The 72,089-nt window shown below is 38.9% G+C and overlaps 1 protein-coding gene across 1 annotated transcript; it reads right to left on the reverse strand.

Moving 5' to 3' along the window:
• Positions 1-14,939: 14,939 nt before the first annotated feature.
• Positions 14,940-50,021, reverse strand: LOC118653335 (cytochrome b-245 heavy chain). Its single transcript, XM_036304064.1, has 13 exons — positions 49,892-50,021; positions 47,381-47,476; positions 45,678-45,788; positions 38,941-39,025; positions 36,849-36,994; positions 34,345-34,535; positions 30,586-30,715; positions 27,710-27,802; positions 24,514-24,767; positions 23,498-23,660; positions 21,990-22,136; positions 19,029-19,153; positions 14,940-17,576 (listed from the first exon to the last, which is right to left on the reverse strand). The coding sequence occupies exons 1-13, from the start codon at positions 49,934-49,936 to the stop codon at positions 17,450-17,452; spliced, it is 1,713 nt and encodes a 570-aa protein (XP_036159957.1). The 5' UTR covers positions 49,937-50,021; the 3' UTR covers positions 14,940-17,449.
• Between the last annotated feature and the right edge of the window lie 22,068 nt (positions 50,022-72,089).

The following is a 72,089-nucleotide window of genomic DNA, read 5'->3' on the forward strand; positions in this document are numbered from 1 at the left end:
AGCCCCCATTCAAGGAGCAGAAGCTGCACACATCCTGCACCCATCTGATGAGAAGCAGCCATGCAAGTGGCTGCCCCCATCAGAGGAGCAGAAGCCACACGTGCAGCTCGCTCCCATCTGAGGAGCAGCAGCTTTGTGAGCAGCCTACCCCCCAACATCCGAGAAGCAGCAGCTGCGCAAGCAGCCTGGCCCCACCCAAAGAGCAGCAGTTGCACGAGCATTCCACCAGTATGAGGAGCAACAGCCCTGCAAGCAATCTGCTCCTATCCAAGGAGCAGCACACTCACGAGCAGCCTGCCCCATCTAAGGAGCAGCAGCCACATGCAGCCATCCCCTATTCAAGGAGCAGGAGCCCCATGAGCAGTCTGCTCCAATCTGAGGAGCAGCAGCCATGTGAGCAGCCCACCTCCATTCAAGGAGCAGCAGCCACATGCAGCCTGCAGGCATCCAAGGAGCAACAGCCTCATGAGCAGCTCACCCCCATCTGAGGAGCAGCAGTTGTGTAAGTAGCCTCCACCCACCATCCAGAGGAGCCTCCACTGCTGCGAACAGCACCCACCAGAGGAGCCACTGCCAACTGGGAAGCAGCCGCTGCCACAACCACCCGAGGATCAACTGCTGCCCGAGGAGCCATTGCCACCCAAGTAGCAGCTCCTACACAACTTGACATCTCGATTTTTCAGTAAGAACAAAATTGGGTAGACAAATAAACCCCCAAAGGAAAGAAAAGGAAAAATCGCCAGAAAAGCAGCTAAGTGAAAAGGAAGCATGAATGATGTCAGAAAAAGAATTCAGAATAAGGGTCCTATAGTTGATAACCCAGATGGATGAAAAAATCAAAAGCTTGTGTAAGGATTGAGATGAAACAAAGAGTGATATAGCTGCAATAAAAAACACCATGGAAAGTTTCAACAGTAGACTAAGAGAAGCAAAGAACTGAATTAGCTAATTAGAAGACACGGAAGAAAAACACACAAAAATTGAACTGCAATTGGAGAAAAAAAATTAAAAGACAGGAAGAGAGCCAAAGGGAGCTGTAAGACGACATGAAATGAAGCAACATACGAATAATAGGGGTGTCAGAACAACAGGAAGAGGAACAAGGTTTAGAAAACCTATTTGAAGAAATGTCAGAAAACTTCCCTGATGTGGGGAATAAAAAAAGTCACACAAGCACAGAAAGTATCAAACAAGATGATCCCCAAAAGACCAACACCAAGACACATCATAATTATGATGGCAAATGTTCAGGACAAAGAGAGAATGTTAAAGGCTGCAAGAGAGAGACAGAAAGTTACATACAAAGGATCTCCCATTAGATTATCAAATGATTTCTCAACAGAAACACATCAGGCCAGAGAAGAATGGAAGGAAATTTAAAAGTGATGCAAAGCAAGGGATTGAATCCAATAATACTCTATCCAGCAAGGCTATCATTAAAAATTGAAGGGGAAATAAGGTACTTCACAGACAAAAAAACAAAAACAACAAAAAACAAACAAAGAAAAAAAACTAATAGAGTTTATCACTACCAAGCCAGCAATGCAAGAAATGCTACAGGGACTGGTGTAAAAAGAAGAAATAAAAAGTAAGAAGGAACACAGGCACAAAAAATGAAAATGGCTACCAAAAAGCACCTATCAATAATAACTTTAAATGTAAATGGACTAAATGCTCCAATCAAAAGACACTGAGTGGCTGAATGGATAAAAAAACATGACCCGTATATATGCTGTCTACAAGAGACTCACCTCAGAACAAGGGACTCTCACAGACTGAAAGTGAAGGGATGAAAAAGTGTCTTTCAGGCAAATGGAAATGAAAAAAAAAAATGATGGGGTAGCAATACTTATATCTGACAAAATAGACCTCAAAGCGAAGGCCATAACAAGAGATAAAAAAGGGCACTTCATAATACTAAAGGGATCAATACAACAGGAGGATATAACCCTGATAAGCATATATGCATCCAATGAAGGAGCACCCAAATACATAAAAAAAGGCCTGGAAAATATCAAGGGAGAGATCAACAACAATACAATCACAATATGGGACTTTAATACAGCACTGACATCACTGTATAAATCCTTTAAACAAAAAATCAGCAAAGAAACAGCAATCCTAAATGACTCACTAGATCAGATGGACTTAATTGACATCTTCAGAACATTTCACCCCAAAGCCGCGGAATATACATTCTTCTCAAGTACACATGGGACATTTTCAAAGATAGACCACATATTGGGTCACAGGCAAGGTCTCTCCAAATTCAAGAATATTGAAATCATATAAAGCATCCTCTCAGAACACAATGGCATAATATTAGTAATAAACTACATTTAAAACAATCAATAAAATTCAAACACTTGGAAGGTGAATAGCATGCTATTAAACAATGATTGGGTTACCAAAGAGATCAAAGAAGAAATTAAAAATATCCCTGGAAACTAATGACAATGAAAACACAACAATACAAAATCTATGGGACACAATGAAAGAAGCCCTTAGAGGGAAGTTTATAGGTCTACAGGCCTACCACAAGAAACAAGAAAAAAAAAAGGTAGTAAGTCAACTAACTCTACAACTTAAAGAATTAGAAAGAGAGCAACAAGAAAAGCCCAGAGTGAGCAGAAGGAAGAAGATAATAAAGATCAGAGCAGAATAAATGACATAGAGACCAAAAAAACAAAAACAAAAAACATTACAAAAGATCAACAAAACCATGAGCTGGTTCCTTGAAAGGATAAACAAAATTGATGAACCTCTAGCCAGGCTCACCAAAAAGCAAAGAAAGAGGACCCAAATAAACAAAATCAGAAATGAAAAAGGCAAAAGAACTACAGACCCTACAGAAATATAAAGGATTGTTAAAAAATACTATGAACAACTCTATTTCAACAAACTCGACAACCTAGAGGAAATGGACATATTCCTAGAAAAATACAACCTTTGGGAAAAAGATGGAGACTGGCAAGAATATAGGAGGGAGAGTGTGTGAGAGTGAGGGAGCGGTAGAGGAGTGTGTAGACGTGGGTGGTGTGTGTGAGTTAGAGCTAGGGACAGCTAGATCCTACAAATCTTCCAACAGGCTGCCAAAATGGGAAGTCTTAGATGGCAAAACCCCGCTGTCACTGAAAACACTCCTGGGAGGACACCGCCAGCACAGAGACCATGCCATCTTGAAGAACAGAACTGCTTGAGACTAGGATCCTAGCCTCGCCACTACCCAATCTGGTCTCAGTCACAAACCAGGTCCCTACAGCCACTCAGGTAAAAGACTTGCAACCACAGCTGCAAACCCATGGACACCAAGACCCCAGGCACCATGGCCGCAGATTTCTGTGAGTCACAGAGCCAATCTTCTTCCCCACCGGCCCAGCAGCAGTGGCATAGGAACTGCCAGACCTTCTCCGCTCAAACACACAATAGTGGCGGCTCTATCTGAATTTGAGCCTGGGTGCGTGGACACCAGAAGATTGTTTCCTACGGCCAGAATATACACCCACACAGGGAGACAGCGCTGAATTTGAGCCTAGGTGCACGATCTGCAGGAGTTTGTTTTCCATGACCAGACCCCAAGCCCAAGCAGGGAGGCAGAGCTGAATTTGAACCTGGGCACTTGAACTTGGGGAGTTTGTTTCCAGTGACCTGACGCCATGCCCACACAGGGAGGCAACACTGAATTTGAGCCTGGGTGCATGGACATATAGAGTTTGTTTCCCGCAGTGCACACCAGCGTGACCAGACCCCATGCCAACACTGAGCGACAATACCACCTGACTTTGATTCAGGGCAAGCGCACATGTAAGGCTGTTTTCCGCAGGGCAGAAGTGGACCTCCTGCCGACACAGTGAGACTGTGCAACCCAATCTCCCAAGCAGGGGACCCTGATTCTCCTCACAAGAGGCAGCACTGCACACCAGTGACTTGACTCTGTTTCTCATCATGCACACCTGGGGTCCCTGATTCCCAGTGCATTCACGCTAAGAGACAGTGACTCTAATTCTTGGTGCATGTGTACACAGGGACACTGATGCTTGGTGTGAGACTGCACCAAGCAACAGAGATTCTGATACATGATCTTGACAAGAACAAAGTGGGGGGGGGGAGTATCTGAATTTGACATGCACTAGGGGACTCTGATTTTTGGCAAACGCCATTGGGGTATCTGTTTCAGTGTGGCACAGGCAGGGTCCCTGATCATAGGTGCACACATGAAGTCACACTAAGCACCTGTGACTCTGATCCTGGGTGAGTGTGGCTCCCACCAACCCACAGCAGCCACACATCTTGGTGTCAGAGCTCTAAGTGACACTTGGGGCGTGTGAAGCTCCCACTGCACATGGCCCAGGCCCATGCAACTTGACGTTTGAACCTTCTGGTGATAGAATGGGGAGACAACGAAAGAATCCCCAGAGGAAAGAAAAATAGGAATAGCCAAGAAAGGAATAAGTGAAACAGAAGCATGAAACATGACAGAAAAAGAATTCAGAGTAATGGTTGCAAAGTTCATACACTGGATGGATGAGAAAATCAACAACCTATGCAAAAATCAGGAAGAAATGAAAAGTGATATAGCTACAATCAAAAACACCATGGAAGGTTTCAACAGTAGACTAGAAGAAGCAGAGGACTGAATTAGTGAGTTAGAAGATAAAGTACAGAAACAAGACCAATCTGAACAGTAACTAGAGAAAAAATTAAAAAGCAGGAGGAGAGCCTAAGGGAGTTTCGGGACAATACAAAACGAAGTAACTTATGCATAATAGGGCTGCCAGAAGACAAGAAGAGTAGCAAGGATTAGAAAATCTATTTGAAGAAATAATGACAGAAAAAAAACTTCCCTGATATAAGGAAGAAAAAGTTACCCAAGAACAGAGAGTCCCAAGCAAGATGAATCCCAAAAGACCCACACCAAAACATGTCATAATTACAATGGCAGATGTTCATGGCAAAGAGAGAATCTTAAAGGCTTCAAGAGAGAGAGACAGAGAGTTACCTACAAAGGATCCCCCATCAGATTATCAAATGATTTCTTAACAAAAACACATCAAGCTAGAACAGAATGGAAGGAGGTATACAAAGTGATGCAAAGCAAAGGACTGAATACAATAATAATCTATCCAGCAAGACTATCAATAAAAATTGAAGGGGAAATAAGGAGCTTTGCAGACAAAAAAAGACTAAGAGAGTTTAACACTACCAAGCCAGCAATGCAAGAAATGCTAAAGGGAATGCTCTAAAAAGAAGAAATGAAAAGGTAAGCAGGAACACAGGCACAAAAAAACAGAAATGGCTACAAACAAGTAACTTTCAATAATAACTTTAAATGTAAATGGACTAAATGCTCCCATCAAAAGACATCGAGTGGCTGAATGGATAAAAAGACATGACCCATATATATGCTGTCTAAAAGAGACCCACCTCAGAACAAGGGACTCACACAGACTGAAAGTGAAGGGATGGAAAAAAATCTTTCAGACAAATGGAAATGAAAAAAAATCTGGGGTAACAATACTTATATTGGGCAAAATAGACCTCAAAGTGAAGGCCATAACAAGAGATAAGGAAGACCACTTCATAATACTAAAGGGATTGATACAATAAGAAGCTATAACTCTGATAAACATATATGCACCCAATACAGGAGCACCCAAATACATAAAAAAAAAACTCCTGGAAGATATAAAGGGAGAGATCAACAACAATACAATCATAGAAGGGGACTTTAATACACCACTGACATCACTGGATAAATCCTCAAGACAAAAAATCAGCAAAGAAATAGCAGTCCTAAATGACTCACTAGATCAGAAGGACTTAATTGGCATCTTCAGGAAATTTCACCCCAGAGCCACAGAATATATGTTCTTCTCAAGTGCACATGGGATTTTTTCAAAAATAGACCACGTAATGGGTCACAAGCAAAGATTCCCCAAATTCAAGAAGATTGGAATCATACCAAGCATCTTCTCAGACCACGATGGTATATTAGAAATAAACTACAATAAAAAAATCCAAAAAATTCAAACATTTGGAAGCTGAATAGCATTCTATTAAACAATGAGTGGGTTACAAATAGGATCAAAGAAGAAATTAGAAATATCCTGGAAACTAATGACAATAAAAACACCACAATCCAAAATCTATGGGACACAATGAAAGCAGTCCTGAGAGGGAAGTTTATAGCTCTACAGGCCAACCACAAAAAACAAGAAAAAAATGGTAGTAAATCACCTAACTCTACAACTTAAAGAACTAGAAAGAGAGCAACAAGAAAAGCTCAGAGTGAACTGTAGGAAGGAGATAATAAAGATCAGAGCAGAAATAAATGACATAGAAACAAACAAACAAACAAAAAACAATACAAAAGATCAATGAAACCAAGAGCTGGTTCTTTGAAAGGATAAACAAAATTGATGAACATCTAGTCAGGCACACCAAGAAGCAAATAGAGAGGACCCAAATAAACAAAATCAGAAATGAAAGAGACAAAATAACTACAGAACCCACAGAAATACAAATGATTGTTGAAAAATACTATGAACAATTCCATTCCAATAAAGTAGACAACCTGGAGGAAATAGACATATTCCTAGAAAAATACAACCTTCCAAAACTCAATCAGGAAGATTCTAAAAATCTCAATAGAGCAATAACTATGGACAAAATTGAAGCAGTCATCAAAAAGTTTCCAGCAAACAAAAGCCCAGGGCCAAAAGGCTTCACAGGGAAGTTATACCAAACATTCAAAGAAGAACTAAAACCTATCCTCCTCAGACTATTCCAAAAAATTCAAGATGCAGGAACACTTCCAAGCTCATTCTATGAAGCCAGCATCACCCTAATACCAAAACCAGATAAAGACAACACAATGAAAGAGAATTATAGGCCAATATCCCTCATGAACATAGATGCTAAAATCCTCAACTAAATTCTAGCAAATCGGATCCAGCAGTACATCAGAAACATCATACACCATGACCAAGTAGGATTTGTCCCGGGGATGCAAGGATGGTATAATATCTGCAAATCAATAAATGTGATACATCACATAAACAAATTGAAATATGAAAATCACATAATCATATCAATTGACGCAGGAAAAGCATTTGACAAAATCTGACACCCTTTCTTGATAAAAACTCTCAGCAAAGTGGGAATAGAAGGATCATACCTCAACATAATAAAAGCCATATGTGACAAACCCACAGCCTACATCATACTCAATGGACAAAAACTAAAACCATTTCCCCTAAGAACAGGAACAAGACAGGGATGCCCACTTTCACCACTCCTGTTCGATGTAGTACTGGAAGTACTAGCCATTGTGATTAGACAAGAAGAAGAAATAAAAGGCATCCAAATTGGAAAAGAAGAAGTAAAATTGTCCTTATTCACAGATGACATGATACTTTACTTAGAAAGCCCTAAATACTCCATCAAAAAATTATTAGACTAAATAAATGAATTCAGCAATGTAGCAGGATACAAAATTAACACCAAGAAATCTATGGCATTTCTATACACCAATAGTGAACTAACAGAAAGAGAGACTAAAAAAGCAATCCCATTTACCATCACACCAAAAAAATTCAGATACCTAGGAATAAACTTAACTAAGGAGGCAAAAGACCTATATGCGAAAAACTACAGGACACTGAAAGAAGAGATAGAGGAAGACATAAACAGATGGAATAACATACTGTGTTCATGGATTGGTAGAATCAACATAATCAAAATGTCCATACTACCCAAAGCAATCTATAGATTCAATGCAATCCCCATTAAAATACCAATGACATATTTCACAGACCTATAACGAACTCCTCAAAAATTTATCTGGAATAAAAAAAAACCTGGAATAGCTACAGCAATCCTGAGAAAGGATTAAGTAGGTAAGATCTCAATACCAGATATCAAGCTGTATTACAAAGCCACTGTTGTCAAAACAGCCTGGTACTAGCACAGGAACAGACATATAGATCAATGGATTAGAATAGAGAACCCAAAAATTGACCCAAACCAATATGCCCAATTAATATTCGACAAAGGAGGCATGAACATACAATGGAGTCAAGACCGTCTCTTCAATAAATGGTGTTGGGAAAATTGGACATGCAAAAAAAAAAATGAAACTAGACCACCAACTTACACCATACACAAAAATAAACTCAAAATGGACAAAGGACTGAGACATAAGATGGGAAACCATAAAAATACTAGAGGAATCGACAGGCAGCAAAATCTCAGACATATGCCGAAAAAATTTCTTTACTGATACTGCTCCTAGGGCAATGGGAACTAGTGAAAAAATAAACAAAAATAAAAAATAAATAAATAAACAAATAAATAAATGTTGGTGTATTTTGACTACAGCAAAATAAAAAAGCTTTTGCACAGCAAAGGAAACCCTCAACAAAACAACAAGAAAGCCCACTGCATAGGAGAACATATTTGCCAATGTTATCACTGTTAAGGGTTTAATCTCCAACATTTACAGGGAACTCATACAATTTAACAAAAGGAAGGTAAACAACCCAATCAAAAAATGGGCAATGTACCTAAATAGATACTTTTCGAAAGAAGACAGAAGGAAGGCCAAGAGACATATGAAAACATGCTGAACATCACTAATTATCTGAGATATGCAAAACAAAAAGACAATGAGGTACCATCTCACACTTGTCAGAATGGCTATCATCAACAAATCAACAAACTACAAGTGTTGGCGAGGATGTGGAGAAAAAGAAACCCTTGTGTGCTGCTTGTGGGAATGCAGACTGGTGCAGCTACTGTGGAGAACAGTATGGAGGTTCCTCAAAAAACTAAACATGGAACTCCCATTTGACCCAATGATCCCACATCAAGGGATATATCCCAAGAAACTAGAAACACCAATCAGAAAGTATATATGCAACCCTATGTTCATAGCAGCACAATTCACTATAGCTAAGATTTGGAAACAGCCTAAGTGCCCATCAGCAGATATGTGGATTAAAAAGCTGTGGTACAGCTAGACAATGGAATACTATGTGGCGGTAAAAAAGAAGGAATTCTTACTATTTGCAACAGCATGGATGGAGCTGAAGAGCATTATGCTAAGTGAAATAAGCCAGTCAGAGAAAGGTAAATACCACATGATCTCACTCATTTATGGAATATAATGAACAACATAAACTGATGAACAAAAACAGATCCAGAGACAGAGAAACATCGATCAGACTGTCAAAGCTCAGAGGGAAATTAGGGTAGGGGGGGGGGGAAAGAGGGAGAGATCAATCAAAGGATTTGTATGCATGCATATAAGCCCAAGCAATGGACACAGACAACAGGGGGGTGAGAGCACGTGTGTGTGTGGGGTGGTGGGCAATGGGATTGTAAAGACACATATGTAATACCTTATTCAATAAATAAAAAAGTTTAAAAAATAGTCATATCCTCTGTAGCTGCTAGTGAGTCTATAGTTGTTCCCAGGCCTTGCTATCTGCCCTGGCCCCCATGACTATGAGGATGTCTGAAACTGGCCCCATTATATAGGTACTAGCAACTGACACCCTATAGCCAAGTGTGTGCACACCACCAGCTCTGACCCCCACCATTGATTACCATGATTCCCAGCTAACAGAGCTGGAGGTCCATTTAGGACCCCAATAGCCCTTACAGTCACTGCATATTTTCTGTTTTGCTCACCAAAGACCACACAGTTTTGATACTGTGGACCCCAGTGTCCTGAGATGAAGAGATGTCAAACTTCTTCAGACCTGGTGCTGCCTTATTCTGGCAAACTTGGTACCCTACACCATGGGCCAAAGGTCACAACGTCATTCAATGTGCCTCCATCCTCAGGTGAAAAGCTTCCTTTAGTAAACTCAGTCCATAAAGTCTGGAAGAATGATTTCTTCTTCAAATGTGTAGACTCGTATGAATGGCTATAGGAATTATAAAGAATAAGGGAAACATGTTTCCATCAAAGGCATATAGTAAAACTTCAGTAACTTGCTCTAAAAAAAATGGAGATCCAGGAATTATCCAACAAAGAATTCAAAATAATTATTCAACAAATGTTTAGAGAGCTACAAGAGAACATGGATAAATAATTTAATGATATCAGGAAAACAACACAAGAACTAAATGAGAAGTTCTACAATGACATAGAAAAAACACACAAAAACAATCAAACAAATTTGGAGCTGAAGAATACTGAATGAACTAATGAATTCAATAGAAAGCTTCTACAGTAGACTTGAGCAAGCAGGAGACAGAATCAGTGAGCTAAAAACTATATGTATATGATGTTTTATGTAAGCCTCATGGGCACCACAAAACAAAAATGTACAATATATACATAAAAGATAAAGAAAAGGGAATCAAAGCATATCACTATGGAGAATCATCCATTTACAAAGGAAGGATGCAAGAAAGGAAGTAAAGAAAAATGGAACTACAAAATGGCCAAAAAGCATTTTAAAAGATGGCAATAGTAAGTCCTTACCTATCAATAATATCTCTGTTAATGGATTGACTTCTCCAATCAAAAGAAATAGAATAGCTGGATGGGTAAATTAAGAAAAAAGACTTAATTAAATGCTGCCTATAAGGGACTCACTTCAGTTTTAAGGAAAAATATAGATTCAAAGTGAAGGGATGAAAAAAGATATTCCATGCAAGTGAAAACCAAAAGAGAACAGGGGTCATTATAAATATGTCAGACAAAATAGACATTAAGCCAAAAATGGTAACAAGAGACAAAAAAAAAACATTATAAAATGATAAAGGGTAAACAAATATAACAAATTAAATATAAATGCACCCAACATTGGTACTCCTAACTATATTAAGCATATGCTAACAGATCTGAAGGGAGAAATAGACAGAAATAAGATAAAAGTATTTGAAACTTCAATGTCCCACTCTCAACAATGGAAAGATCATCCAAATAGAAAATCAGCAAGGAAACATTGAAATTGAACCGTACTTTAGACCAAATAAAAATAACACACATATACAGAATATTCCATCCAACAGCAGCTGAATGCACATTCTTCTCAAGTACACACAGAATATTCTCCAGGATAGGTCACAAAACAAGTCTTAACAAGTTTAAGAAGATTGAAATCATAAGTATCTTTTCTGAATATAGTGGTATGAAACAAAACAAACAAACAAACAAAAAAAAAAAAAAAACACAGGAGGAAACTGGAAAATTCACAACTGTGTGGAGATTAAACAACATTCTCCTGAACAACAAATGGGTTAGAAAAAGAAATCCAACAGAAAATAAAAAAAATATCTCAAACCAAACAAAAATGAAAACACAACATGTTGAAATCTATGAGATGCTACAAAAGCAGTTCTAAAAGGGAAGTTTATTGCAATAAATGCTGACATTAAGAAACAACTCAAATAACCTCACTTTACACCTCAAGGGAATAGAAAAAGAAGAACTAAGCCCAAAGTTAGCAGAAGAAAGGAAATAACAAAAATCAGAGCAGAAATAAATAAAATGAAGGCCAGAAAAAAATATTAAAAAATCAGTGAAACTAACAGGTTTGTTTTGTTTTGTTTTGTTTTTTGGTAAAGATAACTGAGATTGACCTTTAGCTCAAATTCAAATAAAAAGAGACAGGACTCAAATAAATAAAATCAGAAATTAAAGAGGAGACATTATAACTGATACCACAGAAATACAAAAAAAAAAAAAAAGGTTCATGAGAGAATACTATGAACCATTATATGTCAACAAACTGGATAACTTAGAAGATATGGATAAATTCCTAGAAACATATAACCTACCCAGACCGAAGAAATAGAAAATCTGAAGAGACCAAAAAAGAATAAGGTGGTTGAATCAGTAATCAAAAAACCTCTCAACAGAGAAAACTCAGGACCAGATGGTTTCACTGGTGAATCCCACCAAACATTTAAAGAATAATTAATGCCAATCCTTCTCAAACTCTTGCAAAAATTGAAGAGGAAGAAACACCCCCAAACTCATTTTCCAAGGCTAGCCTTTTTCTGATACCAAATCTAGATAATGAAACTACAAGAAAATATAAGCTAATATCCCTAATGAATATAGATGCAAAATTCCCAACAAAATACTAGCAAATCAAATTCAATAGCACAGTAAAAAGATTATACACTATAACACTATTGTCCAGTAAGACTTATTGGTGAGATGCAGGATAGTTCATCATATACAAATCCACAAATGTGATACACCACATTAACAGAAAGATAAAAATCATATGATTTTCTCAATAGATGCAGAAAAAGCATTTGACAAAAAATAGCATCCTTTCGTGATAAGAATGTTCAACAAAATGGATGTAGAAGAAACATACCTCAGCATAATAATGGCCATGTATGACAAGCCAACAGCTAACATCATACTCAATGGTAAAAAATTTAAAGCTTTTCTTTTAAAATCAGAAATAAGACAAAAGTACTCACTGTCATCACTCCTATTTAACATGGTAATGGAAGTCCTAGCCAAAGCAATCAGACAAGAAAAATAAATAAGCAGCATGAAATCAAAAAGGAAGAAGTAAAATTATCTTTGTTTGCAGATGATATAATTTTATGTGCTAAAATGACTGGGTAAAAAGTTATTGGAGAAAATGATATTTTTATCGTCACAAAATATTCCCCAAACATTACTTACTAGTTACAAAAGTAAAATAATACCTTTACATTTATAACAGAGAAATCTGGTGATTAAACTTCATACCACCAATAACAAGACAGACTGTCAATACCTACCTTCTAATACACTAAGGATACAGTGTCACCTATATATGACTGTAAACTAAATGATAGTTTGTATCAGTGTTAGATTTCTTAGACTGGCTTTTTATCAACAAGATTGGGATAAAATGACTACCTTGCAGTGTCCTGAGTGATTAGCTGAAGTGTATATAAAATGTTTGACATAGTAGAAGATATTTGCTAAATGTTAGCTAGCTATTTCTATTATTAACACTTGTTTCAGGTAATGTCCTTAGCCACCATGGCAGAATTTGCTGACTCCCACAGGAATATATGCCTATGCCTTTATCCATTTCCTGGACAGTGGAGATTGTAACTGGTTGACTCATTTAGAACAATGGCCAACACAGAACCATATGTATATACTAGAGGCCCGGTGAACAAAAATTTGTGCACTCGGGGGGGGGGGGGGGCGGAGGAGGGGTCCCTCAGCCCGGCCTGTGCCCTCTTGCAGTCTGGAACCCCTTGGGAGATAACGACCTGCTGGCTTAGGCCTGCTCCCGGGTGGCAGAGGGCAGGCGCAATCTCTAGGTGCAGCCCCTGGTTGGGCTCAGAGCAGGGCCGATTGGGGAGTTGGGGCGCCACCCCCTGTCATGCACAGAGCAGGGAGGATCAGGAGGTTGCAATGCCACCCTCAGTCACGCTCAGGGTAGGGCTGATTGGGGGGTTGAGGCACCGCCCCCTGTCACACTCAAGGCAGGGTCGATGGGGAGGTTGCGGCGCCACCCCCTGTCATGCACAGAGCAGGGCCAATCAGGGGGTTGGGGAGCTCCCCCCTGTCACACACAGAGCAGGGCCGATCAGGGGGTTGGGGAGCTCCCCCTTGTTACGCACAGAGCAGGGCCAATCAGGGGGTTGAGGAGCTCCCCCCTGTCACTCACAGAGTAGGGCCGATAGGGGAGTTGGGGCAGCGCCCCCTGTCATACACAGAGCAGGGTGGATCAGGGGGTTGGGGCGCCGCCACTGTCACACTCAGGGCAGGGCCGATGGGGAGGTTATGGCTCTACCCCGTCACACACAGAGCAGGGCCCGTGGGGGGGGGGGGGGGCGGGCGTCGCCCTCTATAACCCACAGAGCAGGGCCGATCAGGGGGTTGGGGCACCACACCCTGTCACACACAGAGCCGCAGGGCGATCAGGGGGTTTGGGCGCTGCCCCCTGTCACGCTGATCCTGGTGCCAGGAGGCCTCGTGGCTCCACTGATCCCGGTGCTGGGAGGCCTCGCAGCTCTGCTGATCCTGGTGCTGGGAGGCATATTACCCTTTTACTATATAGGATAGAGGCCTGGTGCACGGGTGGGGGCCGGCTGGTTTTCCCTGAAGGGTGTCCTGGATCAGGGTGTGGGTCCCCACTGGGGTGCCTGGCCAGCCTGGGTGAGAGGATGATGGCTGTTTTCAGGCTGGTGGGTGACTGAAGCTCCCAACTGCTCCTTTTTTTCTTTTTACTTTTTATTCTGGGCCAGCTTTAACTCTGGCTCCAGCTCTGAGGCCTCTGCTGCTGAAAGCAGGTATCTGGTTTGTTTGCATTCTATAATCCAAACTCTGTATCAACTCCAGCTCTGAGATCCCGGCTCGCTGAAAGCCCGGCTGGGGTTTTGTTTAGCGTCTATATTTGTAACTATGTTTCAAACTGCAAGCTCATAGGCCGGCAAGGCAGGCGGGGAACGTTGGAGTCCTCCGTCACTGAAGCAAGCAAGCCTCATGTTCGCTTTAAGCTGCCTGGCTGCAGGCCGCCATCTTGGCTGGCAGTTAATTTGCATATTGCCCTTATTAGCCAATGGGAAGGGTAGCGGTTGTACGCTAATTACCATGTTTCTCTTTTATTAGATAGGATATTAACAATCTGATTTGATGACACTTAATTGCATAGTTAGAACCCAAGAGGAAATGAAAAAAAAAAAAAAAAAGAGGTCTTATGCTAGGGCTTCTTTGCCTTTTAAATTCTGATGTGAGGTGATGCTTCCTTGTTCCTTATACCAGTGATGTGATGGTCACCAGGACAGTAGCACAGAACTCTATACTCAGTTTTCCCTTCCCAATCCATAAATTGTGCAGTTTTGGGCATGATATATACAAAAACACAGGGACTCTCAACTCTACTGTGGAAGAAAAGAAATCTTTACTATCTGAATCCACCCTTTAACACAAAGATCAACTACACAGACACCAAAAGTGTTCATTAATTTTAATATCAAGTACAGTTTTAATAGTTCTTCCTAAGAATTATCTCCCAGGGACCCCCCCAGGATAATCACATACCATACCTACAAGCATCCAAATTTCATAAAAGCAATATTGCAAAAATGAAAGAACTAAGAAAAGCCTTTAGAATGTTGAGATTAAAACACTGCTTAGTCATTCTCTCAGTAATTGTTACTAAATGCTAAATACTAAATATTTAAAAAAAAAGATGCACTGGTGGCTTGGAAGAAGCATGAAGAAGAAAGCTCTCAAAATGACAAACACTTTTATACTCATCTTTAAAAATCTCATAACCAGCATAACACAGGACAGATTTCTCGAGTTTGGTAACCATGTTGGTGCCAAAGGGAGAAAACCCTTTATAGTGCCAAAGGGAGAAACATTTTCAGAGCAACAAATGGAGTTGGTTTTATTTATGTCAAAATAGGTTAGTGGTAGCCAAGAGTCCCAGACTCCGTATAAGTGTGGTTCCCCCTTTCCTCACACCTGGTATCAAGAATTGAAAACAGGAAGATAGAGCCAGAGTCATTGTAATAGCACAATAAAAATTTGTTAAATGAATGAACTGATACTTGGCATGCAGTGTGAGCAGGCTGGACCTACATTTCTCTACGTGGAAACTTTCCTGGGACATTTTGGGAAGATGACATACCAGCAGCAGACCTGACTTGTTAGTGTCCTGGTCATCCTGAGAACCCAAAAGAAAATCTGAGTTCTTACTAGTTCATCCCAGTACCCTGAATATGCTCACTCACATCAAAATTTGTAATAAGAATCTCATATTCAATATCATATGTAATCAAAATAAAATGAATATGTGCATGCTTCCTTCACTTACATTCAGTACATATAAGACTTTAAGTCTGGGGTAGAAACTGAGCAATGTGAGGTCCCTTTCCCCTACCCTAAACTTTTACCTTTTTAGCTTTCTCTCATTCTTCTATTCTCTTTCCTCCTTCCTGCCCATTTATTCCAAACCTTGTCTTCTGCCCTTCCCCCTGCTTACTTCTCTTTCTTCCTCCTTACTGAAGTTGAATAATTCTAAATATCTGTGGCTCCAGAGGGTTGGGCCAAGAAAACTTTTTAGTTAACAGCTATAAGAGCAGTTGTAAGAAAAAGAAAAATGTTTCTGGACATATTAACAATGATTTAGAGACTCTCTTTTGAACACATAGATATGGAGAACATTCTATTGAGTGTGAATTCAATACCTACACAATAAACTGGGTATTTTAGTTTCTAGGATATAAATTTCATGGTGATGATGATAAAACAATAAATCATAAATCACCCAATAAGAACCATTTTTGTATGTGAGTATTTAAGTAAAGCAAGGGGTGATGCTATTTAAGGCAGATGGACATTCAGATACATATTTATCACAATTCTTAATTTTAAATTCACAAGTGATGATTGGGGGAGATCCTTTCAAGTATGCATTTCTTTCATAACACAGACAGCAAGACTAGAGAAGCCAGCCTGAGTTACAGTAGAAGGTCCATTCTCTGCCTCCATCTACCTTCTCTCCATGCTTCAAATATGAATGTGAGGGAACCTCCAGGACACCCTATTGGTTATTATCCTTAGCCTGTTCCCTACCTTCAGGAGCATCATGTTCCTTTGGCCTATAAGAGTAACAGAAGTTATTTCCTTAGAGAATTCTGTTTAAGGCTTTAAATTAATTCTACCCTGGCATTATATGGTTCTAAATGTCTTTTCATTCATTCATTCAACAGATTTTCATTGAATATCTGCTCTGCGCCAAGCATGATTGTATATGTTGGGTAATACATCAATTTCAGTTACTCTAATATTCTTTTGTAAGAAGAATATCTGACACAATTAATATGATCTATTGGTAAACTGAAGTATGAACAAATGTCAATCCTGTTAATGTTGTCAGTCCTGTCAATCCTGTTAATGTTAAATGTTTAATGTTAATGTTAAAAATCTAACACTGACACATTCATGTTAAATGTGTCAGCACATAATATTTCCTTCCATATGACAATAATGAGAACAAAGATGATACAAAATGGAAAATGAATAGCTACTTTCTGGTTTGCTTCTCCTTTTGGGGAATATACAAACCCATTTCCAGGTAGGCTGGTATTGTGGGAAGAATACCAAATCTGGAGTCAGATGCATCTCAGCTTCATAACCTTCAGGAAGTTACTTCATCATTTGAGTCCCCATTTGTTTTTTATCTTAAAAACTAACTCCAGGAATCATTGCCCTACCTTTCTCTGGCATGAGTGACAGAAAAAAAAAATGTTTGTAAAAGTGGTCTGAAAACTATAAAGCCCCATTCAAATGCAAATTATTACAATCAAACAATTTGACATTCCTTTCAGGGAAAACTTTCACATTAGAATTTCTTTTTCTCCATTTTTTAAGGGGGGAACTTACATAACCAGCTAGCACTATTTGGACATTCAACAGTATAACCCACATTTATTTTCTCATGAAAGAAACCAATTAGAAGTTTTCCTTATTGAAAATGAAATGCACTCCCCGAGGGCCAGACTCAGAGTTGGAGATGCTTTGTTTACTGAGGGTTTCAGCCAAGGCTTCAGGTCCACAGAGGAAAACTCCTATTCTGGTACTTTGGGGAAAGAAAGAAAAGACAGTTTCAGGTTTTGGGATGCCATAGATTACACAGAACCTAGGGGGATTTCCAAATGATTTTAGGCCTCAGGGAAGAGCCCCTCTGCTCCTTTGTCTTTTCCACAAATGGTTGGGTTTAGATTGCCCCATGGGAGAGCTGCTCAGCCCTGTTTGTGAAGGCAGCAGGATACTAAAATGAGGGAGCCTAGGATCAGATGCATGCAGATGCGTGACGAGATAATGGACCCTCCCTGGAATTTCTAATAGATCAGCATGCCAGACACAGATACTGGCTCCTCCCTGGTATCCACGAGGACCCCACCCAGATACTGACTCCTTCCTGAATACCCTACGGACTCCTGCTGCGGGAACTTCCTCAGCTCATGCCCCCGCCCCTCATTAAACACCTGCATAAAAAGAAACCCCCCTTCCCTGTCGGTGCGAATCCACTGGCCCTGTCTTTGGGTTTTGTGGGTCGCCCAGGAACGCAGAATAAAATCTTTCCTTTTCTTTCTTTTCTGATTGACTCGGCTCTTTTTATTTCCTATGCCACTTCCTGAGCCACCTAACACATTTAAGCAAGGTTTATGGAAATCTCTACCACAGAAAAAATCGTGGTGAATTTGTGAGTCTGTGAGCTACTTCCCTTCAGGGCTCTGTGTCCTCTCAACCCTCCCCAGCATTCTGAAATCAAGAACAAGTCCACTCTTAAGTACACCAACTCTGCCCACAGCTTGGTGTAGCTTTATCTCTCTATATTTGAGAGTCTGAATCCCTGAAAGACGTGGTTTCAGACCAGTAGCCTCAGTGACAGCTTTTTAATAATACAGATTCTTGGGCCCTTCCCCAGTTCTACTAAAATCAGCACCTGCATTTTGAAAAGATCATCTGAGTGATTCATATGCTCATTAAAATGTAAGCAATCACCTTAAGGGTATATTTGCAGAGATTTCTTGAGGTTATAATGTATTCCAACAAGATAAAGGATCCCCTCAAAGTTTCCTGATGGCTAAAGCTTTAGTAAGGGCAGAAAGGACATTGGGATGTCTCTCAATTTATGATTTTAGACCCAAAAGCTAAAACTGAAAGTGGGGACAGTGTCTCCTTAATAATATGTATAAATTGTATTGAATTAAAAGAAGTAGAGACACTAGTGAAATTTAGAAGGTGAAAGAAAAGAACCAACTTATGGTCCTACTTGGGAGGAACAGGATTCAAAATGTCCAAGGTGGGGGCCTGAGAATCTTTGTTTCTAATAACTCTCCAGGTAATTTTGATGTGATTGAAAGACTCATCTTGAAGTCAAAGATATGTAGAACCTTCCATTAGGTGTAAATATAGGAATCTGGGTAGTTTCATTTTCAATATACAAATATAGCCATATTTGGGAGCTGCTGCTTTTAGACAGACCACAAGCCTCAAGAACACCTTAAAGCAGGAAATGCCTTACTTTGGGTGTTGACTCGCAATTGTCTTGAACTCATTATCCCAGTTGGGCCGTCCATACAAAGTCTTTTGTTTCAAGCCTGTGATGACATCTTTCTCTTCATCATGGTGCACAGCAAAGTGATTGGCCTGCAGGATAGGAAATGAATTCAGAAAAAAAAAAAAGACATGCTGTAAAAACATGTTTCTTTTTTTCTGAAATAGTTACATATCTCACAAAACAAGGACAAATTTATATATATATATATATATATATATATATATATATATATATATTTGGAGCAAAACATGCTGTAGGGTAGAAGATAAAAAAGTTGACCAACCCTAGCCAGTTGCACAATGGTTAGAGTGTCGGCCTATGTAACCAAGGGTTCAGGTTCGATTGCTGGTCCTGGTCAGGGCTCATGAGGGAGGCAACCAATCAGTGTGTCTCTCACATGGATATTTCTCTCTCTTCCCCCTCCTCCCTTCCTTCCACTCTCTAAAAATTAATGGAAAAAATATCTTCTAGTGAGGATTTTTTTTAAAAAGAAAAAACTAGGTCTCTTCATGCAATTTATAATCTAGGAGGGCAGACCTTGAAGTATCAACATGAATAATCATATTTATAGAGTAAGGTATGATGAGTGCTGTAGAAGAGACACAAACATTTCAATGAGAGGAAAGGAAGGAGTTGGGGTGGGAGGCTATAGGATGGTTTCAGGGTGGCAGCATTTGATTCAGTCTTTGAAGTATGGGTAGGATTCAAATTCTTTGTCTCACTTGTTTTTCTTTTGGTTCTGTATCTCATCTGCTCTATGACTTTCTTCATTTGCACTAATATATTTCCACTCCCTCTTCTTTAGGGGAATCACTAAGAACTAAAACAATCATTGACTAAAATGCACTCATATTTTGATAACATCATGAGACATCAAATAAAGCCTAAAGGAAGTCTGTGTGTGTATGTGTGTGTGTTTGTGTTGACTTCTGCTACCATTCTAGGGAGCTTCAGTTTGAACACAGATATTTTTCATAAAAGTAGCTAATTAAATTTATTTTAAAATTAAATCAGATTTTAAATTATCTGGGCAGGGGATGAATGAGGTAAAAAGGGTGGTTACTTGTTTTAATAAAACTGTAGAGACTATTTTTGCAAAGCAAAATAATTCTTTTTCAATACAAATAAATTTCCCATCAAAAACTGTATCTGGCTTTTTGCCAAAACCGGTTTGGCTCAGTGGCTAGAGCGTTGGCCTGCGGACTGAAGGGTCCCAGGTTCGATTCCAGTCAAGGGCATGTACCTGGGTTGTGGGCATATCCCCAGTGGGAGATGTGCAGGAGGCAGCTGATCGATGTTTCTCTCTCATCGATGTTTCTAACTCTCTATCTCTCTCCCTTCCTCTCTGTAAAAAATCAATAAAATATATTAAAAAACACACACACACACACACACACAAAAAAAACCTGTATCTGGCTTTTTAAATATCAAAACTGCAAAGCAATTTTTATATTATAGATTTTTTTTCTGGGTTTCATTTTTATCAAGTATTTGTTGTTGTTGTTTTGTTTTGTTTTTGAATTGCAGAAGTTGCATCTTGAAACCACTTTTTTTGACTAGCAAAAAAAGTGTCCCTGGCCCATTTGCAACAAGACTTTTCTAAGACTCAGGGAATCCATGCTAAACAATATGCCAAAACCCAAATGAGAAAAAGTCAATTTTCAAGGTACATCGTGCATGGGAAAGATGCCCAGGATTGAGGAGCCACTGAGACACTGGTCAGGAATAAGCAGACTCTTGCTGTAGCTCTCCTCTCAGAGTGACAGCTTATGCTGTTTCCATGCAAGTCATTAATGTTTGCTTATTTATAAATGCTATCCTCTTGGAATTAACTTGTTTTAGAGTTTCTCAATTGAAGCTCTTTTGTCATGTAGGACTAGATAATTCTTTGTTGTTAAGGGTTGTCTTTGTGAATCGTAGAGTGTTTACATTGCTAAGTGTCCCTGGAGGAAGGGGATACATACATATACACACATATATACACACATACATATATGTAACATATATGTATGTGTGTATATACACCTTTGTTAGATATATTTTGGTTTATCTACAAATGCTAATAGCAAACTACTAGAAGTTGCTAAGAGTGCTGCTCTGGAACATTCTGACTCTGCTAATTACTAATTGGACGCCCTTGGACAAATGACCTAACTTGTTCTGGGCCTTGGTTTCCTCATCTGTGAAATGTGGATAATAACAGTGGTTAATTCATAGGGTTGTTGTGAGGATTTAATTAGACAAACTATACCAACTCTAAGAACAATATTTGGGCCTGGCCAGTGTTGCTCAGTAGTTGAGCATCAACCCATGCACCAGGAGGGTCACAGTTTGATTTCTGGTCAGGGAACATGCCCCGGTTGTGGGCTCTATCACCAATAGGGGACATGTAGGAGGCAGCCAATCAATGTTTCTGTCTCATGGATGTTTCTCCTTTCCTCTCTCTGAAATAAATAAAAATGTATTTTTAAAAAAGAATATCTGGCACATAGTATATGTATTGTGTATATTATAAAACATGCATATACTGAAAATTAAAGGTATATACAGTATTTGTATGTATATGTGTGTAGATATAAAGAGAGAGAGAAAGAGAGCTAATACTATCTTCTCATTACCCTGTGGATCCTCTGGTCTACCTTGTTTGAGACCTCCGGTGGTAGCATTTCCCTTATAAGGTCAGTCTTGGCTTTTATTCCTTGTCAGCAGCTTAGCTTTGATCTGTTCCACAGATATCAACTTCAAAATATCATCTCAACATTCTGAATGTGTGGGGATATTGAGTGAGAGTGAATGGGCTGAATCACCAGAATCAATCAACTGCTCTTAGTAAAAACAGTGCAGAAAACACTTCAATAGCCAAAGGGAAGTCAGTAATCCCTGGGCACTGTGGGAAGAACCTGAAATTTGAGATCTTGTCCTTACCTGTGACTCATCCCAGCCAGTGAGGTAGATGTTATAGCTGAGGAAGCCAGCATTGTTCCTCTCCTGCATCTGGGTCTCCAACAGCTGGAGCAAGTCTGCAAACCACTCAAAGGCATGGGTGTCCCGGCACAGCCAGTAGAAGTAGATCTGAAAGAGGACAGATCATAAAGCAGATTATATTTAAATAAGCCCTGTCAGCCTTGACCCAGGGATTTCTTTCCTCCTCCCAACTTTTTCTTGTTGCTCAAAAGGTTTGGAAAGAAGTTTTCAGAAAGTTCTAGACATTTGACAAGCTAGTTCACATGAACCGGCTCTGGCCTTCACATTGGCAAGGCAGTAAATGAATAGCTTGGCTTCAAACATACAAAGTTTAAGAAAAAATATTAGCCCACCTCTTTCTCTTTGGGTCTGCTCTTGCCTTCCCAGAATCTCTGGATTCCCTTGTATCTCCTCTCATAAAAACCACTAGAATCTAGACCAGTGGTTCTCAACCTTCCTAATGCCGCGGCCCTTTAATACCGTTCCTTATGTGTGGTGACCCCCAATTTCATTGTTACAAATTGAACATAACTAAAGCATAGTGATTAATCACAAAACAATATGTAATTATATATGTGTTTTCCGATGGTCTTAGGCGACCCCTGTGAAAGGGTCGTTCGACCCCCAAAGGGGTCGGGACCCACAGGTTGAGAACCGCTGATCTAGACTAATGTAGAACCTTGAATCACAGGACCAATTCCCTGCCTGCTACTACCAGACATTCCTGAGTTCCTAAGGAAAAAAGTATTTCTACCCAAACCTTCCTCACATAGGAAATAGGAAAAGGGAAGAATTAAAAAGTCATGATAAGCTTAATGTTCCCATTAGCGGTAATATCTAGGGTTATTAGAATGCCTCAAGTTTCAATAATGATGTTCTTTATCATATAATGAAACCAAATTTACATGGGATGAACAAAATCCTCTGGGAATTTATTCTGAAGAGTTATCCTAAGAAAGTAAAAGTTACATGAAAAACATGTCTCCTGCTCTCTTCCTGCAACAAAAGTATTGGGAGGCTGAAAATGAAATTGATCTTGATCACTAACCTAGGATGATAGAAAAAATATTCTATATCCTCTCAATGGAACATGAAGGAATCATTAAAATGATTACTGAAAGCCAGCAGCAACACGGAAAAACACTGTTTCTAGAAAACCAGGACATGAAATTGTACATCTGCATTATTTACAATTTTCTAAAAATATGTAAATGTGGGGAATATTGAAAGAGAATATACAAAAAGGACAGCTATTGGATTGGGGTTGTAAATACTTTCTCTCTACCCCAACTTTCTTTCTTCCAAATTTCTTGTAATATACTATTCTATATAGTAATATACAAATACAGTATACCAAGGGCCTACACTTCCCTTGGTCTCTGCCACCCTCAGCCATGAAGACTCTCTCAGACTTTACTTGTCAGAGTGTGATGAATGCTCCAAGCCTTCTGAACAATAATGGGACCTACCTTTTTGAGCTTCAGATTGGTGGCATTATTGCAATATTTGTACCAGACTGACTTGAGAATGGATGCAAAGGGTGTGACCCCAATCCCTGCTCCCACTAACATCACCACCTCATAGCTGAACACATCTTCGCTGGCTGTGCCAAAGGGCCCGTCAACAGCTATCCTGGAGGGAAGCATAAGAGGAGACGGTTACAGACATATTCTACTCTTCAGAGTGTGATGGGGCACACATTATTCCTAGGGGTGTGCAATATGTCACTTCAAACCAGGATATGGAGCACTTTATTTTGTGAAACAACTTTCAAGTAACCAACTTAGTATGAACATTGGAGTTGGAAGTATGAAGAGGAATTGTTAGCTTACTGAAAACATTTGCTAATTCTCAAGGGTAGTTTGTTCATCTCCTCATCCCCTTTACCCATAACCTCCCCATATACACACATGTCTGTATTTCTTGTCAGGGTGTCCCATGCTTGAAATTTCTGCTTATATTGTGCATTGAAATAAAGTGAGAAATTTCTACATCAAAACCTCTTGTAGCTTTAATTTGTCCAATTTTCATCTGTGTATTCATTGAGTTATTCAACAAACTTTTCTTCAGCATCCACTAAGTGCCTAATACCATGTTAGGCATATGGGGAGAAGGAGGTAAAATTAATGATATATGGCATTTACCCTCAAATAACATGCACCAATTGTATTTTAAGAACATCTTTAGTATAATATGTTTGCTTGTTAGAAAGGTTAATATACCTTGGCCTTGATCCCTATATATTGAAAGGAATTTGGGAATGTTCATATTTGATTCAAATATTTTACCTTTTATATAAGATTTATGAATATATGCACAAACACACCACACACAAAAAATGGGGAACATAGAGATAGCTACCTATATTTGTAGAACCTGTGTGTTTTGTCAGACTCAGGAGATAGTGAGAGATGGGGGGAGAGGAGCTATTTAGTGTCATTTTTCCTGAACTCATATGCCTTTGTTATATGTGCTTTGTACTCACTTAGGTAATTTCCAGGCATCTTGAAACTCCTGCTTATCACAGCCACAAGCATTGAACAGTCCCTCTGTCCAGTCCCCAACAATGCGGATATGGATGCTAAAAAAGTCTTCCTCAGGGGCAGAGGTCAGTGTGAAAGGGTGCCATTCCAGCTTGGACACCTTGGGACACTTGACAAAAATATATTGTCCCACCTCCATCTTGAATCCTTTCTTCTTCATCTGTAGCTCGATGGTTTTGAAAGGATGAGTCACCACCTAAGGAACAAAACATATCTCTGAAAACTACACTTTCCCCAAAACTTGCCTTTTCAGTGTCTGTATGTATAAAGGGCTGAACTAAGATGCCACATCCAGGTTCTTTCTTCAGGGCCAACACAGCATTTCCTGCAGCAGATATCTCTCTCATTGGGCATTGCCCTCAGTTGTAGCCCATGACCAATGATGAGCTGATGCCTGAGAAGAGAGGCTTGGCCCCTCTCCTCAATTTGGGACAACTCCAAGGGGACATACTAACTCCGGCACACTCTGCAGGATCACTCTCTGCAATTGCAACCATATTTAGGGTCAGCTTTTTCCTCTCCCAATCTTGCCTTTCTTTTCTTTGACAGGTTCATCTCCAAAGAACATGTTCCAATAAACCTTCTACATGTAGCTTTCTGTCTCAGAGTCTTACAAGGGAATTGAACCTAAGAACCAGCTTATTATCATATTTTTTCTTTAAGAAGGCAAGGCAGGGACTAGAAACAGAAAGAAGAGATGGTTTCTTGCTCAGTCTTCCTGTCTCCCCAGGGAATGAGAGCCTTAGCATCTGGATAGAAGAGAAAGAAGACCCTATTGGTGTGTTATAGCAATATCTCCCAAACCAAGACTAACTGTGTTTATCTGCCTTTGTCCTGAGTCACACCTCAAACCTGTCTGACTCCAGGCATTGTTTCTACATTTCTCCCTATTTGAGGAATACACTATCTATCTTTCTCAAAGCCAGGCCCTACCTACCTGTTGCCATCAATCCGTATACATGGAAGTTGATAACATCTTTGTTTATAATAGCACACAAAAAAAATGGGAAACAGTACAAATGCACATCAATTGGTGAGTTAGTAAACAATTTTAAAAAATAGAACACAATAGAAAGCTTTCATTTTAATACCGAAAGTAATATATTGTTTCTTTGACAATTCCTGAAAAACCCAGAAGGACTTCATATGTACAACTAAAAACAAACAAGAGATATACAGAGGCAGAACAGCATTGAACAGACTGTCAAACTACAGCGGGAAGGCTGGGGAGGGTTAGAGGGCAGGAAGGGGGGGGTAAGAGATCAACTGAAGGACTTGTATGCATGCATATAAGCATAACCAATGGACATAAGACACTGGGGGGTAGGGGAGGCTGGGGGAATGTCAAGGGGGGGGGGAGGGAGACATATGTAATACTCTTTGTAATACTTTAAGCAATAAAACAAATTTTTTTTAAAAAAAGAGATATACAAGGAAAGAAAAATCAATAGAAAAAAATAGCAGTTTCCCAATGTTGACTAATCTTGCTGAGCTTTTCTTTTCACCAGTGAGGAAGAATAGAATGGGAAGTCCTTTTAATAAAAATTGCCAAACATTTTGAAACTTGTGATTTAAACAGATCTTACATGATAAAGCTGTAACCAACTTCCCTTCATCACTGAAATAGAGTTATAAAGTTTCATTTTGAAAACAGAAAATAAAAATTTATAAAGACTATTTTGAAAATTATGTTTACCATGTTGCAATATTGTGTGGTGAAACAAATTTTTACCATATAGCAATTTTGCTACCACAGGCAAAATTAGGATTGAATTTAATAAAATGTACTAGGGGACAGCTTTATGACTGGAATACTTATAGATCATGCATTGTTTCTTATGTATGTTTATATAAGAAGAAAATGAGTATCTATTTTCTTCAAAGGAAAATAAGTTTTGCCTTAGAAATATGTTTAAGGGAAACACTTATTTTGTTAGTCCTAGTCTAGTAAGGGAAATTTTGAGGTAGCTCTTTTGATCTGTGGGATTTTTCTGATAGTACAATATAAGTATCATAAAAGAAGAACTTTTGTGGCTTTTTGTATTTTCAGATTTCTAATGCCAGATGGACTATCTTTACTATGACCTTCCTTAGTTGACAAGAAAGAAAAGTTAGGGTGAAGGACAGAAAGAATTTGTGAATATTGCAAAAATAAGCCATAGTAGTGTTTTGGTAAATACTTTTTGAACTGAAGTGAATTGGATTAAATTTTATTTGATAAAAATAGTCTTTTCTGCCCAGCCAGTGTGGCTCAGTGGTTGAGCATCGACCTATGAACCAGTAGGTCAGGGATCAATTCCTGGTCAGGGCACATGCCCGGATTGGGGATTGTATCCCTAGTGGGTCAGGGGACGGGGGCCATGCAGGAGGCAGACAATCAATGATTCTCTCTCCCACTCCCTTCCTCTCTCTGAAATCAATATATATTTCAAATAGTCTTGTCTGGTGTTTCCTGAAACAATAATAAGAAGTTTATATTTCTATAGCTGGATATTATTTATTTATGTAATGATGAGAAACAGCATAGATTATTGGGGAGAAAGCCACTATATACTTGAAGCTAGGAGACTCAATTCTTGATGCAGTTTAGTTAGTAACTTGCTTAAGACTTTAGGTACTTTATTTTTTTGGGGAGGGCACTTTAATTTTTTAGTCTATGATCACATACAAAGCACAGAAAAGGAGGTAAAGGGACCTAGGAAGCTATCTCAACCTCAACCGAAGTTCCCTGGTTCTTTTGGCATCTGACTATTTTAAGGCTCAATGTATGCCTTTTTGAACTCCTCTTGTTTCTCCACTCTTAACTAATCACATTATCACTTTATGTCCCTCCCCTCTACACACACACACACACACACACACACACACACACACACACACACACCATATTTATTTCCACAAAATATTTGGGTTCATTTTTCAACAGAAAATGTGAACTTCTAGTTTATCCAGTTAAAAGGCCCAACCATTTGATTATCAAGCTAAGTGCATTGAAATTAACTAGGTCATCTCTCTGCTCTAAGCTTTTTTTAAAAAAAAATGAATAAAAAAGAGCTCTGACCAATGATATAGAGAACTTGGGTAGATTTTTCCATGCTATAGTTAGATTCTATTAGTAATTTCTAAACCAGCTAATACCTTGGTGATGACCACCTTCTGCTGAGATCGCCAAAATCGTACAAGCCTTTCACAGAGGTACAGGAACATGGGACCCACTATCCATTTCCAAGTCTGTAATCAGAAAGAAAGATTTTTAGAAAGGGATGTGTTATGGGGTGATAGCTAATAAAAGATTCACGGAGACAAAACATTTTAGAAGTCAAGATAATCAATCTTTGTAGGCTTTAAAAATAATTTATATTAGTAAATGTGTTCTACAACAGAATGCATAAAAACATCTAAAATTAAATTTAAAACTGAGCCAGTAAAAATGAACATTCTCCAAGATCATATTGTGGAACTGTGCAAGGCCATGAAGTTTCATATCTACAGTATGAAACTTTCCAAAGAGGAACTGTGCACAAGAATGGGATTTCCTCCTAGTGTTGCAACAGCAGTTGCAATAACCCTACAGCAGAGCAAGGTTGGTTTCAGAATTAACATTTCTCTAAAAGATAGCATTTCAGCAACACCGTATTTTTAATGCAATATTGCAAATGCCTTCAATTGTTAAGTAGTCAAAATGTATTCTTTTGCAAGATGGGAAATTTTTTGTAAGAATTTAACTGTTTCTTCAATATCCTGGTAAGTTCCTAAGAACTATGCAATGCACTTGCTGAATAGGGACATACCCAAAGATTTTCAGATTTTTTTTTAGATTCCCCTCTTGTCAGAATTGGTGGTGTTGCAGAACACTAAAATTACCTTATAGCATTGTTGGCTATATGAAAACATTTATGCCAGACAAATCCATTCTGGGACTCAGTAAGTTAGGTTTCTAGCTTAATGCCTGAAGTAGTAAAGAATTTTAGAAGGCAATAGCATCTAAAAGATGACATTCCATAATGGATTCCAAGAAGGAAATAAAACCATGAAATGCTTCTCATATTTTCACATATGATCTTTCTATTAAATTTTTTTTAGAAACTTTTTATTGGAAGTTGAGAGCACCTAGTTTAATACCTGAAGTAGCAAAGAGTTTTAGAAGGCAATATCACCTAAATGCTCCCCTCTCTAGCCACAGTTGAAGAGTATCTACCCCAAAAGTCAGTATTGTTCTGTTTCTGGACTTTGTTTTCATGGCACAGGTTTTTTTTCGTTTTGTTTTTTTTTTAAAAATATATTTTATTGATTTTTTACAGAGAGGAAGGGAGAGAGATAGAGAGTTAGAAACATCGATGAGAGAGAAACATCGATTAGCCGCCTCCTGCACACCCCCTACTGGGGATGTGCCCGCAACCCAGGTACATGCCCTTGACCGGAATCGAACCTGGGACCTTTCAGTCCGCAGGCCGACGCTCTATCCACTGAGCAAAACCGGCTTCGGCCATGGCACAGGTTTTTAAAACAGTCTGGGACCACCTATCTATTTATTGGGTGCCACCATGGAGCTCCATTGAATGGAGCCAAGTCTTGGACATTGCCTCTAATATCCCTCAAAACCCAGAAACTCCTCTGAGGTAGACGCCTGTTAAGATAGTAGTACTTTGACTCCAGCTGTCTTCAAGGATATGTGCCTTCTCCTAGCCTATAAAGAGAACCTGAAATACAGTTCCCTTTTTATAATTTCTGTTGATGTCTGAAGGTAGTTGGGGCAGTTCACTGAGGTGTCTGGTTGCTTTCAGTATTGAGCAAGGATGTGTAAAGATGTTAAGTCTCAGAGAACATGCTGTGTCTAAAGGAAGAGTAGTCCTATACTAGTAGAGTACAAAAAAAGAAAAGAGAAAATGGAATGAGAAATTTACCATTATATTATACTGGGCTTAAGGATAAAATAATAATTCTGCTCAGAAGCCCTATACAAATGTTGATTTTTTTTGGCTAGCTTTATACAAATGGCTAGCATAATAACCAATAATGTATACTGCTTTCCAAAGCGGGGAGGGGGGAAGATATGAACATCCCAGGGCCCACTCCTAATTCTATAGAACAGAGATATTAAGCTTACACAAAATGGCCCTGGTTAGTATGCTAAATGGTTAGAGATTGGCCCACGGACCAAAGAGTTGCCAGTTCTATTCCTACTCAAGTGCACATACCTCCGCTGCAGGTTGCATCCCAGGGTCCCTGTCAGGGCGCGAGTGGAAGACAGCCAATCAATGTGTCTCTCTCATGTCAATGTTTCTTTCTCTCTCTCTCTCTCCCCTCCCTCTTCCCTTCCACTCTCTCTAAGGATCAATGGAAAAAATATCCTCACTCCTGGGGTGATTATTAAAAAATAGAAATAAATAAAAAATAAATAATACACAAAATGGAGTTCTTTGTAGCTCCCAACAAAAGAAAGTAAATGTTTCAGCATGTTTCCCCTTTGTCACCGGTGCCACACTCCCACTGTACCATGCAATGCCATTGCATGTTAGTATGAACCTGGCTGCCCAACCTTTTTTATGCCTCATTGACAGGACCTCCTGATGCCTAACAGCAACCTTATGTGTCACCTCATCGATTTCCTTCACAAATCCAAAAGCCTTACTTTTTAGCTCCTTATAGGTGATTATCTAAGCTACCCGACTAAGTTCATGATGGAATTCCTCTGAAAATCATTAACTGGTATTATTGTGATCTGCACATCCAGAAGAGAAAAGATAGAACTTCTTGAACCCAAAGAGCACTTTTAAAAACAATGCTTTTCTGATTTTTATATCAGGATGTTCATAAAAGACCAATGCAAAGTTTACTTTTAAGAAATAATTCTATATTAACTTCAGTAGGAAAAAAAAAGTAGATACTTATAACATTCTAACTGTTCCATGACATTTATAATGGACAACTCCAAGACATTTGTATGTATTTCTTAGACACAGTTTGAAGATTTTGATAATGAAACTGTAATAGCAACAATGAATTGTACATACCATAGGAGGGTTGCCATAGAACTGAGGGACTGGGCAGTCCTTTGATTTTCCCCAATCTGAGATGTTTTGATAACATTTTGTTATATTGTGCTTCTTCAAACTCTCTGCAGTCTGCCCACGTACAATTCGCCTGGAGAGGAAATGTAAGTACAGATCATTTAGTAGCAGGAAATTAAGCAAATTTCTTGACAGTCTGAGCATATTTTATTTAATCCTCACCTGAGGATATGTTTTTATTGATTTTTGAGGAAGAAGAAGAAGAAGAAGAAGAAGAAGAAGAAGAAGAAGAAGAAGAAGAAGAAGAAGAAGAAGAAGAAGAAGGAAGAAGAAGAAGAAGAAGAAGAAGAAGAAGAAGAAGAAGAAGAAGAAAAGAAGAAGAAGAAGAAGAAGAAGAAGAAGAAGAAGAAGAAGAAGAAGAAGAAGAAGAAGAAGAAGAAGAAGAAAAAGAAGAACGAGAGAAACATCAATGTGAGAGAGAAACATCCATCTATTGCATCTGTTGCCTCCTGTACTCGCCCTGACCAGGGATCAAACCTTAAATTAGGTATGTGCCCTGACCGGGAAATGAACCCGCAACCTTTTGGTGTATGGGACAAAGCTCCAACCAACTGAACCACCCAACCAGGGCTGGGCATATTTTAAGTATTCTAATATGGGTCTTGTACTTTTCGCTAAAATGTTATATCTTATTGCTCCTTCCAAATAGATTAAAGAAAAGGAAGAAAATATATGATCTTTACCAGTAAAAAAAATCATGTACAATGGCACAAAGAATATTTATATGTAACCTTATAAACGAGAAGTTTTAGATAAATATATGTTTTCTTAAAGGGAGCATTTGTGCTTGTCTTTCTAGAATTATTTTCATTTATAAACAAACAAACAAACAGAAAACTACAAATCTAACAAAGAAACTGCTAACCCATACAGTGCCTTTGTGCAGTTCAGAACAAGATGCTCCCTCTGTGAGGACAGGACTACAGGCAAAGACATTGGCCAGCAGAACATGGGCTACTTTTATTCCTCTAGAGCAGGCACCTTTGTGTAGTTGACAACCCCTGCAGTCATAAACAATAGCCATGAGGCTTGGTACAAGTGTTTTATTTGTTTCAAAATTGTCTAAATTAAACCAAAAATTTGAGTTCAATTTAAGATGACTTAACTTTGTGGAGATTAAGACATTCTCACAGATATGAACACTAATGGTTTCTCCCTTGAAGTGCTCAGAGCCCATTCACTTCAATAAATACTAATTGAGCAACTACTAAAACTTAATACAATATAGGCTTAGTGGGATATAGCAAGGGAAGCACAAGGTTGAGGAAGTCATGTCCCTGACCTCAAGAAACATAGATAGCAGGATCTTCAGAACATGTAATAAGAAGAGAAATAGAAGGTCCTTTGTAGAAGTTTGTTTAGGGACCTAAATTTTATTATGTCATTTGTTATATTCTGATAATTTTTTAATTCAAGGTCATTAACCATCCTTTTCTACCCCTAGATCTTGGGGAAGAAATTACCATGTATTGAGCATCTATTATATATCTGGCCTAGAAAAAGGCACTGTATCAAATTATCTGGTTTAATCCTCATAACAAGCCTGAAAGTTAAGTATTAGTACTCCCATTTCACATATGAGGACAATGAGGCTTAGAGAGACTAGGTAACTAGAAGCAGAATGATCTGGTGAAAATAGTTCTGGATCCAAGCCAAGCAGCCTTGGTTTCAAATCCCAGATTCACCCCTTACTGGTTTGGTGAGCTTGGACAAGGTATTGAACTTCTTTTGAGCCTCAGCTTCTTCAGCTATAAAATATGTACACCAGGACCTCATCAAATATTTATTTTAATAATCAATTGGCATGACACATAACAAATTCCAGATACAAAGTAAGCATCCAACAAATGATAACTATTTAAGTTCTTAATGCCCACGTTTACTTGGAGAGGAAGAAATAGAAAAATAATTTTATTTTCTCCTTCTCTTCCTGATGCCAAGATCAGAAATTAGAAAGCCTGGATTTTAATCCCAGTTCAGCTATTACCTAGCCATAAGACTGTGAGCAATCAGTCCACCAGTATAAGTAGTAGATAAAAAATGGGTAAATATAACTCCTCTGCCTGCTCCAAGAAATGTGCTTATCTATGAAACTACAGGAATGTACAAGTGTGGAATTATTAAATAAGAGAGGGGGGACATTCTTTTTTTTTCTCTCTAGGGTTCTCTGAAACAGCTGGATTATGATCAAGTCTCACTTAAAGATTCTAAATTGCACTTTGAAGAACTGAAATTTAAAGTAGCTATTCCCTTTGCATAATAAAAAAAATCAATGCAATTCATTACAAAAATAGAAACTATCCTCCCAAAGAGCTTCTGGCAATATGGGTAACAGGTTACAAAAGGAGGGTTGAAATTACAAAAGAATAAGAGAAACTAACTGTTCATTTAAGATGACCAATAAGGCAAAGTCTTCCAACCACATGTTCTGGCACTGTGTCTCTCAGGTACCTTAGACCACCTAGGATCCAATCCCAGCTATGTCACTTAAAAACTGGGTGGCTTGGGCTACATATTATACCTTTTTTAGTCTTGTCCCCTGTCTACAATTTTCCCAGGAAATGGGTATAGTAAGAGCATCCCTACCTCTTGGGGGTTAAAAGAAACATTTCATGTCTATAACAAGTACTCACTAGAAGTTAACTCTTGCCTTTATTATATTAGAACTAGAGGCCTGGTGCACTAAATTCGTGCACTGGGGGCAGGTGTCCCTCAGCCCAGCCTGCACCCTCTCCAATCTGGGACTCCTTGGGGGATGTCTGACTGCCGGGCCTAAACCAGCAGTCGGACATCCAACTCACAATCCAGGACTACTGGCTCCCAACTGCTCGCCTGCCTGCCTGCCTGATTGCCCCTAACCGCTTCTGCCTGCCAGCATGATCACCCCCTAACCATTCTCCTGCTAGCCTGATTGCCCCCAACTGCCCTCCCTTGCTGGCCCGGTCACCCCTAACTGCCCTCCCCTGCTGGCCCAGTTGCCCCCAACTGCCCTCCCCTGCAGGCCCGGTTGCCCCCAACTGCCCCCCCCCCATCGGCCTGGTCCCCCCCAACTGCCCTCCCCTATAGGCCTGGTTGCCCACAACTGCCCTCCCCTGCCGGCCATCTTGTGGCGGCCATCTTGTGACCACATGGGGGTGGCCATCTTGTGCAAGGGTGTGATGGTCAATTTGCATATTACCTCTTAATTATATAGGATGTTCGAAGACAATACCATGTATTTTCTTTCTAGAATTCTTAATAATGCCTGGATCAGTTCTCATACATGGTAGGCAATCAATTAATGATAGGCTTGAATGAAAACTTTCAACTATAGCAAATCTTTTCAACTGATTAATCATTAACTCTTTTAGCTTGGGGATTTGTCTAATATATTAGTAATTAAGCCACAGGAAACATAGCAGACATCCAAGACTGTATGAGCACTCTCAACATGTTTTATATGCTTGCAAAGATACTCAAATTGTTATGTATTTTTAAGTTTGCTATAAACAACAGCACTGTGAATAGCTATAAATTGAATGCAAGAAACTAAAGTGCTGCTGAGTGGTTTCTATCACACTGACCTCTGTTGTCCCCTCATATTCTCTCAGAAGACAGTTGACCACACAGAGACAAGGAGGTCACTGTGCCTCTAACAGAGCATCACACCTGAAAACTGGAGGTGTGACATAAAAGACTTGGCCCTGGAGTTTAAACACTCACTCGGCTCCATGGATGGCGAGGCCAATGAAGAAGATCACAAATAGATGGTGTGTGTACCAAAACACTTCAAAGTAAGACCTCCGGATGGTTTTGGTAGAAGAGGTAATAATTAATATGAGGCACAGTGTGATGACAATTCCAGTGATGCCTGCCAACCGAGTCACAGCCACATACAGGCCTCCTTCAGGATTCTATAAAATGCAAATACATACACACATTATTTGTAGGCTCTCACATCCAGGACTACCTATATATAAAGTGTCCAGTATATAAGGCAATAGGTACTTTCATTCCCCCTTTACATAATCCTAATCATCTCTCACAGAGGGATATAGACTTGGAATAGATATTTCTCAGTTTCAAAAAGTCTTATGTGGTTGAGGTGTCATAGGAAATATGAATTGATACACTGAAATAGTTCTAAGGGAGTATCACATAAAGCAAATCAGTTTACTGGCCTAAAGGTCTTTTTCCCTTTGATTTGGAAAAGGCCACAGTGCTTTGTTGGAAAATTCTGGGTATATCTAACATATTAGGTTGCATTTCCCCAAAGTAGACCCTGAGATGAGGATTCATAGGCAAGTGATTTAGAAAGGTTGTGCTTCAGAAGAAACTAGTAAGGGAATGGATAAAAGGATAAGAAAGATGAATAAGTCAAGTAAGAAGGTGATATCAGGCCAAGTCTTATAGAGGGTAGCTTCATTCTGATGTTGCAGGGAAACTAAATGGTAAGTTACAACTCAGAGTTTATCCTGACTCAAGGCAAGGAAGCTGGGCTTTCATGGCCTGCATCCATCAGTTATTAGGTAATGACTGCACATGGAGAGGTAGTTATCCAGGCCTTTCTAGATCTCTGAGCTTGTGGGCAAAGGGACTCCGATAACCCCAGGGTGGTCCTATGAGGAAGACACGCTTATACAGAAAATTGGAAGTGAAAGCACACAGAATGGTGGGGCAACACAGACACAATAAAAGTGATCCAAAGGGATCTAAGCACAACAAGGCAGGGTTGGCTTGCATATCTTGTATGTTAATAATGCCACCCTTATATATGATTGTACAAAACAATGAACAATATAAAATAAAAATATCCAACACATTACAGAAAAAGAGTTTCTGTTTTGTTTGATGCTATTTCATTCTGTTCCTAAGTAGATGAGCCAAATTTTTGCATGTCAAGTCCAAGGATAATTATTTCTTCAGAATTAAGGGACTTTTCTTGTAATCTTTTCTAAACAGAAGGAAACATGTTTGAAATTTGGTGCACAGAGATGTGATTTGGCCATTCTCCCAAGCCACTGGGCACATGAAGACCACTTGGAGCTTCTCCCTCTGAGTGTAGGAAGCTTCAACAACTGCTGGAAGTGGAGAAGACCTTGCCTGTGGATACCACAAGTGGATCCCCCTGGAGAACTGCTGAGTTACTCTCAGTGCACTGTGCATATCAAAGAATGACAATTAGCAGACATAGGAGGCCACACCTTAGATGCTGTAGGTAAAAAAGAACAAAAGTATAACTGACAGTTGTCAACTGGCGACTGACCTGGTACTGATACCTAGACCAGAGTGTTTCCTATATCACATATACAATTTCATAGAATTCCAGCATCATTCTGTGACTATTAGAGAGTGAGGCAAAAACAAAACCACTCCAAAATCATGTCTGAACCAGTATAAGAAAGATGGGTGACTGCTGCTTCTTTACCTATTAAATATTTAGCCCCTTTCTGTTCCCTTATGTCCCCTAGAAAGAAATGAAAATACCCAATCCTAGAACTACCCCCAATTCCTGACCATACCTGATCTAGAGCAAGTCCTAGCTTGCTTAAACCTTTCCCAGACTATAGAAGCCCAGGTTCTATAACAAGCCCCTCTTAAGATCCTTCTGAGATGCCTCAGACTTCCTTGTGGTATAAGGTCTCTTTTGCTGCAGCAAGTAATAAAGTAATAAATCCAATTTTATTTGTCTAGATGTGTATTCCTGGCTTTCTGTTGGGCCTCGTCATGGGTGAGCCTTAGTTACTCCAGGCTCCACCCACACAGAGTCTCACAGGTTAGCTTAAGGAACTGATAAACATCTAGTGACCCTCCACACATGGGATTAGGAGTGTGGGAGATCTTTTCTCTGTGGGAGACCTTCCCACCTTCTTAGAACCTTCAGACTTGTTAATCTGATAGTCAACTTTTGCTGTTCTGGCCAAGAGAAGTACTTCTCTCATTGAAATCTAGTCCTCAGTTTTAATAGTCTAGGCCGCAGTGGTCGGCAAACTCATTAGTCAACAGAGCCAAATATCAATGGTACAACAATTGAAATTTCTTTTGAGAGCCAAATTTTTTAAACTTAAACTATATAGGTAGGTACATTGTTATTAACTTAATTAGGGTACTCCTAAGGCTTAGGAAGAGCCACACTCAAGGGGCCAAATAGCCGCATGTGGCTCGCGAGCCGCAGTTTGCCAACCACAGGTCTAGGGAACATCAGAATCAGGAAATAAGAGGCTTACCTTGATTCTCTCTCGAGCAAAATTGAGGTAAGTTTCACCAGGCTTATCTCCAATATCAGACAGTGCTATTGAGTAAGGATCAGAATTGTTGACTCGGGCATTCACACACCACTCCACATTAAACAGATGTGCAATGGTGTGAATTGCTAAAAAGGGCAGAGAAGAGAAACAAAGGAGGTAAAGAATGTGGGCAATTTTATTGTAATCTGGGTTTTCCTATAGCCTCTGACTCTATGATAAGTTACAGGGAAACACAAGTATGGTCTAATACACTTATAAACAAAAACTGGGTCTCCAGGACCAGAGAGGCAAGGGGATTCTAGTGGGTAAGCTATTTTCTGGTTGTGTGAATGTAGTAAAATCACTTAACCTCTCTGGTCTGGGTTTCCTAATTTGCAAAATGAAGGTGTTGAACTATATGATCCTAAAGACTCAACTAATTTCTAAGATTCTACAAAATAACCTTGGTCTCTGAGGATATTTAGATGTCCTGTTGTTGTCTCTCTTCCCCAGATATATTTATGCTCAAACAGTAAGACTCTCATGTAACATATACCTTTAGCTGTTCTATTCACTGGACTCTGACATTAGTCCAGAAAGAGATGACAAAATTATATGAAACTGATACAAACCAATGGGCATAAGAATGAATCTCTTTTTTTTAATTTCACTCTTTGATTAACAAGCACTGTCATAGGACTTACTAGGTGCCAAGCACTGCTGTGCTTTATAAATACTTAATGCTTAAGAATCAATGATTTAGATATGTTTATTACCATCTCATCTTACAATGAGAAAGCTGAGGCATAGATTGCTTTAAAATCTTGCCCAAGGTCACCAAGCTAATAACTAACAGGTTTAAGAATCAAATCCAATTCCAAATGCTTGTGCTTGGGGGAGGAGGTGGCAGGGAGGAGGTCAATGAGGGGAAAAAAGGAGATTCATATAATTCTTTAAACAATAAAGAATTTTAAAAAATCAAATCCAAGCAGTTTGGCCCACAAATCTGTGCTCTTAACCATTATACTATGTTGCTTTCTAACAAGATTTTATCATATATTTCACTTTTTTATACATTTCACTTTTAAAATATTTCATTTGCCACAGCTCAGAAAATCTGCATGATCTACTAGTAGGAAATGAGAAATCCAGCTGAACGTCTGTGAACTAAGCCTATTTTACTCAGGGACAAACTCCTTAAGGATAGAGTAAAAGTCTGTTTTGTTCATCACTGTGTATGTGAGCATGCCTATAGTCTGGCACATCAATTATTTATTAAGTGACCTAATAGAGATCCATCCCTTCTTTTTTTTGCACTTTTTTTTTTTAAAAATGGGGGTATAATTTACTTACATTATATAAGTTTCAGGTGTATAGCATAATGATTCAATAGTTATACATATTGCAAAAACATCCATCACTACACATAGTTACAGAATTATTTTCTTGTTATGGGAACTTTTAAGATCTACTCTCTCAGCAACTTTCAAATACAGTATTATTAATGATAGTTGCCATGCCAGATACAACCCTTCTTGTGCCAATACCACCACCTTAATAATTCTAATAATACATTGTACATAACACACATAAACACTTGTATACCTATTATATGTGTATATATACATGCATATACATGTATATGTAAATAATAATAAATAAAGTGTTTAGCTGATAAACTCTATTATAAGGGATTCTCAATTTATAGGCTGTGGCTTCTCTAAAGTTATTGCAAGAAATCCATGAATCTACATGTTCAAACAATAATTTTTTTAAATGAATGAATAAAAGCCCTCATATATGGACTAACCAATATTTTTTATATAAAAAGGGTGGAAAAAAAGTTGACGATGCTAGGATTTTATCAGAGGAGCCCAAGGTTAGAAAGTGTTAAGACCCGAAGGAATAAATCCTAATGTTGGGATGGTGGAAAGAGGGGTGAATATTTTTGACAGAACTCATAAAAAATACAATATATCTAATCACCACCTAATGTGCCTACAAAAGCTGACCTATTTTTTAAAAGTAAGAATAGAGAGAAATCTCTGGTTCCAAGTTTTCTTTGAAAGCCCAAATATCTTAATAAACTTACCAGTGTGAAGTGCAATCATCCATGCCACCATTTTATGAAAGGTGAGGTTTCTGTCCAGTTGTCTTCGAATTCTTGTTGAGCAAAACTTTGGATTAAGGGGAAAATAATGAAATAGTAATTGTTAATAAGAAGGTTTTCTCTGTGCCAGACATTAGAGACATATCATCTCATTTAATTCTCACAACCACCATAAAAACTGTCATTATACCCATTTGGTAAGTGAAAATACTGAAGCTCAGATTGATGTAGTCATCGCCCCAACGTCAAAGGGCCAGTAAGTGGCATAACTGGCTTAACCACTATGTTTTATGTTCCCTTACTAGTGGCCTAAAAAGTTTCTCCTGGAATCCATTGCTTAATTATATAAAATATGAATTTGGACAGAAAACGTATCTAACTATATAGTTTATAGTTCAGATTAATTTATTAAATAAACAGAGGATATAAAAATTAGCAAAGGACAGGCCTTCCCTTAAAGACCTGACAGTCTAATGGGGACACAGACAAGTGAACAATTCTAGAACAAGTGAATAGCTTTAGAACAACACCCTTCTAGGTTATACACTAAAGGAGAAAAAATAGTCCACCTGCCTATGTTGACAACATCGCAAGGGGAGTTCATTAACTAAATAATAATAGCACAAATAACAATAGTTAATATTTACAAAGAGCTTATGCAAGGAGTTGCTTTAATTGTTTTACATTCATTACATTTCATTCTTACATCAATCCTATCAGGGAGGTACCATTATTATGCCTATATAAGAGATGAGAAGGAAAAAAAGAGCATAAAGAGGTTACCTTGCCTTAGGTCACATAGTTTAATTAAAGTGGCAGAGCTGGGATTTAAGCTCATAATGTCTGATGCCAAAGATATAAATATTCTGATATCCAATACCTTATATGATTACCTGGACATTAAAAATAGTATTTTGTTCAATACATTGGTGTAACTGTTCTCCCAGTGTATGTAAGAAGATGTGGATTTGAATCTGGATTCAGATCACTACCCAAAGTAGAAAAAAAACCAACCCCAAACAAAATCTGGTTTATGTTTGAATCAGAGTTTTGCTCTTCTGAAAACTGTTCAAATGCACACTATGGCTGTTTTGTCCCCAAGGCTAGATGTACTGCCATAGAGATTCAGAGAACTTTTAAGGAGAGCAGAATGAAGTGCCAAAAAAAACAAAACAAAACAAAAAAACACACCAAACAAACAAAAAAACCAACAAAACAAAAAAAACTTAGGTATTATAAATATATGGTTCTAAACATATTATTCAATTTTAATATAGGGGTGTTTAATATTAGGCTTACTAATTTTAAATAAAATGTCCTGTTTTTATAGGAAAATATAATTGTATGAAAAACTTTGCTTACTCCACTATCTCTCAGTTAGCTACACATAAGGAGGACAGGCTACTTTCACTAGGAAGCAGATTCCTAGAACTGTAGAAATACTAGTAAGACATTGAGGATTCCAGGAAAAGGAACAAATAATTGGGCTTCTGTGAGCCAGGAAGGTTACCAATACTCATTACATCATTTAATACAATGAGATAACTATTACTGTCCTCATTTTACAGATAATAGTACTAACTCTCATGTTCCTTGGATCTACATCTAATTGTCTTGAAAGTTCATGTCCTTTTCAACCAAACCAAAGGTAAAAATATACTCACTATTATTCTACCTGTCAAACACACACACACACACACACACACACACACACACACACACACACACACAAGAATTTAAGTGTAAATTCTGGAAGATGATCACAGAAATCAAGGTTAGGGGAAGTAAGACTTGGAAAGGAAGAAAACCTATAAAGGGTGTGTCATATCAACTACCACTATCATATCATATATCAGTGAACTCTAGGAGACTGTAGAACATGCCACAGAGTTTTGTTTTCTGTTCTATTTATTTTTTTTCCTGAAGGGTTAAGAAACTTGATACTCATCCACCAATTTCCATCTATCACTGGCTGAGGGCTGTACCCAGAGCATCAGCACCCTGCTATTTCACCCAGGAAATGGCTGAAAAAAAATCCTCGGGCAGAGAATGACTGGGGCTTCCAGAAGGCAGTTGCCCATGTACTGGAATTGTCAGTGTGGAGGGAAAATGGGTGAAGTTCAGCAATGATTCAGGCTCTCAAAACAAGGGTTTCTTATTTGAAATAACTTATTTTACACTTTTGTTGATGAAAACCTGACTGTCCTTTATTTCTTATCTAACCTCATTGTCTTTTGTGTTTATTTCAAGTTCGGTGCTTAGTTTTACTACATTGTATTCTTTATAATTTTAAGGAATTATCTTTTCATATTTCCCAATTGTTCTTAGAGTCCCTGTGGTAAGCAGAAGTCTAAGATGATTCCCAATGACCTTATGTAATTTTCTCCCTTTGAATGTGGGTAGAACCTGACCTATGAATATGATCGATGCCATTCCAGTGATTTTGTTACATTATATAGCAAAAAGGACTTCGCAGTGGTAAAGTTCCAAATTGACCTTATGAGAGAGATTATTTGTGTGAGTCTGACCCAATCACCAAAGCCCTTTAAATCTCGGTCTAGAAGTCAGAGTTGGAAGAAGTCAGAGATTAGAGGCATGAGAAGTGTTTGATGCACTGTTGCTGACTTGAAGACGGAGGGGACCGTTACCAGGCAAGGGCTCGCTGCCCAATGTGCTTAGAAGTCATGTCACTGGCTTTTGAGAAAAGAAAAGGCTTTTATCTTTGAGTCAACTGGCATTGAGACAGGAGGCAAGGCTCAATTCTGCTCCCTGATCCAGGGTTCAGGGTAGGACTTTAAGGGGTTTCAGTGCCGTATCTTCCTGGAGAATGGACCCTTCACTTCTGTGCTCAGGTTGCTGTCCTGTCCTGGTCCTTTGTTTTTCCTGGGTGGGCCAATATTGAATATTTTTTTCTCCAGGTAACCAGAAGGATTATGGGGAGGAAGCAGTTAAGGATTCCCAAGTGTAAACTTGGTGTAAACTTTTGTTCTGGGTCTTGTTACAAACAGTTTGAGCTGGATCTGCAGTTACAGAGCCACATGACAAGGAAAACAGGGACATCTAGGATCTGAAAGCAGCCCCTGGATGACCATCAGCAAGGAGATACGGACCTCAGTCCTGAAACTGCAAGGAATTGAATTTTGCTAACAAGAATGAGCTTGGAGGAAGATTATTACCCAGAGTTTCCATATGGGAATTCAGCCCAGTTGGCACCTTGGTTTCAGCCTTGAGCAGAGAACCCAACCACAGATGAAATTCTGACCTGCAGGGCAATGAGCTAAAATATTGTGGTTGTTTTAAGCCACTGAGTTTGTGGAAAGTTGTTGCACAGTAATAGATAATTAATACAGTCCTTATTGGCATCCTGATACATAATTGGACTTCTATGAATGAGAGAATGAAAATTAGTAGGGTCAGAAAGCAGTACTGAATTACATTTCAGAGAGCAACTTTTGCCATGAGATATACCTGTGTTGTATCCCAGTCCTACCACCTAGCTGTGAGACATGGAACAATTTACTCTGTTATCAGTGTCCTTACCTATATATTTATCATAGTTCTTTCCTCTTAAGTCTTTTCATAGATTCATTGAGTGGTGTTTAGTAAATATTTGCTTTTTTGTATCATTATTTAACTTTTCCTTTAGTATGGCTTGGCTCTCCAGCTAGAATGTAAGTTTCCTGTATGTAGAGCAGTATGTCATGCATTTTTAAAAATCCTTTAATTATTATCTGTTTAAATGAATTACATTTTCACTGTACTAGAATCTATGATGATTATTCTAAACCTACACAGATGTATTTACCCACATATCCACACTTGTCACACTGTTTTCATTTTTACTTTCTGACATCATTTTGAAAAATTTTGGGGATTTCTGTATGCTAAGGCCTATTCTTCCCCATTTTCCTCAATAAAGCAGGATGAGTCTTTACCCTTATCTTTCCTGGGGTGGACCAACCATACACATTTTTTTCTCTAGGTACCCAGAAGGATTATAATGCAAAGTCTAAATGATTAAAACCACTAGAAACTGAACAGAAGTTCTGTGACTGTTAACAAATTACAGTGTTCTACTAACAAATCTTTAAAGTTACATCTTTGCCATTTCTAGCCTAAGTTATTCAGCATGCTCCAATCATTCATATATATGAATAACTATCTAAGACCATAATATCAAAATAGGACAGTTTTGAGTTTAAGTGGCTTGTAGGAAAGTGAATGGGCTCTGGGGGCACAATGACTGTGGTTTGAATTCTAACACTTCCGTTTAATTGTTTCCTCACCTCACTGACTTAGCATACATATTTCATCAGGTGAGGTCTATGAAGGCTCAATAAGTGGCAGCTAATATGATTTCCAACATTAGTCACAACATGCTCACTCACTTTAATCTCAATCAGAAAAATAAGTTTCCTTTACAAAGTTCACATTTTAAGCTGTGAGACCTAGAAGGAGGGACACATCCCATCTATAAAAGAATGTTGCTTGCTGCTAATTTAAGCAACATATATTATTTGACATACAGGTCTTTCTGGTTACAGAGCTGAGCTTCTCTGTAATTTGAAGAGCAGCCTTATTTCATCCCTGTCTTTAGAGACCCTCATGAGGATATTCCTTCCTGGGCCACAGGAAGCCTAAAATCGGCCATTACAACAGACATTGCTCATGGGGCATGGCAGTTCAAAGGCAGTGCAATTTGGGCCTGTGGAGTAACAAGGATTTCTTAATAGGCCATCCTGGTGAAAACACTGCCCACTTCTCAGGGCTTACTTCCTCTAAGCATTCAAACAGGAGGAAGGGGGAAGAATAAAAATTGTGTCTCCTTAAAAATAAAAAACTACAGTGCATGAGCTTCATTTAGCAAATGTTCACTGGATACCTATGGTATATCAGACATTGTACTTCATAGGTGGCTCATCAATAAAACTTTCAAGCAAATGTGATTTTACCTCTGTGGTTTCTTCCGTTGAAGAGATTATTTGGAAATCTTTGTAATCAATGTCTACTTTAGTTGTAGTCTTCTAATCCTATATTAGTAAATCGAGTTTTGTATTGTTCTTAAAAAATTCCCCTTAGGATAAATGTGAATTTAGTATAACTAGGAAAAATGAGGCAGAGTTCAAGGCAAGTTCTCCTTGTTATTGACAGTTTAGACCACTTTCCTTCCCCAAAATATTCTGTGATTGCAAAATTAGGTATTAAATTCCTCAGCTGTACATTCAAGGTTCTAGTTTATCAGCAAAGCTCCAGCTTCCGCCCTGACCGGTTTGGCTCACTGGATAGGGCGTCGGCCTGGGGACTGAAGGGTCCCAGGTTCGATTCTGGTCAAGGGCATGTACCTCAGTTGCAGGCACATCCCCGGTGGGGGGTGTGCAGGAAGCAGCTGATCGATGTTTCTCTCTCATCGATGTTTCTGACTCTCTATCCCTCTCCCGTCTTCTCTGTAAAAAAATCAATAAAATACATTAAAAAAAAAAAGCTCCAGCTTCCACATCAGCCTTATCTCATATATCTGCCCTTTACAATACCTACATTCCCCTAAAGGAGATTTTTTGCTGCTCCCCTCTAGAAATTATCTGCATTTAATAAGCCACCTTTTTAAAAAAAAGTAGTTAATATTAAAAACATATGTTTTATTAAGAGAAATATCAGAGGTTGAGCTAGTAGAATAGGTCCCACCAGCATATCAATCCCAGCTTTGGAAGAGCTATTCAGTTGTGATCAGGAATGGCAAAAATATCCAAAGGGAAGCCAGAGGTCATGCTTAGTCATGGCTTTCAAGAATACAATTTCCTGTGCTTTTGCTCTTGCCATGTTCTCTAAGTAGAAAGTTTTTTTTCTCTCATTTACATCTCCTAGAGGCTCATTTTATCTTTATATGCCCATATCTAATGCCACCTTCTCCAGAAAGCCTTTCTTCATCCTCTGCCAATCTGGTATAATTTTCCCCTCCTTTGATTCCCTGTAGTTCCTTATTTGTAACATCTTGTGGGACCCATTTATTTGAGTACTATTTGTAGGTTCTAAGTTCCGTGCTTCGCATTTTTGTATAATGATATCAATAAGAAATTCATATACCATTTTAGAGGTTACAAAAGTTCTTTCTACATAACCTCTTTTTTTCTTCAAGCATAGTACATTCAGGGGCTCATGAAATTGTTGAATTGAAAGTGAAAGGAGCCCTGGACAATTGGAAAACTCTGAACTCCTCAGTTCCTCAGACCCAACACCTCTTCATCACATTCATTATAGTATGACTCATTGCCCATTGATTCCATTTGCTTGGGATGTTATCCACAAAAGAGATTTTCTCTGACTTTGAAAAGTGTGGCACTGTAAGATTAATTCCCACATTTCACATCAGCCTCATAAAGCTGTGTTTATATACATATACATATACATATTCATACATATTATATTATGTATGTCTCTGTGTGTGCATGCACATGGATTTTATTGCTATTACTGAGGTATAGGTTGATTGGTTCTTTTTGGTTTTTTTAATGTCCGTTTCAGGTTAAATGGATGTCCCAGGGAGCTCCACCAACAGTTAATATAGAAATAAACTACAGAATCAAGCATGGCGTGGCTCATGAATAGTCTAGAGAGATTGAAATCCTAATAAATCATTGATTTGCTCTTCTTAAGATAGGACACTTAGCTTGATGGTCTTTGAGATTTTGAGGAACTCAAACTTTGTAAACGTTTGTTCTTACCTCACTGGAACCCCTGAGGAAGGAGAGCAGATTTCGACAGACTGGTAACAAGATCAGCATGCAGTTGAAATTCAGGCAGGCCGCAGGGGCCCTGGCCAAGGCCAGTGCTGACTAAAAGAGGCAGAAGAGGGAGTAGGGTTGTACCTGTGAGCACATAACACCTCCCCAGTTCCCCAAGGCTCCCAGCATGAGTCCCACACACCTGAGAGATCTAGTTACTTGGAAAAGAAGGTTTACCTTTAGGGCCTGCTGGGACCCTTTGTTTTAATTTGGCCCTTACCCCCCACCCATTTTTAAATGAAAAATTTCAAACATAAAGAGAATTTTAAATCATTTCATATTGAATACTGTTTACCTATCTCCAAGATTACATCTTTTACATTTTACTCTGCTTGCTTTATCACATATCTATCCATCTATTTGTATATCTACCCATCCCTCTACCCATCCATCAACATATCTTACTTTTGATGCATTTCAAAGTAAATTGCAGACATTAGTTCACTTCCCCTAAATACTTAAAATGCATATCATTAACTAGAGTTCAGTATAGAAACTGGGGTTGTTAAAGAGTCTTTTCTAAGCACTTAGACTAACCTCAACACTAACTTAAGTTGGTATTGTATAATGCTTTTCCATTATAATTGTTCTTTGAAATAGCTAAAGAAGTTGCATATTTTGGAGGGGGAAAGTGAAGAGAAATCATCCTTCTCAGCATCAACCTGAATAAGGTACCAACAACCATAATAATATAGTATAATGATATAATTATTAATATGTATGATTTATAATATATATTACAATTAACATTATTATTAAGTAATAAATTCATGGTTTCAGCATGATGTAGCAAATAATATACTCTGGGGGCAGCTATAGTTGTAATTATTTTCATCTGTGATGAAGAAGAGACCAGGCAGTTCAACGAAACTGGGAATGCTAACAGACCCAAGGAATGTTGGGAGCCTTTATTCTGCTGGTCTAATCAATGAATGTGATTCTTGGGCACATCCTTCAAAGACTCCATATAGAGGGAAATTCATATTTCCTTCAGATCATTTCATAACATTCCACTAGTACAGTGATAGCGAACCTTTTGAGCTCGGCATGTCAGCATTTTGAAAAATCCTAACTTAACTCTGGTGCCGTGTCATATATAGAAATTTTTTGATATTTGCAACCATAGTAAAACAAAGACTTATATTTTTTATATTTATTTTATATATTTAAATGCCATTTAACAAAGAAAAATCAACCAAAAAAAAATGAGTTTGCGTGTCACCTCTGACACGCGTGTCATAGGTTCGCCATCACTGCACTAGGATTAGGGCTTTCTATGTACACAAGTGGTAAGAATCATATGAAAAGTTCCACTTGTTCCAACTGTGTCATGCCTGGATAAATCTCTCCAACGTGCCCTTCCATTCCAGAGCTAGTACTAGATTTCTCTTTTAAGCTAAACACTTGTCTAGAGGTTTTGGGGAGAGGAGGGATGCTGCTGGGACCCTTGCCACACTTTTGTTTGTCCTACACTAGAAGACCTAAAAACTCTTGTCCAGGGGGTTGCAATGGAGGAAGTAAGGCTGATAGTGCTATTTGGGTTGGTCAGAATATTTACTGAAATATTTCAAAGGAATGTGAGCAAGAATATTTGATTAAAATGTGAGCCACTCATTATTGCATGAGATGGAATTTATACTTACCCCAAGAAGTTTTCGAGTGTAAAAGAACTTAGGTGGAATATCATAAACCCGGTAATACCAGACAAAGAGGAAGACGTTCATGCCCAGCCATACCAGCTGCACAAACAGAAACAGTTACATGAGGTTTTCACATCTCAACCAGTGGATTTCACACAATATTGGTGACAGACCAAGGTTAGGACTTCCCCAAGTCCAGCCTTTGACACAGATGGTTACAAAGCTGGATGTAACCATTTTAGAACCAGCTCTTTCCTAGGGCAGTGACACTATACTTCCCTATAATTAACCCTTGCACCCCATGTTGTTTCACATGATTGTTTTACTACTTGGCTAGTATGCCAAGACTGATAATAACTCCTCTTTTCTGCTTAGCCTTAGATAGATAGATGATAGCACATGACTTTTCTTAAAAAGAGAAGGAAAAAAATATATATTCTTATGTGGTCCCCGACACCAGTAGGACTCTGTGTTATTCTCTCACAGGTGCCGATCACTTCCCTCCACCACACAGCATCCCACCCCAGCTAGTGGGAGTCTCATCAGCTAAAATGTCAAGTCTTTAATTCAGAGATTTTCAATGGTGTGCCGCAGCACATTGGGGTCAAGATACACACTGGTGTGCTGTAAGAATTTTTAAAACATGAAATGGGTGACTATTTAGTAAGAGACACTGACTTATTTTCCCTTAGATTGCCAAATAAAAAAATAACAATAGCTAATACAATAATAGTTGTCCAGTGTGAATGAATCAAAATTATACCTATATTTTTTGTCAGTTCGGCAAAAAATATACTTTTTGGTGTGCTGCAGAATTTTAGTAATTAATTTATGTGTGACATTCAATTTTTACAAAGGTTGAACATCACTGCTTTAGTAGAAACTTTGGTAAGTTTTGCTTAAATTTTGACGAGCGTTATTGAGCATGAATGAAGAGGTGAAGGGCGTTGGGATTTTTTTTTTTAAAGAACCTTCTAGATTCTGATGCTTATTTCATTTGAAGCACTGACTGCAACAAGTGGTGACACTATCTAGTCTCTACTTTCAGCTCCATAGTGATCTTTTCTTAACTGTGCTTTGAAGCTGTTAAATGCTCATAGACCAGTGGTTCTCAACCTTCCTAATGCCGCGACCCTTTAATACAGTTCCTCATGTTGTGGTGACCCCCAACCATAAAATTATTTTCGTTGCTACTTCATAACTGTAATTTTGCTACTGTTATGAATCATAATGTAAATAAATGATATGCAGGATGTATTTTCAGGGGTCGTGACCCACAGGTTGAGAACCGCTATCATAGACACTTGAGAACAATTTCTTTAAAAACAACTTCTCCATTTCCTAACCTTGTCATTCTTACTCTTGCTTTTCAAGCTGTGCCTTCACTTTCAAGTTTGTGAAATTTAGAAGGTGTGGTAGGATCTAAAAGTATAATTTGAACTTGTTTTTTGTAGGAGTAACCTTTTCATAAAATGGTGATAACTCAAGTTAATGGCTCTGAATCCTCAGAAGAATTCTACATGCATTAGAATGTTGGTTTGGCATATTTTTAAATGACAAAATACTGTTGTTTCAATTATACTTGTGCCACTAATTTCTCTCTACCTAGAAAACTCAAAGACTCAATATTTACTTCATGATAAATTCTTTCAAAATTTCAATTTATGAGTTCTTTTTAACACATATATAATGCTTTCATTGGATATTTGGGAAAGCTATAGCTATAAATCACATTTCTATCTTCCCAGTTGTCCATGATTGCTTTGCTGAGACCACCATCATAAAATAATGGTTGATCTTTGCTATGTTAAAAATCAAAGAAATTAACATTTCTATTTGCAGATTAGCCATATCTTTACTTACAAAAATCATTTCTCAAGATAGATTAAAATGATTTACATATATCATATATAGTATATATTATATATACAATGTATATATGAGTCTAGATATATAATTTCAATTCTTTCCTTAAATTTTTATAAACCTTATAAATAACTTAATTTACCTCAGAGATAAGAAGGCACTTTAAAAAAATAAATATGAGAATGTCAATCACTTTTGCTGTAATTCCTGAAATAAAGGCCAATTTCCCACAGATGAGCCAGTCTTGTAGTTGTTATTTGGAAAGTGATATAAAGTTTCAATTGCTCATTTTTGAGTTGGAATAAACACATAAAAAGTAGAAATTTGCTTTTGGAGTAAACATTAATAAACAACTCAGACTCAGCAATCATTAACATGAAATGTCTTCTGCTCCCATGTGAAATGTTGGATAATTTAGTACTCCAAAAAACTCAAGAAATAAAGTAGGTGAAGGGAGCCCATTCTTTCCAAAAGTAAGTTTGGGAGAATGAACTCAGTTGGCTCACAAATGGATGCATGTTCACACAATAAATCAATTTCAATACAATTTATCAAAGAAATAAAATGAACAAACAAAAAAGATTTTCTCTATTTTAGTTCCCAAGAGAACCCAGACAAGTCAGAAATTCATAATGCATCAGTACTTACAATGACAAAGATGGAGAGACCCTCATTCACAGCCCAGTTCCCCATAGTGGCAGAGGTTCAGTGCTTGTGTCTAGCCTTTCTTCTCTGCTATGCTCTTCTTTCATTTCCCCATGAGGAAATGAAAATAGCGCCTTGGAGAAACCTATTTCCTTTTCTACAATCAGAAATTAGCTAATCATTGGTCAACTGAAAAACTTATTTTCATAAAAAAATTAACTCTTTAAACCACAAAAGACTACAGAAATAGAATCTATAATGATCCAATCACAACTAAACGTAGTGGGATATGAATGAAACTAATTTCTACAACTGAGAGACAAATAACAGTGTAATTCATGGGATGTATTTTACACAGTGAATTAATTTTTTTACTAATCAGTAATCAACTAGAAATTTTTTAAAAGTCATGTAACTAAACATGTCTTCATGCTGGGTAAAAACAATTAAATAGATGTGATATATTTTGACAGGCTGGAAGAGCATTTTCAGTCTTGTTGAGTAAAATAATAACAATAGTGGTTATTGATATTTATAGAATGTTTATATTGTGCCAGTTTTCTAAAATACATAAATGTGTTCACATACACATACACACATATATATATATATATACATATATATGTACACACATATATATGTGCATATGAGTTGATATATATGTGTACATATATATACATATATACATATATATGTACACACATATATATGTGCATATGAGTTGATATATATGTGTGTATGTATATATACATACAAAGACACACTCATATATTAATTCAGTATGTGTAATTCATTTGATTGTAACAATTCAAGCCACATAATGTAGGCTCTATTATTATGATTACATTTACAGATGAGGAACTTGAGACCCAGAGCAGTTATTTGGCAAAGGTCATGCAGTTAAGAAATAGTAAAGCTGGGATTTGAAACATATGCAATTTGGCTATACTTTTCTTCTTTATTGATCAAGGTATTACATATGTGTGCTTTCCCCCCATTGACCCCTCCTCACCTGCCCACTCATGCCCTCACTCCCCTGGTCTCTGTGTTCATTCATTAAGCTTATATGCATGCATACAAGTCCTTTGGTTGATCTGTCCCCCTTACTCCCACCCTCCCCTACCTTCCCACTGCGGTTTGATGGTGTGATTGATGCTTCTCTGTCTCAGGATCTGTTTTTGTTCATCACTTTATGTTGTTCAATATATTCCACAAATGAGTGAGATCATGTGATATTTACCTTTCTCTGACTGGCTTATTTCACTTAGCATAATGCTCTCCAGTTCCATCCATGATGTTGCAAATGGTAAGAATTCCTTCTTTTTTATAGCAGCATAGTATTCCATTGTGTAGATGTATCACAGCTTTTTAATCCACTCATCTGCTGATGGGCACTTAGGCTGTTTCCAAATGTTAACTATGGTAAATTGTGCTGCTATGAACATAGGGTTGCATATATCCTTTCTGATTGGTGTTTCTAGTTTCTTGGGATATAATCATAGATGTGGGATCATTGGGTCAAATTGCAGTTCCATTTTTAGTTTTTTGAGAAAACTCCATAATGTTCTCCACAGTGGTGGCACCAGTCTGCATTCCCACCAGCAGTGCACGAGGGTTCCTTTTTCTCCACATCCTTGCCAGCACTTGTCATTTGTTGATATGTTAATGATAGCCAATCTGACAGGTGTGAGATGGTACCACAAGAACACTTCTAAGCTCATTCTATGGAGCCAGCATTATCCTAATACCAAAACCAGATAGAGACAACACAATGAAAGAGAATTACAGGCCAATATCCCTCATGAACATAGATGCCAAAATACTCAAATAATTCTAGCAAATCGGGTCCAGCATTACATCAGAAAGATCATACACCATGATCAAGTAGGATTTATCCCGGGGATGCAAGGATGGAACAAAGCCCGCAAATCATTAAACATGATACATCACATAAACAAATTGAGAGATAAAATCACATAGTCATATCAATTGATGTAGAAAAAGCATTTGACAAAACCCAACATTTTTTCTTGATAAAAACCCTGAGCAAAATGGGAATAGAGGGATCATACCTCGGCATAATAAAAGCCTTATATGACAAACCTACAGCCATCATCATACTCAATGGGCAAAAACTCAAACCATTTCACCTAAGAACAGGAACGAGACAGTGATGCCCACATTCACTACTCCTGTTCTATATAGCACTGGGAGTCCTAGCCATAGCAATTAGACAAGAAGAAATAAAAGGTATCCAAATTGGAAAAGAAGATGTAAAACTGTCATTATTCACAGATGACATGACACTGTACATAGAAAATCCTAAAGACTCCATCAAAATATTATTAGACTTAATAAATGAATTTGGCAATGTAGCAGGATACAAAATTAACGCCAAGAAATCTATGGTATTTTTGTACACCAATAGTGAACTTACTGAAAGAGAGATTTAAAAAACAATCCCATTTACCATCACACCAAAAACATTAAGATACCTAGGAATAAACTTAACTAAGGAGGTAAAAGACCTGTACTCAGAAAACTACAGGATACTAAAAAAAGAGATAGAGGAAGACATAAACAGATGGAAGAAATACCGTGTTCATGGATTGGTAGAATCAACATCATTAAAATGTCGATACTACCCAAAGCAATCTACAGATTCAATGCAATCCCCATTAAAATACCAATGGCATATTTCACAGACCTAAAACGAACTCTCCAAAAATTCATCTAAAATTAAAAAAAAAAAATCCCCAAGTAGCTGCAGCAAGAACAAAGTAGGAGGGATCTCAATAGCAGATATCAAGCTGTATTACAAAGCCACTGTTCTCAAAACTGTTTGGTACTGGCACAAGAACAGACATATAGATCAATGGAATAGAATAGAGAACCCAGAAATCGACCCAAACCACTATGCTCAATTAATATTCGACAAAGGAAGCATGAACATATAATGGAGTCAAGACAGTCTCTTCAATAAATGGTGTTTGGAAAATTGGACAGATATATGCAAAAAAAAAAAAAAACACGAAACTAGACCACCAACTTACACCGTAAACAAAAATAAACTCAAAATGGATAAAGGCCTTAAATGTAAGACAGGAAACCATAAAAATCTTAGAGGAATACACGGGTAGCAAAATCTCAGACATATGCCAAAGTAATATTTTCACCAATACAGCTCCTAGGGCAGTGGAAACTAAAGAGAAAATAAACAAATGGGACTACATCAAAATAAAATCTTGGCTATACTTTTAACCATGTTACCAGACAAAAAAGCCTGACTGTGACAACCCCATTCAAAATCACTCCAAATACAAATATAGGAAATTAAAATGTAACAAATATACCTCTGAGGTTCAACAGTCTGTTCATGTTTCTATGACTCTGGGTCTATTTTTAAAAAATATATATTTTATTGATTTTCTACAGAGAGAGGAAGGGAGAGGGATAGAGAGTTAGAAACATCGATCAGCTGCCTCCTGCACACCCCTTACTGGGGACGCGCCCGCAACCAAGGTCCATGCCCTTGACAGGAATCGAACCTGGGACCTTTCAGTCCGCAGGCCGACGCTCTATCCACTGAGCCAAACCGGTCAGGGCTCTGGGTCTATTTTTGATAATCAGTTTTTGAACCTCTGAGGGAAGCGGGGGGGGGGGGGAATGGATGAGAAGAGATCAACCAATGAACTTGTAAGCAACCCCACTATGAGATTAAACTTGACTAATTGCACAAGGGTGGTTGTACAACAGCTATACTTATTAGAGGTAAAATAAGAAATTAGAGGAACAAAAGGGAATGAAATAAGTAAAAAGAGAAGGAGAGGCATGAAATCTTTTGGTTGTTATCTACAAACAACTTGAGATAGCCTCCAGAATTATGACAATTAGTTAAGTAATATTATTTTTCTTTTTTAGTATTTAAAGAAAGATACTCAAATGTGACCATCTCCATTACTCTTGGATGATATATAACCCACATTAAGAATTATTGCTGTCATGCTTCCATTGCACACAGATTAATTCAAAGAAACACAGACAATCAAAACATGTACTAGTTATTTACATCTCCTCTGAGATCTAGTTCCCACCCTTTCCTTACTCTGCTTGTTTCAGAGAGAAATGTATTTGTCAGGTTCCTAGCCTCTGGCTTTTGATATAATCAGCCCAACTGGAGAATGAGGAGCAGGAGAGAAGCCAGAGTGTTTCTTCCCCTGGCTTTCCCTTCAAGTGGCATCGCTGGAGTGGCTGCATTTTCACTGAGGCTCCAGCTCTCACCAGCCAGCCTTTCCCTCTGTAGCATAAGCTCATGCTGGTTATTGCTACTGTGGTTCTAACTCCTTCCAGATGGTACTGGCTTCTTGGATTTAATAAGGGTTGCAACCAATTTTATATTTATTGTTAATGTTTATGTTGCCTCTCTACCCATGTTGGGATTCTCCACTTTCACATCATCTGTGTAACAAATTCCTGATATGAAATCCCCTCTGTTGAAATATGGTGGCTTCTGACTTACTTTGCCTGAAACAAAAACTAATTCAGATATGTGCTCATTTTTTCATGTAATTAAAGAAGTGAGGCAATATGCCTAATGATAAATAAAAAACATTAAAAATCTAAAATCTGTTTTCCCTAGTTAGGGTACCCTCAAACTCTTTCATAGGAATGACTACTGCTCCATTGAGCTCTTTGAAATTTATCAAAGTCTTCTCCTCTCTATTTCTCCCCTCTTTTCTCTTTCTAAACTACTGGTCAATCTTCTTTTATTCTATCTAGATCTTCAAGTCTCTCCCACATTTTTTCATCTATATCCTGAGACCTGTGCTCTGCTGGAGAAGCAATGGAAAGGGGACCATGAACACTCATATACTAGGAAATAATGTTTCTTGTTTCACATAAACCTACTTTTGGAACATTTTCCAACTCTTCCCACTCTACACTTGGAGAAGAAATTTTAAAAAAAGGATATTTTCTGTGGGTAATCAACCATCCTCTGCTATTGCTTTTCTTTCTTTATAAAAGTAATCACAGGACTGTGAGTAGATATTTCTTGAGAGCTTTAAGAACCTCAATCAGTTTAACAGCTGGAGGAAGAGATATCAGTTACAATGAAGAGTAAAATCTTTATTTCATGGCAAGCGCCTTCCCTTTTGAGAACACTGTTCTAGTAAATCATATTTTGCACCGCTCTTAGAAAGACAGGTTGCTGGGCTGGCGTGGCTCAGTGGTTGAGTGTCGACCTATGAACCAGGAGGTCATGGTTTGATTGCCAGTCAGGGCACATGCCTGGGTTGTGGGTTAGATCCTCAGTGTGGGGCATGGAGGAGGCAGTCAATCAAAGATTCTCTCTCGTCATTGATGCTTCTATCTTGTTATGGAATTGGCGTGGAAGAAGACAGTTGAACACTTGGGAGGTACAGGAAAGTAAGCCTTTATTCAAATCAGTGTTGCTGGTTCAGGGGACTCAAAGATCCAGATCCTGAACAATTTAGACAATGAGATTTTCTCCTTATATATTTCTGAGTTTCTTTGTTTCCTAACTACCAAGCTTCTGTAATGGACTCTCACAGCCCCCCTCAAGTCAGTTAGATGGTTAATTTAGATTGTATCTAATGTCCATCCTGGATGGCGTCAGTGACCTCCCTCCAGTTAAGCTGTTACATCAGCAGTTCTCAACCTGTCGGTCACCAACCTATGGGTCGCGACCCCTTTGGGGGTCGAACAACCCTTTCTTTCACAGGGGTCACCTAAGACTATCGGAAAACCCATATATAATTACATATTGTTTTTGTGATTAATCACTATGCTTTAATCATGTTCAATTTGTAGCAATGAAAATACATCCTGCATATCAGATTTTACATTACGATTCATAACAGTAGCAAAATTACAGTTATGAAGTAGCAACGAAAATAATTTTATGGTTGGGGGTCACCACAACATGAGGAACTGTATTAAAGGGTCGCTGCATTAGGAAGGTTGAGAACCACTGTGTTACATCCTTGGTTTATGGCCCTTGTAAATTGTAAGTTTTTATTCCATAACCATAATCTCTAAGGTTAGTGAAAGTTAAATAAGGCTGCTGGAATGGGGTCCAGATGTTTTATCTCCCATTTGAAAGAGAAAATAAAGAAAAAGAAGAAACATTCAGAAAGGAAAAGGCAATTTACTGTTCTAGGTGACTAAAGGCATTAAGAACATGGTTTTACTGGTATTTCATTTAATAGAAAGTTCAAAGATCTCTGTGATGAGGATTTCAAATTGAACTCTTTATATTAAATGATTGGCATTCATTAATTCATCAGAATAAAGAAGAAAATGATAAAGCTTACATATTTTCCTTCACTAATCATTGATTTAAATTTAAAATTTTCTATGCCTCTGATGTAAATTGGCTATTTTATTTTTTTCTTGAAAATAATCTATTTGTTCAGACTGATTTTGATCTTAAAAACAGCTAACATTTGGAAAGCAGTTTATATACACCTCAAGTGCCTTATGTGCCCCACCCAACTTGCAGGCCCTCCCCCCACCCCCCACCCCAACCACCACCATGAAACAGCTACCAGTGACGTTTCCATGCAAATGTCCTGTCTGTTTTGGCTCAAGCTGTAGTCTTTCCTAAAATATCTCAAAGGTCCACAAACCTCAAACAATCAGCATCTGGCTCAGCATGCTCTGTACCTCTTGCTAAGCAGCCCTAAGTCAAGCACTCCCAGGGAACTCCAAGCCCAGCACAAGTGGAAACCATCTGAAGATTGCACTGTGACTCATGTCATATGGCTGCAAGAAGAGCACAGAGCATGGCTGACCTTGGCCTGCAACTTCCAGGAGGTCCCAGAGCCAGCATACTCAGTGTAGAACTTCAGACCATACCAGAGTACCACCCAACAATCTCCATTAGCAACACTCTCAGGGGGTGGGCTCAGTGGGCACCAGAGCCCCTCTGAAGCAAGTTCTGCTCTATGGGGTGGGCTCCTCTGCTGTAGTCACAGCCAGTCCTCCCAGTGTATCATCCTGGGGTTTAATTCTTCCCATTGAAATGCCAACAGCAATCAAAGCTCTACTACAATAGGAGGGTACACACAGACCACATGGGTGCACACCTGAAGTGCCTCACTTAGGTGACTGGGGAGCCATGCCACTGGGCTGTACAGGACACCTACTACATAAGGCCATTCCATCAACACTGGGAGGCATAGCAGCTATACTGAATACATAGAAACAAGCACAGGAAGACAACTAAAATGAGGAGACAAAGAAACATGTTCCAAATGATAATGGGGGAAAACTTTAGAAAAATAACTAAACAAAAGGAGACAAGCAATCTACCTGATGCAGAGTTGAAAATACTGGTTATAAGAATGCTCAATAAACATAAGGAAGAAATAATCTACTCAGTGAGAATGTCAACAAAGAGATAAACATAAAAGTGGAGATAGAAAACATAAAAAAGGACCAGTCAGAAATGAAGAATACAATAACTGAAATGAAGAATATAAACAGATTAGATGAAGCGAGAATCAAATCAGAAATTTGGAAGATAAGGTAGCAGAAAACACCCAATCATAATAGCAAAATGAAAAAGAATCCCAGAAAATGAGGTTCATTTAAGGGGCCTCTAGGACAACATCAAGTGTACCAACATTTGCATCATGTGGGTACCAGAAAGAGAGGAGAAAGAGCAAAAATATTTGAAAAAATAATGATGGAGAACTTCCCTAACATGGTGAAGGACATAGAAATACAAGTTCAGAAAGACTCCTACAATAAGAAACATCACAATTAAAATGCCAATGGTTAAATACAAGAGAGAATCTTAAAGCAGCAAGAGAAAGGCAGCCAGTTACCTACAAGGGAGCACCCATAAGACTATCAGCTGATATCTCAACAGAACTTTGTAGGCCAGAAAGGAGTGGCAAGAAATATTCAAAGTGATGAATAACAGGGACCTACAACCAAGATTACTCTACCCAGCAAAGCTATCATTTAGAATTGAAGGTCAGATGAAGACCTTCACAGACAAGAAAAAGCTAACTAAATGAGTTCATCACCACCAAACCAGTATCACATGAAATGTTAAAGGGTCTTCTTTAAAAGAAGAAGAAAAAGATAAAAATATGAATAATAAAATGCCAATAAATATATATCTATCAAAAATTACTTTTAATGCAAATGGATTAAATGTTCAGATCAAAAGATATATGGTGGCTGAATGTATAACAAAACAAGACCGTTACATATGCTGTGTATAAAAGACTCATTTCAGATAGAAAGACACACAAAATGAATGTAAAGGGATGGGGGAAAGATATTTCATGAAAATGGAAACAAACAAACAAAAAAGGTTGTGGTAGCAATACTACTAGACAAAATAGACTTTAAAACAAAGCCTGTAACAAAAGACAAAGAAGAACCCAGCAATTCTACTTCTGGGTATTTATCCAAAGAAACCCAAAACACTAAATTGAAAAGACATTTACATCCATATGCAGCATTATTTACAATAGCCAAGATATGGAAGCAATCCAAACATCCACCAATAGGTGAGTGGATAAAGAAGTGGTGCCTATAATCAATGGAATACGACTCAGCCATAAAAAAAAATAAAGAAATATGCCATCGACAACAACATAAATGGACTTAGAGGGTTTTGTGCTGAGTAAAATAAGTTAGACAGAGAAAGAGAAATGCCAAATGATTTCACTTATATGTGGAACCTAAAAACCAAAATTAACAAACAAGCAGAACAGAAACAGACTCATAGACACAGAGAACATTTTGACAGTTGCCAGAGGAGAAAAGGAGAAAAGGGTTTTGAGGGGGCTTGATGAAAAAGGTGAAGGGATTAAGAAGCTCAAATTGGCAGTTACAAAATAGTCACTGGGATATAAAAAGTATAGCATAGGTCTTTTATCCATTTAAAGTTTATTCTTGTGTATGGTGTAAGTTGGTGTTCTCATTTCATTTTTTTTTTTTTGCATGCACCTGTCTAATTTTCCCAACAGCATTTTATTGAAGAGACTGTCTGTACTCAATTATATGCTCTTGCCTGCTTTGTCAATTATTAATTGGCCATGAAGATGTGGGTTGATTTCTGGTATCTCTATTCTGTTCTGTTGATCTATATACACATGTTTTATGCCAGTACCAGGTTGTTTTTATTACAGTGGCCTTGTAGTATAGTTTAATATATGGTATTGTGATCCCTTCAACTTTGTTCTTTCTCAAGATGTAACTCACAAAACTATAAAAACCCTGGATGAAAACATAGGCAATAAAATCTTGGACATCTAGTATTTCAATATTTTTGCCACTATATCTCTTAGGGCAAAGTAAACAAAGGAAAAATAAACAAATGGAAGTACATCAAAATAAAAAGCTTCTGCACAGCAAAAGAAACCATCAACAAAATGAAAAGTGAACCCACTGTATGAGAGAACGTATTTGCCAATTATACATCTGGTAAGGGGTTAATCTCCAAAATGTATAAAGAATTTATACAACTCAACACCAGGAAGACAAACAATCCAATTAAAAATGGGCAAAGGACCTGAATAGACACTTCTCCAAAGAGGATGTACAGATGGCCAATAAACATATGCAAAAATGCTCAATGTCACTAATCATCAGAGAAATGCAAATTAAAACTATAATGAGGTATCACCTCACACCTGTCAGAATGGCTATCACAAAAAAAATCAACAAACAATAACTGCTGGAGAGGATGTGGAGGAAAGGGGACCCTAGTACACTGCTGGTGGGAATTTAGACTGGTGCAGCCACTGTGAAAAAGAGTATGGAGTTTCTTCAGAAAATTAAAAGTGGGACTGCCTTTGACCCAGTATCCCACTCCTGGGAATATATCCTAAGAATCTCAAAACACCAATCAGAAAGAATACATGTACTCCTATGTTCATAGCAATTTAATTTACAATAGCCAAGATCTGGATACAGCCCAAGTGCCCATCAGTAGATGAGTGGATAAAAAAGCTATGGTACATTTATAAAATGGAATACTATATGGCTGTAAAAAAAGGAAGGAACTCTTACCCTTTGTGATGGCATAGATGGACCTGGAGATAATTATGCTAAGTGAAATAAGCCAGTCAGGGAAAGACAAATACCATGTGATCTTACTTATATGTGGAATCTAATGAACAAAATAAACTGATGAACAAAATAGAACCAGATAGATGGATACATGGAACAGACTGACAGCTGTCAGAGGGGAAGAGGTGGCTGGACTGGATAAAACAGTGGTTCTCAACCTTCCTAATGCCACGACCCTTTAATATAGTTCCTCATGTTGTGGTGACCCCCAAATTCATTGTTACAAATTGAACATAATTAAAGCATAGTGATTAATCACAAAAACAATATGTAATTATATATGTGTTTTCCGATGGTCTTAGGCCAGTGATGGGGAACCTTTTGAGCTCGGCATGTCAGCATTTTGAAAAATCCTAACTTAACTCTGGTGCCATGCCACATATAGAAATATTTTGATATCTGCAACCATAGTAAAACAAAGACTTATATTTTTGATATTTATTTTATATATTTAAATGCCATGTAACAAAGAAAAATAAACCAAAAAAATGAGTTCGCGTGTCACCTCTGACACGCGTGTCATCGGTTCACCATCACTGTCTTAGGCGAACCCTGTGAAAGGGTCGTTCGACCCCCAAAGGGGTCGCGACCCACAGCTTGAGAACCGCTGAGATAAAAGAAGGTGAAGAGATGAGCCAAAGAACATATATGAATTGACCATGGGCGCAAACAACAGTGTGGTGAAGGCTGGGGGGGGGAGAGGAGAGGCTGGTTGGAGGTGGACAAAGACTGGGAGAGGGATGGGGGACATCTGTAATAGTGTCAACAACTAAAGATAAATAAATAAAAAATATAGCATAGGGAATATAGTCAATAATATTGTAATAACTATGTGTAGTACTAAATGGGTACTAGATTTATCAGGGTGAACACTTCATAAATTATATAAATGTCTAATCACTAGGTTGTACACCTGAAACTAATATTGTAATGTCAACTATAATTAAAAATAAAATTATTAAATAAAAAACAATTTTTTTCCTATGTAATCTATTTAAAAATGAATTTGTATACTCCTTACATAGTTAAAAGGACTTTGCAGATGTGAATAAGTTAAAGACTTTGAAATGGGGAGGTTTTCATAGATTATTCCTGGTAGGCCCAATCACAAGGGTCCTTATTAGAGGGAGGCAGGATGCTCAGAGGACTAAAGAGAGGATGTGAAGAATGAAACAGAGATTAGAGGGGAGAAAAGACTATGCTGCTGACTTCAAAGTTGAAGGAAGAGGCCAGGAGCCAATGAATGAAAGGAATACAGCTCTAGAATCTGTAAAAGGTAAGGAAATGGATTCTCTTCTAGAGCCTGGAGAAGGAATTTATACCTACTGACACCTTGATTTTAGCCCAGTCAAACTAATTTCAGACCTCTGGTATCCAGAACTGTAAGAAAATAAATTTATGCTGTTTTAAGCAGTTGGTTTATGGTAATATGTTACAGCAGCAATTGGAAACATATGCCATTTACAGATGAGAGATAAGAGCATGACTGCTTAATGTCAGACCTGAGTTTTGAATATGGACAGTCTAGTGTATCCCAGTTTATTTGAGCCACCAGAACCATTTTGTAAAGCTAGGCATTCATTGGAAATAATAAAAGCATTTCATGAGCACCAGCTATGTACTCTATCTTGCTCTTGGATTGGGATACATAATATACTCTTTCCCACAAGACTGATCCAAAGAGCCCTTGATTTCCAGTCTCCTTATGACAACCTAGATTTTTCTGACAGTTTCCTGCTGTGACCATATGCATGCAGAACCAGCCCAGCCCAAGAAGCCTGAAGAAGTTTATTGAACAGCAAGTGTTAGGTAACTACAACCAGTTTCTGCATATTTTGCCTAGACCTGAAGGAAAAAAGTTCTGTCTCTGTGTCTCCTCCATTACTTTTCCTTGCCCCAGGATTTATGTGTGGGAACTTCCATAGTCCCACCTGGGGCATTTAGAAAGTCTCATCCTTATGAAGATGTTAATAGATAACTTAAGAGTTATCCAGGTGAGAGATTCAAGTGTCAGCTCTTCTAGGAATACCAGCATTGTAATAGGATTCTCTCTAAGAGAAAAGGCATATTCATTTCACATGACCCTGAGGTCTAGTTCCCTTGATACTTGCAGCAAATAATGTTTGGCCTAACAAAATTAATACGGTCTGATTGCTTGCTAGTGAAAAAATGAAGATGTTTCATGTAATTTCATGTAGTCTCATGTGAAGTATCTGGTAACACATATAACCACACTACAATTATCAAAATTAGTGAATATAACATGGATACTATATTATTACCTAATCAACAGTTCATATTCAGCATTTACCAACTATGCTATATAATAAAACCCTAATATGCAAATTGATGGGACAGCAGAACAACCAGTTGCTATGATGCACACAGGGGGCAGACGCTCAACACAGGAGCTGTCCCCTGGTGGTCAGTGTGCTCCCACAGAGGGAGTGCTGCTCAGCCAGAAGCCAGGTTCATGGCTGGCAAGTGCAGCGGCAGTGGCAGGAGCCTCTCCCGCCTCCCCCGCCTCCCCAGCAGCACTAAGGACCCCTTGGGGGATGTCCGCCTGCTGGCTTAGGCGCACAGGTGGACATCCCCCGAGGGGTCCTGCTGAGGGATGGCCACCCCCGCCCCCAGTGCACAAATGTCATGCACTGGGTGTGTGTTTTTTTCTCTACTCCAGAGCCCCATCTAATATCATGCATGGAATCCAGTTGTCATCTATCATGGTTTCCTTTAATCTGGACCAATTCTTCATCCTTTATTTTCTTTCATGACTGTGGCATGTTGAAGAACATAAACTGGTTATTTTTTAGGCTGTGCCTCACTTGGGATATGTTTATGGTTAGATTGAGGTTATGCATTTTTGGGGCAGAAACACCTTGGAAGTTATTGGGAGGTTATATTGGGAGGCACATGATATTGGATTGTCACATTAATGGTGATGGCCTTGCTCTTAGGATATAGGCACAGAAGTGTTTAAGAATAAATGAAAATTTAAGTTTAAATGATTCAAAATAATATGGAGAGAATGATAATGTAAATGTGACAAAATGTTGATAGTTGATATATCTGGGTGAATAGCACACTGGATTTCTTTGTACTATCCTGGTAACTTTTCTGCATGCTTGAAATTATTTTAAAATAAAAACATTCTATAAGATACTTAAAATATAAAATTAGTTTGCCTATCATGTATGTTCATTTAATGAAAGGCCTTTTTCTCATACAGCTTTTCCCCCATAGTTCTATGGACTTGATTACTGTAATAATGCCTTGTTTTTAGCCATCTATATATATAAAAGCTTAAGCAACTGTTATGAAGAAACAACTGGAATGACTGGAATAACCAGTTGCTATGATGCATACTGATGACCAGGGGGCAGACGCTCAAGGCAAGAGCTGCCCCCAGCCTGCAGACCCCAATCGCTGATGGGGCTTGCTGGCCAACTTCCCGGTCCCTCCCCCCAGCTGGCAAGCTCCAATCACCTGATGGGGGCTAGGCTCCCAGGCTGGGATGGGGAACTGGGGGTGGGTGGTGGTGGATGTAGCCCCTTTCCCAGGGGAGCCAAGGGCCGGCTCCTTCCTTGCAGCTGGCAGGCAACCTCCTAGGTCCCTCCCTTGTTCCTCCCCTGGCTGGCAGGCCCTGACCAGCCTGCCACCCGTCTGTCATGGTGGTGGTTGACTTCTCCCCACTGTTGGCATTCCCTGATTGCATGATTGGGGACTGCTGGCCAACCTCTTGGTCCCTCCCCCAGCCAGCAGGTCCCAATCATCCAATCAGGGCCAGGCCCTGGGCTGGGATAGGGTACCAGGGGTGGGTGGCAGTGGACATGTGCAGCGAGGGAAGGAGGAGGGGGGAGGCAGGGAGGAGGGGAACCTGATGGCCCTGATCACCAGCCAAGCCTAGGGACCCCACCTGTGCATGAATTTCATGCATCAGGCCTCTAGTGTAACTATAAACACATATTATCTTGATTTCTCAGTAAATTTTATATATATTGTTGATGGGATTTTGTTATTTTATAACATTACTAGAGTCCTGGTGCACAAAAATTTGTGCACTCAGGGGAGGGGATTCCTCAGCCTCGCCTGTGCCCTCTCGCAGTCTGGGACCCCTTGGGGGATGTCCACCTGCTGGCTTAGGCCCGCTCCCTGAGGGATTAGGCTTAAGCAGGCAATCAGACATCCCTCTGGCAGCCCAGGAGCCCTCGGGGGATGTCCATTTGCCAGCGGGGAGCAGGCCTAAGCTGCAGTCTGACATCCTTAGTGCTGCTGAGGAGGTGGGAGAGGCTCCCACCACCACTACTGTACTGGTAGCCGTCAGCCTGGCTTGTGGCTGAGCAGAGCTCCCCCTGTGGGAGCGCACTGACCACCAGGGGGCAGCTCCTGCATTGAGCGTCTGCCCCCTGGTGGTCAGTGTGTGTCATAGTGATCAGTCATTCCCAGTCTTTCTGCTGTTAGGGTCAATTTGCATATTACCCTTTTATTACATAGGATAGAGGCCTGGTGCACGGGTGGGGGCCGGCTGGTTTGCCCTTAAGGGTGTCCCAGATTAGGGTATGGGTACCCACTGGGGTGCCTATCCAGCCTGGGTGAGGGGCTGATGGCTGTTTGCAGGCTGGTCAAGCTCCCCCCCAGTGGGGACCCTCACCCCATGGAGGTTTGGCCAGCCTGGATGAGGGGCTGATGGCTGTTTTCAGGCTGGCCACACCCCCTTTAGGGTGGGGGGTCCCCACTGGGGTGCCTGGCCAGTCTGGGTGAGGGACTGATGGCCATTATCAGGCTGGCCAAGACCCCTGGTGATGGAAGCTACCAGCCTCTCCTTTTTTCTTTATTCTGGGATGTATTTACCTTCTATAATTGAAACTTTGTTGCCTTCAGTGGAGCTCAGAGCTGGCCGCGGCAGGCGGGAAGCTTGGCTTCCTCCATAACTGGAGCAACCAAGCCTCCTGCTTGCTCCAGCTCCGTGGCTGCCTGCCATGATCTTGGTTGGGTTAATTTGCATATAGTCGCTCTGATGGGTGTGGCTTAAGACGTAGCAAATGTACAGTCAATTTTCATGTTTGTCTTTTATTAGATTAGATTTGGCTACTCATCTGTCCAGCATCTTATTAACCTAAACATTTTTTGAAAATCTGTCCTATGGAAAGAATAAAAGCATTTATTTCGCAGCTAAAGAATGTGATATATTAGAAGCTGTCTTCATTATGTACAGATTGCTCTTGGAATTGAGGGCAGAATAATTTGGGGGAGATTCTGCTCTTTTGTTAGGAAAGACACATTGATAGGCTTTTTTGGTAAATTAAAGTCACTACCTGGTCTAGGAGTTAGAGGCTGAGCCAAAGAAAAGCTAAACTACTAAGTACAGTAAAATGAAATGATGCTGTCCTTGGGTGGAGAAACTTACAGTATTACCTGATTTGAGGCTTGCACTAGGGATTGTGGAAGAGAATATCATGGTAGATAGAAGTGATTCTCATAGAGATGAGGAATAGACCCCAGAATAAGACAGACCGGAATAAGAGAGGACATGGTTAATAAGTGACTTTCCTGTTTATGGTGATGATCTTAGAGAACAGAGACACGCAATAATGATTTCTGGTTTTCCTTTTCCTATATTGTAATTTCTCTGTGTTGTTTGTATCTTCAATAAAGCTGATTAACCAACACAACACAGTATCAGCCTTGAATTAATGGTCATCTTGGAAGATAAGGCAGAACCTGGCCATGGGGTGAAATAAGCTAGAAGGGGCTGAGGCAGTAAGGAGAAATAATGATGTGATCAGCAGAGGTGACCCAGAGGAACAGCAGGGAACAACCAGAAGGATATCAATAGTCTAAAAATCCCTGTAAATATTTGAGAAAAGATATTAGACTTCCAGATATTCTCTCGGGTTTGACTTACAGTGATTTGGATATTAAAGGGAAGAGACTGCAAAGCCCTGAAGAACTTGATTATATACAGAAAAGCAGTGTTCATTTGCCACAAATAGGTCACATGCAATAAATGGTTAAAAAATATTGTTGCAATGGTTTATTCAAGTCCAAAAAAGAGGGTTGGTGTGCCTACCTTTTACTTCACTAATCATTAGGCAAGTAATGATTTACAAAGAAAAGTCATTCATTGCAGATGAGGTGGATCAAGAATGAGAATTCTCCTATGTGTATACTTTCAAACTTTGCTAATTTAGGGATGATGTTAAAAAAATATTTATTTTAATTTAGTGAGATTATTAATTTGTGGTCATTTGTGAGGTTTACTGAAATGCTTTCTTGAGACTGAGATCTAAGTAAAGAAGTCTAAGAAACTCAACCAACAAGAGTTCAAATTAATCATAAGGTTTTATTTTCTCACTGATGTGAGAAGACATCTGTGCACACTGAACTTGAAACTACAGCTAAAAATGTGAATATTGCCATCAGTTCAAGGAAGTGAAGATATTCAGATGCAATGCAGATTTTTATATAATTCAGAGACCACATTCATTTTACTTACTAAATGTCCCTGAGATCAATGGATTAACAATTTTTAACAAAGCCAAACGTTTTGGTGGAAATGAAACCGCAATTTTAAAAAAAAATAGATGATTATGAATGACATTTAAAATTTCTTCATTTACTTTGAAATTTAAATATCTATCTCCATACATATATAATTGGATTAACTATCAGTTCTATCAGTGTGATTCAATTTTTAAAGTACTGATATGGTTTAAAAATGAAACATACCTATCTAAACTGGTAATGTCCACTTCACTGTAGATGTCAAAACTCTCATAAAATATCTAGCAGTGTTGCCCAATGATGAGCAATGCTTGGGTCTCAGGTGACTGTATAATTGCTGCCATTAATTAAATCACTGAAATCAAAGAGGCACATGAGTAATGAAAACCCACAATCCAAATAGGTACTCTCTGGCTATCCATTCCACCTGTCCACAGGATATTTTAGCCAATGAAATACCAGCATTGTTTTAGACTACTCCAAATATTTTTCTCAAATTCCTTCTCACGTGCTGCCTCACAATATAGAGAATAAGAAAATAAATATCAGGTCTCCCTATTTTCTCCAACTTCCTAAACTTTCTTACAATTAACTTAAAAAAAAATTCTTTCAGGTGGAAGGGAGATGAAGCATTACTGAAAAAGCTTGTTATTTTATTGAAGAAATAATAATAATAATAATAATAATAATAATAATAAATAATAATAAAAAAATAATGTCATGAATTTTGTCAGTAAAAATGGTGGTATTGTGGACTGAATTTCTCCCCAAAATTCGTATGTTGAAACTCCACCCCCCCCCAATGTGATTGCATTTGGAGATAAATACATTAAAGAACTAATTAAGGTTAAGGAATGTCATAAGAATGGACACATAATCTTATAGGACTGGTGTCCTTATAAGAAGAGAAAGAAGGGAGAACCAGGATGGTGGCATAGGTAAATGCTGGTACTTGCTGCCTCCCACAACCCCATCAAAATTACAACTAAAATACAGAATAACCATCATTCAGCACTGCCTGTAATCTGGCTGAGTGGAAGTCCTACAATTAGAGAAGTAAAGAAGAAAGTACAGTGGGGCCTTGACTTACGAGTTTAATTCGTTCCAAGACCGAGCTCGTTAAGGAGCTCGTTAAGGAGCTCGTTAACTCAAATTACTCTATGAACTCAATGCAAAAAATCGGCCAAGAGACAGCTGGTATCTCAAAAAACTCGTTAGTTGGGACACTCGTAAGTCAAGGCCCCACTGTACATCGAGATGGGTAGGAGGGGCAGAGGCACACAATGGGCTGGTCTAACACCCAGGTGTGGCTTGTTTTTAATCAGGGGGTATATCATGGCTGCAGAGGTTGCTGGTGAGAAGCAAGGGGTTACAGCCCCACACCAGACCCCCTAGTCCAAGGTTACAGAGCTGGGAAAAGAAGTCCCTGTAACTCCAGGCTGTAAAAAGAGCAGGACAATGGCTGAGTGACAGCAACGCTGCTGGAGATTCAGGAAGTCCCTCTTAAAGGGCTGACACATGAACTTACATGGCCCTGCTCACTCTGAACTCCAGCGCTGGGGCAGCAGCATTGGAGGAAACAGGGACATACAGGGAGGAACTGGATTGTCTGGCATCAGTGAAAGAACTCAGAGGTGGCTTTCTCCTGGATGGGGCTGCTCCCAGGAGTCACTGTTCCTGTGCTGGGACCATCCCCATCCTATAGCTGACTGGCAGCCATAACTGAGTTTCCATCAATGTGGCCATACTGTTTGCCCCACTCTGGTGATTCCCTGAGACCTTACCTTGTCCAACTTGCAGCCCCACCCAAGCTGTTTGCAGTGGCCTTCCCATATGAATGGCCTGTCCTGGCTCAGGCTTCAGGATTTCCTAAAATCTCTTAAACAAGCAGCAGCTGGCATCAGCATGTCTCATAACTATCAATGAGGCCCAAGATCCAGCACTAGCACCAACCTGCCTTGCTTCACAGCTTAGCCTCACCTGGGCACTTCTAAGCCCAATACACATAGCAGCCATCTGAAGATTGTAGGATAGCTCCTGTTGGGTGACATCAGGGAGTGCTGACTTTGTACCTTCCTGGAGGCCAGAGCCAATGCACCTGGTGGACAACTTCAGAACATACCAGGTTACAACTCTACACATCCACAAGTGGCACATTCAAGGGGCAGACTCAGTGAGCACCAAAGCCACAATGAAGCAAGTCCTGCTCCATAAGGGTATCTCTTGCACAACAGCTCTCCCACTGTAGTCACAGCTGGTCATCAGAGCCAATTGGCCTGGAGGTAAACTCCTCCCAGTGACATCAACCACAATTAAAGCTCAACTACAGCAAGTCTGTGCACTCAGCCCACACAGGGCAGCACCTAGAGTTCCCAAATCCGGTGATTAGGGGGGCTGAGCCTCTGCGTCTTACAGGGCACCTACTACACAAGGCCACTCTACCAATTCCAGAAGACATAGTAGCTCTTCCTAACACATAGAAACAAACATAGGAAAGCAGCCAAAATGCAAAAATAAACGTGACACAAATGAAAGAATGGAAAAATTCTCCAGAAAGAGAAATAAATGAAATGGAAGCAAGCAAACTACTGGATACAGAGCTTAAAACAATGGTAATAAGGTTGTTCAAGGATCTTAATGAGAGCTTCAGGGGACTCAAAGAGAGCTTCAATGGACTTGGTGAGAATTTCAAGGATCTTAGTGAGAACACTAAAGACATAAAAAAGGACCAGTCAGAAATTAAGCATACACCAACTGAAATAAAGAATAATTTACAGGAATTCCAACAGGAGAGTAGAGGATTCCAAGAATTAAATCAACAATTTGGAATATGAGGAAGCAAAAAGTACACAATCAAAGAGTAAAATGAAAAAAAATCCAAAAATATGAAGATGATGTAAGGAGCCTCTGGGACAACTTCAGGCATGCCAACACTCACATTATGGGGGTGCCAGGAGGAGAAGAGAGAGATATATAATGAAAACCTATTTACAAAAAATAATGATGGAGAACTTCCCTAACATGGTGAAAGAAATAAATATACAAGTTCAGAAAGCACAGCGAATCCTAAAAAAGAAAAGAACCCAGAGTCCTACACTTAGAAACATCACAATTAAAATTCCAATGGTTAAAGACAAGAGCAAATCTTAAAGCAGCAAGACAAAAGCAGTTAGTTACCTACAAGGAAGCATCCATAATACTATCACCTGATATCTCAACAGAACCTTGAAGGCAGAAGGGAGTGTCAAGAAATATTCAAAGTGATGAATAGCAGGAACCTACAACCAAGATTACTCTACCCAGCAAAGCTATCATTTAGAATTGTAGGTCAGATAAAGACCTTAACAGACAAGAAAAAGCTAAATGAGTTTATCACCACCAAACCAGTATTACATGAAATGTTAAAGGGTCTTCTTTAAGAGAGCAAGAAGAATGAGGAGGAGGAGGAGGAGGAGGAGGAGGAGGAGGAGGAGAGATTAAAATGTAAACAATAAAATGACAATCCCATATAATAAAAGAGAAATTAACCATCCCTCCACTATGCTCAAGCCATGCCCACCAGTCAAGCCCACCAGCCAATCAGGAGCAACTATGTAAATTAACCCAACTAAGATGGCGGCCGCCTCGGAGCTGGAGTGAGCAGGAGACTTGGGTTGCCCCTGGCGATGGAGGAAGCCAAGATTTCCAACTGACCTGGGCACCGCTCAAGGCGACAAAGTTTCGTTTTCAATCCCAGCAACAACACAGAGCAGGGTAACCATTAAAGAACCAGCTTTGGATAAGATTAAGGCGTGCCAGACTGACGAGTAAAAGAACCGAAGGACCTTCACTACTGAAATTTTTTTTTTGTTTTTTCACCTTTTAACTAAGAAACCATTTTCTTTTCTTCTTTTTCCATCACCTGATTTTACCCTTTTATTTACTACATTTTTATTTTTAACCAGTATTATTACTGCTACCATTTTACCATTTTTTAAAGTGCCATTTTATTTTCTCTTTATTTTATTTTGGGATTAGTGTCCTCCATTCTATTTTCATCATTCCTTTAGCATCATTTCCCCTACCTCAATTTTACCTCTATGCTAAAACCTTTTCCCTCACTTTTCCCCTTTTGTTGTCCTGTTTCTCTTACCCTATTCCTGCTTTAGATTTTCCCTATTCATACTGTTTACCTCCTGTCAAAATTTCACCCTACTTATATATCCTATTTCCAATCCACTGCTCTAAATCCTTATACACATATCCCTTATCTTTCTTAACTATTCAAAATTTTTCTTTCGTCTTTTATCTTTCCATTGTTTTGTTGCTGTTTGCTTGATTGTTGAGTATATTTTTTTGTTGTTGTTGTTTGTTTGTTTGTTTGTGTCTGTGTGTGTGTGTGTGTGTGTGTGTGTTGTGTGTGTGAGTGTGTGTGTGTGTGTGTGTGTGTGTTTTAGGACTGGTTGTGAGGCTGTTTTGCTTTTTCTTTTTATTTTTTTCCCTGCTGTTTTTTCCCCTCCCTCCACCCCCGCCCCCCCGGTTACTTTTGTGCTTCTGTTTTCCCTTGCCTCTCTTGATATTATTGATTGTTTCTAGTTTGCATTCATCTCCAGGGAGCTGTTGCTGGAATTTGTTGGGATTAGTGGCGGTTCTATAGGAGTTTTCTCCTCATATAAATAGTCTCTTCCCCTTTTCTACTTCACTCTCTCTTTTCGCACTTTTTTTCCCTCTTTTCCCCCCTCCTTTTCCCAAATTTCATTTTTGCACTCCTTTTTTCCCCCTACTTTTCTTTTTTCTCTTTTATCTTCTTCTCTTCTTTCTCCCTTATCCCCTAATTCTCTTAATTCGGGTGGTCACCTTTATTTGGGGTTATTAATATCGTGAATATATTTGTGTTTAGTGCCTGGTACGTGGTGCCATGTTGTGTTGTATTTCGTGCCTTTAAATCAACGCAGCAGATCCAAGCAACAGCAGCCTACGGAGCACCACACCCTCTGTCTGAGGAACAGCAGCTGTACGTGAAGCCTCCCCCCACCAGCCATAAGAGCCACCACAGCTGTGAACAGCACCCACCAGAGGAGCTGCTGCCAACTGAGGGAACTGCCCGAAGATCAACCACAGGCCAAGGAGCCACTGCCACCCAGGGAACAGTCACTGAACAACTCAACGTCTAGATATGCCAGTGAGATCAAACATGGGTAGACAAAGAAATCCCCGAAGGAAAAAAAGGAGGACTCACCAGAAAAGCAGCTAAGTAATACAGAGGCATGCAACATGACAGAAAAAGAATTCAGAATAAGGGTCCTAGAGTGCATAAACAAGATGGAGGAAAAAATCAATAACATATGCAAGAAGCTAGAAGAAACAGATGAAAAAATAAAGAACTTAAGTAAGACCCAAGAAGAAATGAAGAGTGATACAGCTGTATTAAAAAACACCATTGAAAGTATCAACAGTAGACTAGGAGAAGTGGACGACCGAATTACTGAATTAGAAGACAAGGAAGCAAAACACACACAAACTGTACTGCAATTGGAGAAAAAAATTAAAAGACAGGAGGAGAGCCTAAGAGAGTTTTGGGACAACATGAAACGAAACAACA

Source organism: Myotis myotis, unplaced genomic scaffold (assembly GCF_014108235.1).
Source record: "Myotis myotis isolate mMyoMyo1 unplaced genomic scaffold, mMyoMyo1.p scaffold_m19_p_4, whole genome shotgun sequence".
Lineage (NCBI taxonomy): Eukaryota > Metazoa > Chordata > Mammalia > Chiroptera > Vespertilionidae > Myotis > Myotis myotis.

What these genes read in the sequence shown, in the direction of transcription:
- LOC118653335 (XM_036304064.1), bottom strand. Translation starts at nt 49,936, where the DNA reads ATGGGGAACTGGGCTGTGAATGAGGGTCTCTCCATCTTTGTCATT. An exon ending in TCTATGGCAACCCTCCTATG is followed by an intron (nt 27,803 to 30,585) that starts GTATGTACAATT and finishes TTCTGATTACAG; the next exon opens with ACTTGGAAATGGATAGTGGG. An exon ending in GATGCCTGGAAATTACCTAA is followed by an intron (nt 23,661 to 24,513) that starts GTGAGTACAAAG and finishes GCTTCCCTCCAG; the next exon opens with GATAGCTGTTGACGGGCCCT.